The sequence below is a fragment of the Lycorma delicatula genome, chromosome 5 (assembly GCF_047948215.1).
Source record: "Lycorma delicatula isolate Av1 chromosome 5, ASM4794821v1, whole genome shotgun sequence".
Lineage (NCBI taxonomy): Eukaryota > Metazoa > Arthropoda > Insecta > Hemiptera > Fulgoridae > Lycorma > Lycorma delicatula.
Window position 1 is genome coordinate 53314660 of NC_134459.1, and position 72089 is coordinate 53386748.

The window sequence follows — 72089 nt, forward strand, 5'->3', positions numbered from 1 at the left end:
TTTTAATTTTTATAAATTCATAACATTTGTCTGTTAAGTTCTGTTCTGTTTTGTTTTTAAAAATAAATTTTTTTTCTGTTTTTCATAGACTTTATTACATCAATATTCTCAGAATTAAATTCTCTACAGGGTTTAATAATAAAAGTTTCACATTTATAAATAATTTATACTTTCAACCTAAAAAACAATGTTTCTCAACTCCTTTTTTTTTGTTTTACGTTGAATATCATAAAAACTACTGGAGGTACAGTTTTGAGACCTGTTTTATTCGATATTTCAGTTAAAAAAACATAAGAAACCATCAATATAATATAATATATATAAAATGCCTTAAAAATTTCATTTTGATCTCATTTCACCGGGGAACTGATATCCGGGCGATATTTTTCGCTTGCCGAAGCGTTTTCGAACATACTTTGTATGAACTTTTTTTATTTATTTAAAGTTGTAGAATAAGTTTCCAAATTATTTTCCTTTACTTCTGATTCACCCTTACTCCTTCACTTCGAAATATACAATTCGCTATTGAATTGTATATTTCGAAGTATCTTTACTAGTAGAAATTTTAGGAAGGTGAGTTTATGAATGGAAGGTATGTTAAAACAAGGAGAGAATTTTTATTTGTTTGTTTTAAATAATCGATCAAATTGTTGTTTGATTTGTAATAAAAGTTAGCGAATTTGTAATCTAGTATTTATTTATATATTAAAGAAAATATTTGATTAATTGTGAGCCGGATAAATCATAAATCCTCAATCGTTTTCAGAAATCGTGTCATTGTGTATACGAATGGTTAAGTTTAAAATATGTCAATATGAAAATTAGTCTCTTTTTCAGATAGGTTAAAAATCTACTGAAAATATAAAATATGAATTTAAGTTCAATTACGGATTAGTCTGTAAAAATATTCATTCATTCATTCATTTCGTATTGAAAACATTCGTGACGTATAATAAAAAAAAAAAAATAATAGTAAAATCATATGTTTGTTATTTTACTTACAAAATTGTTCTAATACGGTAGTGCGTTTGTTGTGATGTATTGATCAGGCCGATTGTTTAGTATAAAAAGAAAATTTATATTATAACTTTTTTATTTTTTTAAATTATGTGCTTGTAAAACTAATTAACTTACACTATTAAGTTTAATCAGATTGATGGAACGTAAAAATATAAGCAGGTAAAAAAAGGAGTATAAGTTAGGGACCACGCCCTGTATTTGCATGCTAGGGAATCGATCCCAGGACAACGGGTTCGGCCATTAATAATTGTTATCTCCTCCGGTTTTGAATAAATGACATGATGTTCATCCATCACAGTATGCATAGTACATTGTTACTACTACTCTCCAGTGACTTGTATACCCGACACAATTTTGTATTTGTTATATTCTTAGTCCAAAATTAAATTACAAAATTAATGATTTTTTTAAAAATAAAAATAAGTCAACTTTTTAATTAAAACGGAATGAAATTAAATAATTTTTTTTTATATCATTCTAATCTTCAAAGGGTTTAAAATATAATTAAACAGAAATTACAAGTATTTATTTGCTCATTAAAAAATAAAAAAATAAATAAATGCATTTGACTGATGTCAAAATCAGAACTAAACGTAAAATGTGTTAACATTTTTAATTAAAAGTTAACTTTTAATTAATTTAATATTTTTTTCTTTTATTTATAAAGTAATTTCTCTAGATTATATAAAAAAAATCCCTTTCGGCACACCGGAAGGCGGAGATAGATTTCGCCGGTGCTAAGTAGGGAATAAAAAAGATTTCCACTTTAAAGTTAAGAAAAACTTCAAATTTACTCGATACATGTAAAGAAGTTTTACATGTTTAGCATACGACAAGCCCCATCTTCTTACAATTCCAGCAACATTTTGGTCATCCCTTGCTGTAAGGGTTGGTCATATCAAAAATTGTTACAGACTAAAGTTTTAGGTAATGTTTAGAGGACTAACGACCACTTTAAACCGATTCGATACTGTGCCTATTAAGGGAGGTATGATTTTTTTTGCCTTCGAAACTCCACTTTTCCACCTCCTGGGCCAATGTTTGGTGATATAAAAAAACTTTACTTAGATAAGTTTTAGGCTCTTATCCAAATAATTGTAGGTACTTTAAACGAATTCGATACCTTAATAGGAAAGTTATAGCGAAATTTTGTTTTTTTCAAAAAAGCCCTCCCATTTCCATCCACATGGTTCGATTTTGCCCATTAACAAACTCGATCAAGATTTTCGGTCGTTATATTTTATGTATAAATTTGAAAGTGATCGGCGGAAAATTACGGCAGTTATTGTGTCCACAAGAAAGTGAAATATATATATATATATATATATATATGTGTGTAAATTTTATGCCCTACATATAGAAAGTCAGATTTGAAGAAAATCGGTTTGGTCACTGCTGCGATATAAGGTCAACATCAGTGCGACACCTTATACATATAGACATATGTATGATTTTTTTGGTCCAGATGAACTAGTAGGACCCTAAAACGTAAATATTTCAAAAAATCCATACCCCATTTTTGTCATGATCACCGTACTTCCTGTTTAATTTACTGTTCTAATTATATTCGTCAGAAACGTAAAAAGTTTTTTTTTCGTGAAATCTTTTTGTAAAAATAATTTATTTAATTTTGTTCATTTTCCGATTTCAATTTAACATATTTATGTAAAATATTATTTGAAATTATATTAAAAAAAACAATTAATGATTAATTATGATACTATTATCGGGGTAAAGGAAAAAAGAATTCATGATAAATTTTAAATGATTACAAACAAGAAAAAATTAGATAGAAATCTATTGTTTCTTTGTAAAATTGTATGTAGATGCTTTTGATTAGGTAAATGGTAAAACGTTAAAGAAAAAAACTGGGATAATATAAAAAGTACTAAATTATGTTAAATTAGTTTTTTGCAAGATATTTTATTATAAAGTTTTAAAACAGTGTATTTATTGTACTGCTAAACAGTGACAACTTTTACGATAAATAGGGTTCCACGAGTAAATTTTTTGATCCGATTCTATTCAAATAGTTTGTGTTAATAATTCACGTAATATTTCAAGTAAAAAACATTTCAAAATGTAGAAATTATGTTTTCATTGAGATAAAAATACTTGCTGAATGTTAATGTAAAAAATACTTAAGTTCTGTTAAGTAATTAACACTATAAGCACTGCTATGTACGTAGACTCAAGCCACAAACACAAGCAGTTGAATATGTAAATAGCATATGCAACATATTAATAGAGTGAGGAAATTTTAAAATAATTATTCAAAGTTAAACGTAGAAAAATTAAACCTAATTCCGTGCCTGACCGGGAATCGAACCCAGGACTTTCTGATGAAAGGCCGAGACTCTACCAATCGCGCCACAGAGGCCGGCTGTATGCTGTATTTCTCTGTATGATGCCAGTATACCCCCCGACCAACAATGATTATATTAAATTATTTTGTATTACGAGCTGCAGAGGCGTGCCATAGGCACGCCCTCCGCAGCTAGGCTCTCCGGGCGAGTTGCCCTGGCGGGCGACTTCTCGGAATGGGATCATTAGGTGTACAAAATTGATTACCTCTTCTGTAAAAATATTTTTTTTTTGAATCATGAAAAGTGATATAACGAAAATTAAATTAGAAATATAACTCTAGAAATTGATACTAACGAATCGGGATTTTCCGCTAGTGATCGGTACATTCCGGTGGCTACGTTTTGGTTATAGTTTATTATTTTATGAAGAAAAACGATCACATAAATAAAAAAGTCTGATGTGGACACCACATGACTTTCTTGTACGCCTATTAAATTATACATGCACATTTCTTTTAAATGAAAATTACATAAACATTTTTTCATTAATAACTTCTGATATTTTTTCTATTTTTTTTTTTTTATTGTTATTGAATTATTATTTATTGTAAAAGTGTTTTACAATCAGAGGTTAATAAATACAAAAAAAAAAAAAGGTAAAATAAAGAGATGAAGTCTGATTCGAACCTATGTAAGACCTTTGTAAGATCCAAATATTTCATTAATTAAGATTTTATTTGGCTATAACTCCGGAAGCAATGAAAATAAGTACCACTTATGATGTATCGTTGAAAATCTCTCAATGAGGGCTTATTATTGCAGTTAAGAAAAATACAAAAATTCAAATGTTTTGGATTTTGAGCTGTTTTGGACATTTTTGGTCAAGTCGATTGCAATCAAAAGGGGAGGTGCACAACTAGATGTTACAACAGTCCCAAATCCTAAATTTCAACATCCTACGGCTAATCGTTTTTGAGTTATGCGAGATACACACGTACGTACGTACAGAAGTCACGCCGAAACTAGCCAAAATGGATTCTGGGATGGTCAAAATTGAATATTTCCGTTGAAATCTGAAAACCGAAATTTTTCGCGATCACAATAATTCCTTTACTTCGTACAAGGAAGTGAAAATATATTATTAATATATATTTCGCATATAAATAGATATATATATGTGATATAACGATATATAATAATACAATATTATTAATAAATCAGTATATTTAAATTAAAAAAAAGGTAAAAAAAAGAAGATGAAGTCTGATTCGTCGAAATCATCGATTGCTGTTCAGCGACATTTTAGAAGAAAATACGAACGACCAGCATCTGATAGCAAGAGTATCAATCATTACGCGTTATTTAAAGTTTAAGGAGAGTGGAGGTGTAGTCGACCTTTCGCGAACAGGGCGGCCATCCGTTAGTGAAGAGAAGGTTGAGCTTTGTGCAGCGAGCATTTCTATATAGCACTTCCAAATCTACTTGTCGTGTATCTCGCAAACTAGGAATTCCTCGGTCAACAGTGCACAAATATACAAATATTTACACAGGAAACTAAGGTTGCACGCGTATAAAGATCAGATATTACATCTCCAGTCACAGTCCTCGTCGAGCTGCCTTTGTGACTGAGATTTTGCAACGGATTGATTACGACAATGAGTACCTGAAGCATGTGTGTTTTTCAGACTGGCAGACATAATGTGAGAATATGGGGTTCAGATAATCCGTACTTTACCAGGGAAAAAATGAGAGATTCTCCTAAAGTGAATGTGTGGTGCGGTTTGATGCTCAACACAATCATTATTATTGGTTCCTTCTTTTTCACTGAGCAATAAATAACAGCTAACATTTACCTGGATATGCTGCAACACTTTGCTATACCTCAACTAAATGACTTGCAACCTATTGTGGTTTTCCAGCGGGTTGGCGCACCATCACGTTGGGGATTACTAGTTTGAGATTTTCAGAATGAATCATTTCATGGCAGATGGATTGGGCGCGACGGTCTCACTTTCTGGCCACCACAATCACCAGACATAACTCCCTTAGACGTTTTCCTCTGAGGTTATGTTAAAGATAGGGTCTATGTAACACCCGTACCTGATCTGGATACATTGAGACGGAGAATAAATGAAGCTGTTGCTAGTGTTACCAAAGAAATGTTGATCAGCACATGGCGTGAAATGGATTATCGATTGGACATTCTACGAACGACAAAAGGCGCACATGTTGAAGTTTATTAACATGGTAAAAAAAGCTTGATAATATTTTTATTTCTTTTGCCACAAACCGCACGGCTGTAACTATAATAGGTTTTTTGTAATCATGGAAAGACTTTATGGACTCCCTATTTGTCAGAAGTTGTCGAATCTTATTATTTAGGTTGTAAAATAACAAAGGGACGAATGCAATAACACAGATATCAAAAACAGGTTACTAAAGGCGAAGAGAGTTTCTCTTCAAAGAAGTTCTACTAGTATCGATTGTACGTAGGCTTAAGAATTAGAAGGAGATTATTGAAGATAATTGTTGAGTATTCGCTTTATGCTATCGAAACTATAAGCTTTGAAATGCGGTATTACAAGATGTTGAAGATTAAATGATAAAAAAGCTAGAAATTAAGAGTTCTTAAGAAAGATAAAGAGAAGAGAGAAATTTATGGGAGAATTTCTTAAAAGCACGAACTTTGTCGGTGGTCCGTGTTAAAGGGAAAAGCTTCAGAGTAAGACCGAGACTGAAATATATAAAACATAATCGAGGATGAAGGTCGTAATAAATATTTTGAGGTTAATTGTTTAGCAGAAAACAGAAAGGAGTGGAAAACGGCAAAGAACCGATCTACTGACCGATGACTACAAAAGAAAAAGGCCACCTATTAACGCTTTCTTCTATAACAAAGGAAAAATTTGATGTAACTTTCTCAAATTTGTTTCTCTACAGTACACCAATTTTTTGTATTTATTTTTCTTTTGTACCTCTTCTGATATTAATCGACTGTGCAGCTTCACATTTTTATTTTTATTTCTCAAAACTGTGTCCAGTTTTCTTCAAATTCATGCTTTTATGGTAACTTTTACCATACATCTGAAGGTCTCCTCTTCTACTTTACTTTTTTCTCTTTTATAGTCATACGTTAATTCTTTGCTATAAATACTGTATATATAGAAACAGTATGGATATCTGGAAATAAAGATATAAATTTCAAGTAAAATATGGTCATTAATTGTTTTCTTTGGGGTCTCTTTTACAGTTCATAATTTGATTTCTATGAAGAACCGTTAGATCTATATCATACGTCTTTAATGAATCTTCTACATCGTTCGGTATGTGTTCATCTGTCTTGTTTTATTTTTTGGAAAAAATTGTTTATTATTACTATGATGTAGTAAGTATAGTTAATACTTTACACGGTATTTTTACAGCATTATTCTTTGATTATTTTTAATAAAATAGACATCTAGTATTATTAGTAATGTATTTATCTTCTCTTCACGTTTTAGTTTAATTTGAATACTTACTCGACCGATTTCCGGGGGGGGTGTGGGGGTCCCAGGGATCTTCCCTACATTTGCTGTTAGCGTTTCAAACTATCATTTCTATGAGATTTCTGTCACTTTACATATAATACACTGAAGAGACCGACACATACACTTTCTGTCACATACACTGAAGAGACTACACTCATATAATAAATAGTATTCTGATCGGCTTGATTTTAAATCTGCTTATTTTAACTTTAATTTTTTTTTATTATTGATTGCATTATAATTCCCTGACTGAATATATACATTATGGTCAGGAGAAAACAGAAATAACAGATACCTGTTATTTCTATGTTTTCTCTCTGATTCCGACATCTAAAGCTAACCGTTTTCTCTTCGTACAGTACCTTTTTTCTTGTTTAACCTCCGTTAGGTATTGCTTCAGAGGATGAGATGAACGATTTGTAGCGTGTGTGAAAATGCCATACCTGATCGGGATTCGAACCCGGGATCTCCGGATGAAAGGCCAAGACGCTACCAATCGCGCCACGGAGGCCGGCCTTTCGTACAGTACCTAAAATAGTTTAAATTTTTGACCTTTCATTTTTCTACCAGAAAAATGACACGGTCATTATTATGTATGTTCAGCATTTTCAGCTTGTTTGCAGATCTTTTAACGAAACAAAATACCTACAGGTATAATAATGCCATTTTAAAATAATTTATCTTTAGAAATCCCTGCTCTTAACATGGGCTTAGAGTACAATTGAGTGAATCAAACAACCTTAAAGCCGTTCCAGATAGAATACTATAACCTTCGGGATAACGTATCGATCAACTACTTTACTTTTTGACGTTACCTTTTGACGAGAAATATTTTAAACTGTAACACCCTTTGTGTAATATTCATTTTAAAGTACTCTTTAAGATAAAAAAAAATGGTATATATAATAAAAAGATGGTACGATTTCTGTACCCAAAATGGCGGCGGGATAAAGTTTGGATTTTGAAAAAATTACATTAATAAAATTATTAATTTCAATAAATGTTCGAAATGTCCTTCTTCCGTTGTTTGACAGTATTCCAATCGTTTGTAAAAGGATGATACTGCATTCAACGATTGTCTAGTAATATTTTGTGCTGATTTTCGAATTCTTTTTTGCAAACCATCGATATTTTGGGGGGTTATTATGATAAGTAATAATAATAATACTCTTTAAGCGGCTCGATAGAAGGTAATCCGAGGATGACAAGTCGAATGCTCTCGCTGGCCATTCTAGTTGACCCCTTTGGCCAATCCATCTTCCAGGAAAAAATTTAAAATGTTACATTCCTGAAGACCGAAATGAGATGAGGCACTATCTTGAAACCAAACGTTTTGGAAGTTGGGGCCAACAACGGTTTTGAATGTTTGGAGTGATGTGGTCAAGAACCAAAGCCTCATATTTCACTTCGTTTAAATTTCCATCAATAAAATATAGGCGCTATCAATCGTCCACCAGACATTATTAAATGGCAAAAAGTACCATTTAAAAAAAAAAATGTGGCTTTATCACTAAACACTATGTTGTTTAATAAATTAGGATCTGCACAAATATTGTTCATCATAATTTCATAGACCTCAAGTCTTCGATCGTAGTCATCTTCATTAAGTTCTTGCACCAGAAGAATTTTGAAGGGTTTGATATTTTCACTTTTTAACGTTCGAATCTCTGAACGTTGGTTAATGTTCTGTTCTTGCGCTACTGTTCGAGTCGATGAATGAAATTCTCAGTAAGTTCTTACATAATCTCTGGCGATTTCTTATTACTTGTTGTAGATTTAGGGCTCCTTGGCTCTCAACTATTATTAATGCTACCCGTTTCTTCAAAGCTTTGATAGTTTTTGAAATTGTACCTTTTGAAATACGATTATTAAATGTTGCATTGAACAATTCACAAACTTCATTATACGACCAAACTCTATCACCAAACCATCCTCTTCAGTAAAAGTGTTACTCTCTCCTGTTTATTAAATGATATGTTGATAGCAAAGTTAGCAGGTAGCACCGGAAAAAATTAATTCGGTAAAAAACAATTACGAAAAAGGTAAAAAAGATGTAAATAATAAAGGTAGCTTACAAATGTGGTAAAGGTAGACAAAATTAATTAACAAGCGATCACACTAAATTCTTCTAAGAAAAACAGTGTAGTAATGAAACACCCTAAGTGGAATATTACACACCTACGAAGTAAGCTTAATTTTTGCAACAATGTTAAGTGACCATCAATGATCAGCATGATTAGGTGACAGTATTTTTATTTATTTACTCATTAAACTGGAAAAAGAACAATTTTTTGTTAAAAAATAATTTTTTAAACTTAATTTTTTAAATACATTTTTAGTTAAATTAGATTAAAATTTAATTTAATTCAGTTTAATTTATTTTTAGCTAATTTTACTATTTGAACTTACCAAATTTAGTAATTTTCAAAATCCAACTTTATCCTGCCGCCATTTTGGTTACAGATATCGTAGAAAAATTTTATTTATACAGTTTTTCTTGTCTTAAAGAGACCTTTAAAATGATTTATCCCACAAAGGGTGTTACATCTAAAATATTTGAGTTATGACACCTGAGAGAAGAGGTTGAAATTTTATTTCTTGTCAAAAGGTAAACTAGTTGACCGATGACCTTATCCTGAAAGTTACAGTATTCTATCTGGAACGGGTTTAAAGTTGTTCAGGGGTTTCCATACTTTTGACTCAAAATATATATATATATTACGTTTTTTCTAATTAATGTAACATATTTTTTTACCCTTTTAACTATTTAATATTTATAAATATTATTATTTATATGTATTATATTATTATTTTAGTATCTATAAATATCCGTTATTGGTTATTTGTAAATACAAGATTTATTTTTTAATTCTCTTGGGTTTAGTATTTTTGTATCGATTAGAAAGTGTAAAATTGTCTTTCATACTGCAATATTATTTTTTTCATTTTTATTACTTTTTACGATTAATTCTTCTAAACTTAATTAAGTAATTTAGATACACGACTAACAAAATATTTCGCTCAGTTTTCTGCTCTAAAAATACAACACTAAGGGAAAAAATTATGGAGTTTTATATGGAGCCTTACATGAAACATTGAAAAAAAAAAATGGATATCAGAACTGTATGTCCAATCGTTTCCTAAAAAAATTATTGTAAATTCCAAAAAAAATTGGAGTCAAAAGAACGCCCTTTTTTTTAGGTTTGACAAAGGTTGTTAATAGCCTAATAAAATAAGATAAAATTTATAGATAATTTTATCTTATGGTCGCCTTCGATCTAGAAAGCCACCTATCAAAACAGCAATTGCTGCCACAGAGGACAGATTTAACCTAACTGACGCCTGGCGTCGAGAACGGGTCCACAAAGCAGAATAACCAAATCGCATGTATTACTCAAAGGCCGCCGGGTTTTGACTTGCAACGTAGGACATGGTCAACGCTAAACAGAATATGGACTCAGCATAGTAGGTACGCCTGTTTTCTGTATAAATGGGATAAAACACCGACGCCCCTTTGTGAGTGTGGTGAAAATCAAACTGTCAGACACATCACAGAAGTTTACCCTATGACAGCTTATGAAGGGAATCCTGAAGATTTCCTGACGGCGACTCCAGAATCAGTAGCATATATTAGTTTGTTAAATCTTTGTTTGTAATTTTGACCGTAATTGGTGTTATGTTTTGGTGCCGTACGCTAAATAAATAAATATAGAGAATTTAATTTTCTGAAAATTAAAGTAATTACAGTTGGTAAAAGTCTAATAAAATTTCTTAAAGATCCATTTTTAATGAAAATAAAAAAAAAAATCTGAAAAGCAAAAAACAAAGCTTTTTCACATTTGTGTTTGTGTACTTTTTCTCTATTTTTATGAGAGAAATACATATATAAAGTATGGTAGAAACTTTCTGAAACACTGTATGCATGTGCATGTATATTGTATACTTTTTTGTAGTTAGAATAATAGATAATGGTTAAAAAATAGAATCCTAGTATTGGCTTACGTTTACAGTAATAATTGGGAAGTGGTTTTTTTTTTGTTCAAAATTGCCAGAACCAATTTTGAACACACCTACCAGATGAGGTAATTCATCATTTGAAGTATCTACTTAATATTTTGTAAAATTTTAATAAAATAAACATACAATTCAGTCTCGGTAAAAAATGAATTTACTATTATTTACAATGATAATTTATATATTAAAAAAATGATTGCACTTGTAGCAGAACAGTCTAATTAACTACCATCCAGTTTTTAAATAGATTTCACTGAAACAGGATTAACTTTCTGTCTGTTCTTTTAATTGGATAGTTTTGGTATATATTTTTCTCTTTAAAAACTGTCCTAAGGACTAATATAATAAAAATATTACTTATTATTTTAAGGAACTGCTGTAACTACGAAAGAGCTCAAAAAAAAATCTACTGATTGGATGAATTTTTTTATAAAAATGTTTGTTAAACCACTGTTTGTCAATAAATAAACAATCATATATATATATATATATTTTTTTTCTTTTTAAAAGGAAGTTCGCTTATTTATTCTTGCATTTTTATTAAGAATATTGTAATAATATATTATGCTTTTAAAATTGTAAAATGTTTAATATTTTATCTTTTTTAAAAAAGGAATAACTTTATAAAATAAATTCGAGCGATTTATTATTTATTTGTATAACTTGTCATTTATAAATAATATTATTGTTTATATATATATATATATATATATATATATATATATATATATATATATATATAATATTAAATGTAATGTACACGTACACATATACTCGTGCGCGTGCGTGTCTGTATATTTCAGGGATACTTTTCAAGTGTTTAACCGGTTTCTGAAGAGATTTTTTGTGATTCTTCAAATCTAGAAGAATGTAAATTCTGGTGGATGACGAAATCACCATTTTGTAAAATGGCGTTCCAATATCATTAATTTTGATAAATAAGTTTGCTATGTCCTTTTTTGTTTTAAAATAGAAATTGTTCATAAGGTCTTCAAAGATAGATTCAATTTTTTTTCTGTTGAAATAAATAAATGTAGAATTTTATAGTCATGATCAACAAGATATGAAAGATGTAGGATTTGTGTTGTTCACAAATCTGTAGTTAATAGGTTTTAAAAGTAACCCTTTTTGGGTTCGGATGAGAATTTTATTTATATTGTGAATATTTTAAGTTTATTTTTTACTATTATTATTAATTTGTGAGTTATAATATAGTGTTTTGAATTAAATTAATTTTGGTTGTAATTTGAAACATTTTTTTTAGTACTTTCAGTATTTTTCACTAAATTTATTTCATTTAATATATATATATTTCTCGTATAGCTAAACTCAGTTTTTTATTGACTTTTTTCATTATAAGCAAATAGCTCGACCCAGAAATCTTTAATTTAGCGTGCAATTCTGAATATCTGTAATATAAGAAAAATTTTCAATTTCTCTTGTTAAAAAAATACTAATGACAAAAATATTTTTTTTATTACTATTATGTAAAATGTTTTCTTTTGAAAAATACTGATTGCGTTCTTAAATGAAGTTATTTTATGGTGAATATTATAAAATAAAAATTAGGTTATTTCCTCTTAATGTAGTTTATACTTAGAAAAGATAAACGATAAAAAATTTGATCAGTTTTTTTTTTCATTAAATTTTTTGACTTACCATTGAAATTCCTTACTGCATCTTTTATATTTTACGAATTTTTCATATTCTCTATCTGAAACTTGTATACCTGTATTAATTTTAACGAACCTATTCATTCATGTAGATAATCGAGTGTCGAGTCGGTGTATGGTATATCGAGTCGTATGTAAAAATTAATAAGAATTAAAAAAATTGTTTTTTTTCTTTTTAACTCGATCATAATTTAGCGTATACCGGAATAAAATATTTGCTTTCAAAGAAATTCTCTTGTTTTATACTTTGTTGTTATTTCTATTAAGTTATAAATCGTAATTCATTGACCGTCTATTTAATAATTAAAATTGTATTTATTTACTTTAAAATTTTAAATAACTGAATAAAGTTTTATTTTAATGACGATCTTGATGTTCTAAATTTAATTTTTTTCGATCATCGATAACTTTTAAATGGAATGAACTTCGATTAAATTTTTAGATCGTCTTATAATTTTGGAGGGAAATTAATTTAATAGAAATGTATATTTCTTTTGGGATTGGGCCACCATATTGAATAATGGTAGTTCGATATATAGCTACACCAATTTGTTTTGTTTTACAAAATATTTTCTTTTGCATTATTTTATTTTTCAATTTTTCAAAATAAAATTTATTAACGTATTCACAAAAACAACATGAGTACAATTTTTTTGTTTAATGAATTATCCCAAATATAACAATAAGTCATATAAAGTTATTAGTCAATAAATCATGCTAGTTAACATGTATCATATATCGTGCGATTTAATGAAATTAGAAGAACCTATGACAGAATATTATTATTATTATTACATTACAAAAAGTAAAGGTGAATTGTTTTTGTTATTCTCAGTTAGTAAAAATCCATATTAGAAAAAAAAACTATATTTATTTGTTTATGTGTGATTGAGAAGAATATATTACAATTGTTTCATTTCATTTCATTTCAAATTTCCTAGATTTGTAAAATTTAGGCAGAATTTTTTCAAGTGAATATTTAACGTTAAAAATTTTTTAATATCTTTCTAATACATTATTTTATTTTTATAACTATATAAAAAATGTTTCATTTTGACACGACGTATGAATAAGAAAAAGAAACGTATGTATGTTATAAAACATACGTACGGTTATCGGGAAACTAATTTAGTTTACTAATTTAGAAACGAACAAGTTTATCTTTATAAATAGACTGTTGTATAAAAGTAATATTTAGTTCTTATTTAGAAATCCCATTTTATAATTAAAAAAGAAACCGTCTTTGTCGATATTAAAACGTTCTTCTGAAGTAAAAGAAAAAACTTAAAAAGTAAATTTAATTCTACTAAAAGTAACAAAAACAGTGATTGACCCCGTTCCTGTTGTGCTGTTGATGACGCCGATCTGAGCTAGAGCGTTTACAACTCCCAGTTAGATGTACCTGCGTAGACAGCGGCTGACAGACTGAGGGGCGCCCAAATAACAGTAGACTAATGACGGGATGAAGCTCGAACCCTACTGAGCTAGTCGAGCGCCTGTCCGTTGCACGTTTGTTCACATCGGTCGGCTAGTCGTAACCGCCGGCTGATAACAGAGTACATGCGTTAGCAGCGGGCGCTCTCTATAATCAATAGCAGCAGCAACCCCTAGGGCGGGGTCGACATAGTGGGCGCGGTCCCTCCTCGGCCCTTTAGTCCTTTCTTATCGTATTGTCGCTAATAAGATTTTCGGTAAAAATCATAGATGTTGTTTAAATTGAAATTATTTTAACTGTAGAATATATTCAAAGATTTGACGGTTCGAATTTACATAAATATAGTCAGTTTCTTTACAAACATTTATAACTCACTACTGAAGTACATTCGATTGAAATTAAAAAAAAAAAAATTAAATAAAATGTGTGTGTGTATATATATATAATGTGTATGTGTGTGTGTGTGTGTCTGTATGTCTCTCTCTCTCTCTCTCTCTCTCTCTCTCTCTCTCTCTCTCTCTCTCTCTCTCTGTGTGTGTGTGTGTGTGTGTGTTTGTGTGTATGTATGTGTGTGTGTTTTAAATAGAATACTATTTTAAAATGGGTATTGAATTTATAAGTGATATATTTATTAATCAGTTTTGGGATTCATGTAATTAAAAAACACATACAAACTTGTGTAAAAAAATATATTGTTTTGTTATTGCATATAAAATTTGTGCTACTAATAAAACAAACAAAAAAAATTTTTTAACAGCCCTCATTAAAAACTGTTGTCAAAATTTGAACTGATTCATAAAAAAAATTGAGAGTGAGTGTAGTGAATTTTTGTAGCATTTGTGCAGAGCTTAATATTTAATTGCACCTGTTTGATTTTAAAGTTAAAATGATTTTTACCCTTTTAGCATTTATTTTCTTATTTATTTATTGACTTCTTATCTTAAGATAAATATGAAATCATCTTCTGAGAAAATGTATTACTGATCACAAGTTGGTTATCGATACAAAATTTGAGCACTCCATCTTCTTTGTTTTACCTTATTAACAAGAAGACTTGTTGATGTCAAGGTGTAGTGAAACGCTGGAGATTGGAAAAAATGGAACATTTTTTGTACGGGGTTGTAGTTATTCAGCATGTAATATATGAAGAGATTAACAACTATAAAAAGAGCAGTAATCAAGTACACAATGGGCTAAGGAACAATAATAACCAAAGATTAATCAGTATAAAAACAAAAAAAATTACTGATTTATTAATTGATTTACCTACCAACAATGATGTACAGTACAAAGATTCAGATGATGTTTGTCAAATGTAAGAGTTACACAACTGCAATAATCTGAGAAATCAAATTCCTAAGAAAAGTAACAGGGTAAACAGAAGAGATAGAGTTAGAATGTCATAGTGTGGAAGAACTGACCTGAATTCCATTAAAAGAAATAACAGAAAGGAAAGAGAGACGTGGCCTGATCTGATCTGGTCTATTGGATCCAAATACAATGTACTGGTCTGATTGAATTCAAAGAGAAAGATGATGGATGATACATGAGTCGATAAGAGAATGGGATGTGGATATCATATTTAAGGATTCCATCTGAAGAGCAAAAAGAGTATAAAAAAATTCCTGTAAGTCTTTACACTATAAAATGAAAGGGAATGATATTACAAAATAGATTTAAACTGTAAAAGTAGAAAAAGAAGTAAAAAGTCTACCCTAAGCTACTGTGTTATAAAAGTACCTTAGATAATACATTTTATGCTGTTTGAAAAGGAATTTAATTTTAAAAAAATAAATTTTATGCTACCACTGTGAAAACATTGATTACTGATTTTCTTTATTTATAAAATGATTTTATCTATTTTTAAAAAGTAAAACTACAAATGCAGTCCCTTTGACATATAGTAACCCCTCACCATCCCCCAGTTCTTATCTATTCAAAAAATTGATAACTACACAAGATTTTATGACATTAAATTAAGTTTTACCTTTCAAAAATAAATTCATACATATTTGAGTTGAGGATGTGCATCATTTTCTAATTAAGATTTTAGTATTTTTGGTTCCGGAGACCACAAAATTATAAGAATAAAGTAATTATTGCTTTAATTGGGGAGGGGATAATCCTTTTTTTAACTACAACAGTATTTTCTTTGTTATAGACATCAAAAGCCAAGAAGATAACATCATTTGAAAATTTTTGAGTACCATATATATATTCCATTAGTTAATTAATATATTTGTTTTAAATTCTTTAAGCTCTTATTTTAGAAAATGAGATTTTTTTCTGAATTATTATTAAAATAAAACTGAATTATTATTTGCAATTTAAAAAAAGAAATAATTTTGACTGACCCGTGACCCTCTCATTTTTAAAAAAGAGTTGCCTGTAAAAATGTTATTTTGTTTACATAACGCTACTGAAGTTATTATTAATGACCTTATATGAATCACATATCATTCCCAAAAACAGGACAGCCATTCTTAATAAAAAAAATACATCCTAGAGGTTTAGTATTACAAAATCCAGGAGTGAAACAGTTTTTGTTCCCTTCTTCATTGAGCCAAATATACTGCCATGCGTCAATGTTCAGCTGAAAGATGACGTTATACTCTAAAAGTTTTGTTTGGACTATATTGCTATATGTATATAAATATGGATAATGAAGAAAAAGGTGAAGAAAGATTATAATTAATGAAGATTTTTATTCATGTCTTTTCTGTTTTTCTTATATCCATGTTTTGGTTCAATAAAGCATTACAGTCTACATTTTCAATCTTTTTTTTGTGCTCTTGATGTCTGTTTTTTTATCATCGAGATTTTACAGTTTAAATAACAAAATTCTACAACTTCTGACATATTATTCTCAACTTTTATAATATTTAATTCAAAATTGTCATCCTTTCACATTGTCATCCTGCACATGTTTCTTCTTGTTCTTGAAGACTTTCACAAGTTATGTGGAATGTTCTTGATGGAATCTCGATTAGTAGTAGAAGTTTCTGGAGGCTGTGATGTTTCCTTTATTTTCAATGATAAATATTTCCTATTCTAAAATTAACACCATTCTGAGCACACATGGAATTACATGATTTCAGACGTTCAAGACAATGAACACACAGTGAACAACAAAGAACCAGACATACCATCTTGTTTTAAAGTTTTCCAGCCTGACTGGCTCACAGTAGCAACTCTGCATAATGCAGGATTATCATTTTTTTGCAAAATTACTTAAAGGGCACAGAGTACAATCCCTCAACATATAATTGTATGTATATAGGTGTACAGTTACGTTTTAATATGCACTGTATTACAAGAACGTTGTCATCCATGATTTCAACATTTTTTCAATTTTCTTCATGGGTAGTTCCTTCATACTAAGGTTTTTCCTTCAGTTCCTGTATCACTTCTTTTTTTTATAATAGTTTTAAAGAAACAATACAGATCACTATCTTATCTCACATCTTTTTGAATTAGAACTTGCCTCTCTTCATGTACTCTTGTAACCATACTCATACAAATTATTATCTTATCTCACATCTTTTTGAATTAGAACTTGCCTCTCTTCATCTACTCTTGTAACCATACTCATACAAATTATTATTAACTGTTTTTTTTTGTAGTTTTTTCTCATTTTTCTTAAAATTTGTAACATTTTATTCCAGTTTACACAAATTTTCCACATCTACAAATTTAAGTAGGATACTTTGTTCTACTCCAGCCTGCCTTCTAATATTAGTCTAAAGGCTAGGACAGCCCCTCTTATACTCAAATTTGTCTTCAAATAAAATACCTTCTATCATAGATACTATTTACCTGCTGTCTATCAGTGTTTTAAAACCTTAGTGCTTCTTTGGTTTCATAAATATTATATACAAATGTTAAAGCTTTTATTCTATTTCTATGCACCATTAAGATTCAGGTGGTCTTTCATCAGTAAATAAACACATCATCTATTTGAAAAACCATTTATGATCAGAATAACAACAGAATAGAGGAAGATATAACAGTAAAAACACATTTAGAGAAAAATAAATCAATCAAAAGTAACTGTACCTAAAAGTCTCTAATTGAAAGTTCCTAAAAGTTATCTAATTAAGAGTCCCTGTCTTGGACACATGGAGATGGATCTTTATTCTTCTGGTTTCAAGACAGAGTGAAAAAGAAAAATTATTCAGAAAAATGGTGAAAGACTTTTAATAATTGTAACTGAACATTTATATAATATATAATACAATAATACTGTATGATAATGTTAACAGTAGTAATTGTCTTACTATAATACAATAATATTTACAGAAAAAATATATTTTATGTACTATGTTTTAATTATTCAAATATTAATAAAATTTATACCCTTTTCTTGAATTGTTCTTTTACATTTACAATTTACAACACTTAATAAATTTATTGTTACCTATGGATTAAAAGAACAAAGTATAAAAATGTAATCCATTAAGATTTTAAAGAATATTGAATTTTGTTATTTTTCATTTTTATTATTATTTTTTTTAATATTTATTTTGGAAATAATAATAAATTTATTTTTATAGTAAGAAGTGAATAATTATACTGACTAATAAAACGGAGCTCATTTCGGACATAAAAAAAATGTATGCTGACAAGCTCAGTTTTCTTCTGATTTCTATGTGTGGTGTAAGGATTTTATGTTGTTAAATTTCAGTTTTCTGGGATTTGGGTTTTGCGCATTAATATATACATATTTATTTATTATTATTATTATTTTATTTATGTAATTCATAGTGTGTATGAATAGATTTGTATTTTTTTTTTTTTGGTCTTCAGTCATTTGACTGGTTTGATTCAGCTCTCCAAGATTCCCTATCTAGTGCTAGTCGTTTCATTTCAGTATACCCCCCTACATCCTACATCCCTAACAATTTGTTTTACATATTCCAAACGTGGCCCACCTACACAATTTTTTCCTTCTACCTGTCCTTCCAATATTAAAGCGACTATTCCAGGATGCCTTAGTATGTGGCCTAAAAGTCTGTCTCTTCTTTTAACTATATTTTTCCAAATGCTTCTTTCTTCATCTATTTGCCGCAATACCTCTTCATTTGTCACTTTATCCACCCATCTGATTTTTAACATTCTCCTATAGCACCACATTTCAAAAGCTTCTAATCTTTTCTTCTCAGATACTTCGATTGTCCAAGCTTCACTTCCATATAAAGCTACACTCCAAACATATACTTTCAAACATTTTTTCCTGACATTTAAATTAACTTTTGATGTTAACAAATTATATTTCTGACTGAAGGCTCGTTTCGCTTGTGCTATTCGGCATTTTATATCGCTCCTGCTTCGCTCATCTTTAGTAATTCTACTTCCCAAATAACAAAATTCTTCTACCTCCATAATCTTTTCTCCTCCTATTTTCACATTCATTGGTCCATCTTTGTTATTTCTAATACATTTCATTACTTTTATTTTGTATTTGTTTATTTTCATGCGATAGTTCTTGCGTAGGACTTCATCTATGCCATTCATTGTTTCTTCTAAATCCTTTTTACTCTCGGCTAGAATTACTATATCATCAGCAACTCGTAGCATCTTTATCTTTTCACCTTGTACTGTTACTCCGAATCTAAATTGTTCTTTAACATCATTAACTGCTAGTTGCATGTAAAGATTAAAAAGTAACGGGGATAGGGAACATCCTTGTCGGACTCCCTTTCTTATTACGGCTTCTTTCTTATGTTCTTCGATTATTACTGTTGCTGTTTGGTTCCTGTACATGTTAGCAATTGTTCTTCTATCTCTGTATTTGAACCCTAATTTTTTTAAAATGCTGAACATTTTATTCCAGTCTATGTTATCGAATGCCTTTTCTAGGTCTATAAACGCCAAGTATGTTGGTTTATTTTTCTTTAATCTTCCTTCTACTATTAATCTGAGGCCTAAAATTGCTTCCCTTGTCCCTATACTTTTCCTGAAACCAAATTGGTTTTCTCCTAATACTTCCTCCACTCTCCTCTCAATTCTTCTGTATAGAATTCTAGTTAAGATTTTTGATGCATGACTAGTTCAACTAATTGTTCTGTATTCTTCACATTTATCCTGCTTTCTTTGGTATCATTACTATAACACTTTTTTTGAAGTCTGATGGAAATTCCCCTTTTTCATAAATATTACACAACAGTTTGTATAATCTATCAATCGCTTCCTCACCTGCACTGCACAGTAATTCTACAGGTATTCCGTCTATTCCAGGAGCCTTTCTGCCATTTAAATCTTTTAATGCTCTCTTAAATTCAGATCTCAGTATTGTTTCAACCATTTCATCCTCCTCAACTTCCTCTTCTTCCTCTATAACACCATTTTCTAATTCATTTCCTCCGTATAACTCTTCAATATATTCCACCCATCTATCGACTTTACCTTTCGTATTATATATTTATAGATTTGTATTAAGATACTTTAAAGGAATATATCTACTCCCACAATATAAACAATCATCATAATATGAAGATTGTAATCAAAGAAGAAGCTGTTTAAGTTACAAATACTTTTTCAGCCTTGTTAATATGATATTTATGAAGTAAAATTTTTCAGTGTGTAATTGTGTACTGTTGTAGAAACATTTTAGCTTATTAATATTTTTATTTTTGTAATTTTCTCAGTAATAGTAGAAAATAAATTTTCTGAACTACTAAAAATTGTACTTTTATTTTAAAAGGTTTTTTATCGACGAGAAAAAGTGGTGATAATTTTTAATAATGCATTCAATTTTTATAAACCATTTTAGTGTTTGTGCAAAATTTCAGCCAAATCAGTTTGTAAATAAAACATCTACAGCCATTGAAACAATAAACTCTTTGTGAAACATGTTATAATTAATTATAATACTTGCTACTCACTATACTTATAATACTTACTATGCCAAAAATCCTTTAATAACAGTTGTGGAGTAATCTTTTGCTGGAACCTTTTAGAGATTGATGTTAATGAAATTCTGATGAACTTTGTCCCCAAAAGAATTAGGAACCGTCAGGGCAGAATGGAAGAAACTGTTCCCTCTCTTATACTAACATTTACCCTTCCCATATCACAGGAGAAAGTAAGAGTAGGTATCATGTCTATTTGAGTATGACCATTCATTCCCAATTCTTGGCGATGTTTCCAGTGTCAAAAGTATAGCCACATTTTGCTTGAACACTACAATACATGCTAAAGATGCCCAAAAGAAGGTCACAATGACTCTGACTGCCACGAGGAAGAAAGATTTGTTAACTGTGGGGGATCGCATTCAGCTTGTTCATGAGATTGCCCAACTTTTAAAGAAGAGAAAGGTACAATTTTCAAAATCTGTATTGAGGAGAATCTGACTTTTCTGACCGTACAAATACAGTATAAAAAGACACTAAACTCTTGCAACTTGGTAAAAACAGATATCTCTTTTGCAGCTGCTACGTCAAGGCAACCCCCTTACAAATGCAGGTAATCAGCAGTGAGGATCCTGCAGTGAATTAAAACAGCTTGTTCAGGTGTTGCTTGTTCATCTGAACAGGTCACCTCGCTCACAGCCAGTACTTCAGAGCTAAGTAAGATGAACAAGAAGTCAGTAGTTGCAGCTAGTGAAACCAATGCTAGTGGGATCCCACTGAAAGCTCCTGTCTCCAAAGTTTTGTCTTTACTGCCAGTAGTAAATACAGCTGTTTGTAAGCTGCCTATAAGCCCCCTATCAATAAGGGAGCCAACACAAACACCTTCTCTGGGTTGTCGTCTACGACTTCCCATTTTTCAAAATCTCTCCCACCATCACCTCCTGTACTGAAGGATATGGTTGAGTCGTTGTCGTACCATTACTTAACTCTTCCAGGTTTAAGTAATGGTTCATGCTCCTCAGACTACCATCCTATTTGCTTAACAAGAATTTTTTGCAAAGTGGTGGAGAGACTGGTGAACCGCAGGCTTACATAATATTTAGAGAAATATGCCCTGATATCTCTAGAACTAGGTGGTTTCCGTCAAGGACGATCCTTCATATTGACCATCTGGTTTCACTGGAAATAGCTATCCAAAATGTTTTTCTGCAGCACTAGCAACTCGTCACTTGACATCAGGAGGGCGTACGATACGGCCTGGCGATTTCAAACTACCTTAAAGAATGGGGGTTTTTGGCAATAGGCAACATGCTTGCCTTTATTAGGGATTTCTTAAATGACCAAAATTTTGGTATTCGTGTTGGAGATTGTGTGTCGAGTAGTGTCAGCTTGAAAATGGAGTGCCTCAAGGAAGTGTATTGTGCCACCTTGTTTATAATAGCCATCAACGGTATTACTAAATGTGTGCAGCTATATGTTTCATGTTCTTTATTTGTAGATAATTTTGCTGTATATATCACAACCAGTTCAACATCCACAGCTGAGAGACTACTACAGAATAATACATCTCGTGTTGAAGCTTGCTCCAAGATCACCAGCTTCACGTTCTCAACTGAGAAAACAAAATGCGTTGTCTTTTCTCGCCTCTGAGACACTTTCACATACAAGTCCTTTGCAGTGGGTAGCCAATTTCTGTCTCTCGTGACGTTAAGTTTTACAGGTTGCTTTTTGATAGTCGTGTTACTTGGGACAAACGTATAAAACAGTAAAAAGTGTGATGATTAAAAATTCTAGATATACACAGACCACCTAATGAATCAAACCCAAACCAATGCTACCAATGGAACACAAACATATTTGCTGTGATTGCCAACTAACGATACACCACATCCTTGTGGACTGTGTGTTATGCGGCATTGCATAGTAAATTTAAATTTGGACCTATCATCTAAGATATTCTAAGAAACAATATGAGGATGCTATCGAATATCTTGTATCTTAAGGCTGTACATTTGCATTCGATTATTTAATATTTTTTTATATTATTGCAGTATGTTTTTGTTTGTAATATAGATATACAAATAATATGTTTAAAATATGTAGATAACAAATAACAGATAGATATGTAGACATTTTTTTCTAGTATAGATTATGTTTGTTCTGGGCGATGATAACAGCAAGCGTTATTTGCCCTCCAAAATAAAATTCCAGAAACTGGGCTCACAACCTTAAAATATTATTTTTTACACCAATAAATAACATAAAAATTATCATTGTTCATGTGATAATGATAATTGTTTATTTTTCTCCTACATCCCTTAGATAACTGTCATGTAATTGTTGATCACATTAAAAATCCCAACTAGCATGTAGAATTTACCGCAGTATTCTGGTCGCTTTTGTGCTTAAATAGATAAATTGTTGAAGTTGTGTGATAACATGGCTGAATTAAATTTTGTCTGAGATTATTGTTTTCCTCTCATTTCACATTCCAGGTGGGAGCCCTTTACACTTCTGCTTGGACTATCATTGAAGTATTATGCCATTATGTCACAGATATATTTATATATATATATATACAGGTGAATCAAGGAAGTTCTTCCGGGACTTTCAAAACCTATTGTAGTCTTGAAAAGAAGGGAAAAAATTCGTATAAACATATGTCTTACAATACTTTGTTTGCGAGTTACGGTTAGTGAAAGATTTCGCTTGGTTTACAGCTACCCCCCTGATCACACCTTACAGATGAAATGAGGTCGTACTGAAATTTTTAGGATGTTATTAAAAAAAATTCCATGGCGAATGATAACATCCATCAATTTTGATAGTTATTGTTTAAACACTCTGGAGATAACATCATAGCGATCGGAAGTTTACTCGTTACCTTTCAAAAGAATTTCAATTTCTGGCCATTATGGGTTGCATGTAAAGGTAATAAATCTGAACGGTCTTGTTTTCGAACATAAGTCATGGCATCCTGCATATACTCGTGCATGTGTTGCGGCTGCCTGTAAATGATGATTGTAAATACACCTTTTTACCGATATCTTGAACTAGAACATCTGATTGTATCGCGTATTGAAGGTGAATGTAATCTTCACATCACAAACGTTTTTGATTCAGTTTGATGTACAATAGTCATTCACTTTCTATTTTTGCGTACATATCTACGACGAATTGATTTAAGAGTTGACTATATTTCAAAATTTAGTTATCGTGGTTAGCTGTTATTATTAAGCGAGAGCAATAAAATGATTTGAGATGATATTTTCTTTGTTGTCAGTAATCCAGTGGTGGTGTCGCTTTGAACATAATTGAAGTGTTATCCGTCAGACCCGTTCAAAAATTTAATAGATATTGAAGGCAGTCAAAAAATCTGTGAAGAAGGGATTAAATTTATCAAAAAATCAAGCTGAACTGTTAGGATCAAGATTGTAAGGTTGGATGGAATTTACTTCAAAAAAATATAAAACTTTTGAGCTTTCAAAGCCAACAAAAAGAATTTTCTCGGTACTTTATTGATGAAAATAATTTAGTTTATTGCACAAGTATTGATGAGGTTACGTTGCAATTAGGACAAGTTCATAAACCTGAGGACTAGCGCCTTTTCATAAATTCATACAAGTATAGTTTAAAAGTGGTTCTACTACACAATGGTAATAAATTTCTTTCAATATCTATCGCTTATGGTATTAATTTGAAAGAGACATATGATGTGATGAAAGAAATTCTTGAAAAAATAAATGATAAAAAACATAGCTGGAACATATGTGAAAATGATGGAATTATGGAATATTGGAAAATTATAGCTATTTTGTTAGGCATGCAGTTAGGCTGTACTAAATACATGTGTTTTCTTTGCGAATGGGACAGCCAAGCTAGGGATAAACATTATGTTACCAAAGAGTGGAAGGAACGAGACAACTTAACTCCAAATGGGAAAAATATTATTCATGAGCCCTTAATTGAACCCAAAAAATATTTTTACCCCCTCGCCATATCAAGCTAGGACAAATGAAAATTTTGTAAAAGCAATGAAGAAGGATAGTCCTGGAGTTTTGTACATCAGGCAGAAATTTCCGAATGTAAATGAAGGAAAATTAAAGAAGGAAGGCAATTCAAGAAATGGTATCACACTTACAGAAACATTAAAAAATTTTTTTTTGTCTATCAGTGTAATTTGTTTTGGTTTTGCTTTGGTGTTTTTGCTGGTTTTGACCTTTGCAAGGTCATTTTGTAACCAAATTTGTGAGTAATTTCCTCTTGAGTCTGTGTATATCTATGTTAAATTTTTTGTGATGTGTTTTATTGTTTTGTTGAGGAGATTTTCAATGAGTAAGCTCTGTTGTATTTGTTCACATGTGCTAAGTATTTTATACTCTTGATTCTTGTATGTTGCCTTCAGGTGAAGAGATATTTTGAGTACTATGAGAATAAAGCTTTTCTAAAAGGAGTTATTTAATGTGAGGTAAGATTGTGAACTAAAATCTCGGCACTTTTTAAAATTGTAAGTAATTATTCTGGATCCATCTGAAGAATTGTAAAAGGTAAAAGATAACAATATTTGATCTACATGGCTTGAAATATTTGTAGTTATAGTGATCAGGTAATATGATATAAAAATGTGTCAATCATTTACAGAAAAAGTAAAAACATTTGTAAGTTATAAAATCTAAAGATCATTATTTACCAAAGATTTTAAACCATGAAAACTCCAGATTCACGTGGTTACAGAATAAAGTATCTGTAGAATTATATTGGTTGCCATGGGTGGGGTGGGGGTTGAGTGTGAAATGTAATGCACAGTCACTTGTAACTTGCAAATCAAGAGAAAGTCAAATAAAACAAATATCGCATAAAAGTACATTTTATTTTCTACAAAAATTTATTTATTTCTCCAAGTAGTCACTATTTACAGCTACACATTTCTACTAACAGTGAACTAGTATTTTCTTTTTGTCAATGAGGAATGATGATGGTCTTTCTTGATCCATGACCTTACTGTGCCCTTCGTTCATGGTGAAATGAATACCTTTAACAGCCCTCTTTAATTGCAGAAAAATGAAAATTGGAGGGTATGGAATAGGTTCAGATTGTAACTTCATAAGAGCCTTAGCGGTTACACGCGATATATATGGCTGAACATTATCATGTGCAGAATTTTCACCTCTGTATATTGTCAAACACACACACATCTCCTAAGGAGTTTAATGTCTCTACATATCATTCACAATTTACAGTTGACTCAGCTTGAATCAATTAATCCACCTCCTTTTGAGGCTTTTCTTATGTTGCAGAAACTGGTGAACTACTGCAAAGTTCATCCTCAGTGTTCACTTTTATAAACTCTGATATTTTCCACTTTTAAAGATTTAATCACTGTACATTGTTTTAGACGCATTAACATAGATGGTGTACTTAACACCATATTGCAACTGACAGAAAATGAGAGAATGTGGGTCACCAAGTTTTGGATTGTTAGTTATAGGGGAAAGATGGCAGCACCTGTTGTTTTGTGGAACATTTTGTTTTCCTCTTATGTTTTAGTGTGCATTACATTTACACTTTCCCTCATGAATATGTGTAGTTATGTAGAATGTGCAAGTTATTATATACACTTTTAGGCAGAAAGTTGTTATAAAGAATACTTAAATAAATTCTGAAAATTAAAAAAAAAAAAATGAAATTAATTGGCTAAAAGTAATCAGCTAAAATCAGTAAATTAATCAGCTAATTTACTTCATGAAATAAAAATTTTATGAGAACTGATACAGGAATTAAATAATACTAGTAATTAAATTATTTCTATCATTATAATTTTGAATAAGGAGTCAATTCAAAATTATAAACGATCAATTTCAAATTAAATGGAAACTGTTCTTCCATAGAATCATAGAGATAATTAAATGCAGCTATTCTTCAGTGGAGTTACTGTTCAGTACAATACACATTGAATAAAAAGTTGAATTTAATTCTAGTCCTGAACCACTACTACATAACTTATGATGAGGGAGGAGTTGAAATTTCCCAGTGTACTCAAACACTGGAAAGTCATTTTTCAGAAAGAGTTTTTTCGTCTTTTTATAAAGAAATTTCCATCATCTCAGGTCATAGGTATCAATGTCATTTGGTAATTTCTGTATGAACTTTTCTTTTGCGTAAGTTGTAACCTTTCACTTGTTCTACTCATTTATTCCATTTATCATGTTGTGAGTGATAAATATTTATACGTTTTACAATATTTGTTACAAATTTCTTGATTTATTTTAATCACTACAGTAGATCATTACTATATATTAAAAATAAAAGCGAGGCCCAAAATGTGAATAATATGTTCAATCTATATTGTACTTTGAATTAATTTGTTGATCACATTTAGTATATTAATAAATTTCATACTGTTTAATTATGTTAAGATCTTAGATCTATTTTCTGTGTACAAAATTTTTATGTTATACTTAATACTTTTTATATTAATCCAATCAATCCATTTAGTTTTCAATTAATACTTTTAATGTGTGGTTTGTGTAAAATGATTGCAAAGGTTGATTCTGTTATTTCTTGTTTGTTTGTGTGGGTGAATGTGTGTTGAATCTGTCTGATGGTAGAATATTATGCAGTACTAGTGATCAACATAGCATGTACGTAGTATATTTGTGTGTTTCTGGATCACTTTGTTATTCATTTTGTATTTTGTTAGTTTGATGACTGTTTTTATATCTTGTGGATTTTTAAAAGTGACACATTCTGAAATAATTTTTCTTCCTGAAAGTATTAGCATAGCAAATTTATATAACTATCAGGTGATGCATGTTAGTATTATAATTTCTAAAACTAGGTGTGTTTTTGATTTTATGTTCTGTATTTTATACAGCATGTTATCAGTAAGAGGGGAGGTGTTAACCTGTGTCAGATGATTTAGTGAACCAAATTTTTCAGCATAGTTGTCAGTTGAAAATTTCAACATAATCGGCATACAACAAAGTTGTACCAATGGAGAATAATTTTATGCGAGTTAAAGTATTTATAATTTTAAAGTTGTATGACATTTTATCTTACCACGCAATGTAAATTTTATTGACAATTAAAATAATTTTTATAAATCATTTTATTATTATCAAATTGTATTAAAATCTTTAAAAAAATATGATAGAGAATACTATTCTAAATTATTACAAGATAATATTAGTAATTTTTTTATGAGTACTATAATTATTATATAGAAACTGTGCAAGAGGACATTTTCAGTGCAGATTGATAGTATGGACTAGAAGATATGAAGAATCAAATGTAATTATCATTATTTATTGTTTTACATTTTCTTAAATATGGAAAAAAAATGTATATGTGCATAATCTATTGTGAACTTTTGAAGATTACTTTGTTTCCAGTTTTGTTAAAAACAGTATGTTTAAAATAATATTTAATACAATAACTTAGTCTTTGAAATTATTATTTAATTTTTAATATTTTTTAAATTAAAATGAATTGCATTTAATCTGTAATTTGAATTAATTTTTTGATTCAAAATGTAATTGAATTAAATGAAAAATTGTTTTTTTGTTATTAGTGTATTATCAGAAAAGATTGCAGTGACTTTTATATAATTTGATTATCTGTTTTTGTCTTTAAGAGTCATTTAAGGATTGTTTTTTACCTTTTCTCCCTTTTTTTTAATAAAGATCCTTAAATAAGTAATTTTATATTAAGGAAGAATGTGGTCTAATATCCATGGTAAGTATTTTGATACTCTTGTATAAACAGCTGGAAGTGTGGTTTTTGCACAACGTTTTGTTCCAAATGATACAATTCCGAGCAAAAAGTAACGTGGAGATTGATTATCTACTGATGCTGCTTTCATTAGTGGCCCTCCAGAATCTCCTCCACATGAATCTATTCCTTTAATACCTCCAGCACAGATTTGTTTTTCTGTAATTGTTGTTTTTGATTTTAAAGCGTTGTGACATACTTTATTGCTGACTACTGGCATCGTGGCAAATTGAAGCATTGTTGCCGGGTAACCCAAATCTGTAATTAAATGAAACTCATTGTTAATGTTACTCTTCTACAAAATAATCTTATCCATCCTTCAGATACCTAGATTAAATTACCACACTGTTTTAAGTACAATTATGTTAATCTTATTAAATACTTTACTTATTATTACTTTTATTTAATATATTTTTATGAATCGATTTAATTCTGCTTAGATTGAGTATTTCCTTTGAATTTTCATAGAAACTTGGAAAACTAAATCTGCTTTAAATTCTTTGAACACTGTGAGTAGCCAAAGATAAAATAAATTTGTAAATTGAAAATACTAAAAGTCAGAAAATACTAAAAATTAGGAATGAGAAATGAGTATAGAAACCTATCTTGTGAAGGTTGAAAAATCTTGTGGTGGAGGCAGAATCTTTTGGGTTGTATGTTTTTACTTGTATTTAGATGTTGTTTACAATCCTTAATTAATTTTTAAACTCTTTCTTCCCCTATACAGAATCCTGTTTCATTTTTATTAACCTTGTTTTTTTTTTTTTTAATTTGATAATACGTCGACAGCATTATCTCTCTTAATAAATGTAGTTAATTAAACTCTATTAAGTAAGCAGACATAGTGGAGAACATGGTAATTAGGATGGGATGTGAAAATCCACCGAGTTGGTCTAGTGGTTAATGCGTCTTCCCAAATCGGCTGATTTGGAAGTCAAGAGCTCCAGCGTTCAAGTCCTAGTAAAGTCAGTTATTTTATACAGATTTGATTCTAGATTGTAGATACCAGTGTTCTTTGGTGGTTGGTTTTCAATTAACCACACATCTCAGAAATAGTTGGACTGAGACTATGCAAGACTACACTTCATTTACACTGATACATAGCATCCTCATTCATCCTCTGAAGTAATACCTGAACGGTGATTCCCAGAGGCTAAACAGGAGAAAGTAGTAGGATGGGATGTGAATAAATCCTGAAGAGTACTCCAAAGAGGATACCAACTGACCACAAGTAAAAAAAAATTACTCTAAATCTTTCATCCGTTGTTGTACAAAAATGTGACATTTTTGTACATTTATCTTGCTGTATAACATTTATTTAAATCAATTGATAAAGGAAGTAGAAAACAGTAATAATTATTATTAAGATTATCCAGTGCAATTTAGCTACAGGAATAATTTTTATTCAGTAACTTACCTAAATCTTGAATACCCCAACCAGCAACTTCTACTTGTTCACTTGTGTAGTCTCTGTTCATAAGTGAACCGTATTCCAAGCAAATAGGAGCCACAAAATCTGTAAAAATGTTGTTTATTATTTACATTAGTTTAAGAAATTTATTTATTATTTTAATGAAAGATATCTTTAACACTTCATAAATCTTAGTAAGAAATGAGGAATTGAATGTATCCTTTAGCACATACTCGTTCCTGACATGTTTATTCAATGAAAATTATGTAGTGATCTTAATGAAATATAACTTTTGTTTAATGTAAACGTAATAGTAAATAAAATGATATATGAAAAATGTGAACTGCTATTACTGATCACAACTTAACTATACTATTATGTAACTGTCTATTTCTCTACCTACTGATCTTCAGACAAAATTAAATATAAAACTAATTAATGGTAATATTATTAAAATACTATAGGTGTAGAACTATTTGAATTGTTTGTATTGTGTTCTCTTAATTTTCTTCGACTTCAAAAAGATTAAATTTAAGAGGAATTGAAAGAATATTCATTGTTTGTTTTTAGGGTGTGTCTTTTAAGTTATTTTTTCTTTGCAGATGATTAATTCACCATATAAGTTTAAAGCTTGTAAGTGGGTGTATGAAATGAAAAATGCCAAGCGTGATCAGGATTTAAACTGTGGCCTGTTGACCAAAGACCAAGATCCTAATACATAAACAACCTGCCGATTTCCATGGCAGAGTGTTTTATGTTTTTAAAAAAAATATTTTGTAGTTTATAAATATGTTACCTACATCAATACACTGATCGCAAGATACAAAATACAAGAAAACCATATCTTGAAAAAAATAAGTAATGCATAGAATCTGCTTCTGATCATGTGCTGAGACTCATAAATTATAATCCCATGTTTTTCAGCTGATATTTTGAATTTTAATATTTTTATTAGAATGATGTTAGGTATATTATTCTAGTATAATCATCCGATTTTAAGCAGTGATTATGTAAAAAAAATAAATAAATAAAATATGTTATATAGGTGTAATTATTCAAATAAAAACATTTTCCACTGAAGTTATGTGGAAAAATGTATAATTGACCTATAAAGGAATTTCCTTTTCAAAATAAAGAAATTTCATTTGGTGAAGACTAATACTTGAACTTATGTTAAAAAATAAAAAATAAAATAAGAGTACATACAGGTTGAATTGAAAATCTGTTCTTTTGTTTTAGTAATGTATTAAAAAGTAATTATATGTACACACAGTCATTTTTACGACAATTTACAATATATGAATTAATATTATTTCATAACATTGCTTCATCATCACTATTATATTCATGTGAGGTGTTTCATGATTAGAATCCAACAAAACATTTATTATGTTTATGAAATTTATTTCCAATAACCATCTAGCTAGACTTGACTTGGACTTACCAAATTCCTTAACAACAATATTTGAAGATGACTTGATACAAATCACAAGTTCCTTCCAAAAATGATTAAGCTGTTTACAATCATTCTTATAGGCCTGCTAAGGAAAATGGGATTATTTTAGAAAAGAAGTGTTTCTTTTTGCTTTGCCTTTTTCACCAAGCAACATATATCGTTGCATATCAGCATACCAAGCCCTCTGAAATACACCTAACCCTACAACTTATATATTCATTCTGTTCATCATAGAGATTGAATGTATTATGAACATCATTACTGTTGAAGAAAGTGATTCTGGTTGCCATCTCTTATTTCTCAAATGTTTCACATAACCACATTCTAAGAAATATTGGGCTAGATAGTATAAAGCAACAGATTATTGTATCCTTTTCTGTTGTGGAAATCTGTTACCTGTTATGAAATCCTGCTTTATCTTAGATAACTGGGTATCAGTCAAAGAACCATTTATGGCTGTAGAAGCATTTATGATTTTAAAATCTGTTTTCATAAGTGTGTGGATCAGATCACTTAGAAATATTATTAAAAGTAATTAGATTTATTCAGAACTATGCAAGGTCGCAATCAAAATTCTATTCTTCTTAAAAAAAAAAGTCACTCCCGGTGTAGCTCTTGTTTTTCTACCAGTGACTAGTCAGATGAACTGCTTTTACATTCAGAAAGCATTTTCTCCTTATTAATAAATGGTCTTCAAAGGAATACACAATAGTATATAAACATTCAATTCACACATATTAAGTTATGATGAAGCATCTGACATTAGAAACTTTTTCAAAACATGTAAAGAGTTTTATTTATAAGCTTACATAACAAAGAGATGTTGGAGTTCCATTTAAATATGATATGTATAGATGCCATGGAAGCTGATGTAAGGCAGGTTTCATTACCTTTTAGTAAATTGTAATTACTGAAAGGAATTTCAAACCACTTTTATGCTTGTTTTCTGCAGTTTATAATTACGAGGTCTGTTCAGAAAGTAACCTAACTTTATTTTTTTAATCTTTATTATTAATTTTACAGATTATTGGTTCTTGTCCCCTTCAAAGTACTCCCTTCCCCTATCCACACACTTATCCCAGCAGTGTTTCCATTTAGTGAAGCAGTTCTGGATAGCTTCATTTGTAGTATCCTTTAAGGTCCAAGACGAATTTGCTTTAATGTCATCAGTAGTCTTAAAGTGGCGTCCTTTCATCACTGATTTTAATGTTGGAAATAAGAAATAATTGTAAGGAGCCAGATCTGGCAAGTACGGAGGCTGAGGGAGGGGCAGTCATCATTTTTGGCAGAAAACTGACGAATTGACATAGCTGAATGTGTGGATGCATTGCCGTGGTGAAGGAACCATGAGTTGTCTCGCCACAACTCTGGTCTCTTTTTGCAGATTTTTTCGCTTAACCATTGTAAACTATCTCAACAGTATGGCACAGTTCACTGTTTCACCTTGAGGCAAGTATTCAAAATGCACAATTCTATTAAAATTGAAAAAACAGAGAGCATTCACTTTGACATTAGATTGAGATTGACATGCTTTCTCGGGGCATGGAAATCCTTTGCCAATCCATTGTAATGATTGAACTTTTGTCTCAATGTCGTAGCCATAAACCCAGCTTTCATCTGCCGTTATGATCCTTTGCACGAGTGCTACATCATCATTGGTTTGTTCAAGAAGTTGCCGACAAATGTCCACTTGATGTTCTTTCTGCTGTTCAGTCATCAAATGAGGAACAAATTTTGCTGCAACTCTGTGCATATTCAATTTTTCAGTCAAAATGTCGTGGCTTGATTCAATTGAGATGCTAAGTTCTTCTTCAAGTTCTTTGACAGTTAAATGGCAATTTGCATGCACTAGATCGTTGATTTTTTTAATGTGGGTGTCATCAGCTGAAGTCGAAGGTCTTTCTGGTCGAGTGTCATCTTCAATTGACTGATGACCACTTTTAAATCTTGAAAACCACTCATAACATTCCATACTACCCAGAGCATCAACTCTGTAAGCTTTTTTCAAAAGTTGAAATGTTTCTGTGAAAGTTTTTCCCAGATTCACGCAAAATTTTACATTGCATCATTGCTCCTGAAAATTGCACATTATATAAATCGCTACTAACACATAAACACATTACACTCAAATAACAGTAACACAAAAACTAGAGATATCAACAATCCAAGAACATGTGATTACAGAGAAGGTTATGCAGAACACAGTTCTGCCAACCACATGTCACTAAATATTTCCATTAGTGTATAATTAAAAATGTTTGGAAAACTTTAACAGTTAAGCATTTGGGGGAAATCAGTTTTGTAAATCATTCAAGATTAGTTCATGTCAATGTTACAAATCACATCAACTTCAACTAATACCAGAAATAGCATAATTAACTAATAAGTTACTTGGGTATGTTGACATATTAATAGTTGAGTATACATAGTTTGTTTATGGAATCTAAAAACAAAAGCGGTTTGAATCTTAGGCCAATCAATTCTTAATAAAATAACTGGCTATAATATTGTAACTTTGTTTAGCAGAACCAGATATTTCTGCAAGTTGGAATCTTTTATTTTAGATTGTAATCTGTTTAAAACTGAACCTAATACAACATGAAATTCCAACTTTTTAGCAGAAAGGAATTATCAGTACAGTTTTAAGATGTTTTTCAGGTCAAAAAATAAATTGATTGACTTCATTTTATTTTTACTGTATTAATAAATGTAACATATATTCACTGTTAATATTTTGTTTTCTAAATTATTCTTTATTTTCTAATAAACTGTTTTTTTTTTTTAAGAATTTTATACAATGGTAGCAATAATGGACCTGCAACTGCCAACCAAATTTTTTGGTTCCTTTTTAAATACAGGAATAATTTTATTTAAAAACAAGCAAAGGTAAAGTCCAGAGAAAAGTAAGGTCTTTCACATATGAGTGATGATGTGACTTAACTTAAAGAGAGAAAAACTTTTTTTAAGAATAGTTTATGGTTCCAACATCAGTGCAGAGTACATTTAATTCTTTAATTCCATAAATATTTTTATTATTGAATTAATTTTTCTAAATAATCTTAACTTACCATTAAATTCTATTTGTTCTTTAATACGAATAAGTGTTATATCATTCGCAAACGGTATGGGATCGCTGTATAAAGGATGTCTTAGTATGTCTTCAATTTGATAATCTACATATGGTGGTGCACATTCATCTTCATTGCAGTCTGGGTTTGTATATTCATCAAGTTCTCCCACCCTTACAAATGCCCTTTTAACAGTAAATGCAAAAGAAATAAATGCAGATAAAAAAATTGCATTAAAAGTTTTACATTATCTAAAGTTTATTGTTACTAGTTTCAGTTCTTAATAACTTGTTCTGATAAAGAAAAAAAAATTGCATTAAAAAAGTAGATGGATGAAAATTTGCTTACACCCTGTTTGTATATTTGTTAATCTTATTTTATGCTATAAGGCAAAAAGTGTTAAATTTTTTTTTTTAATTATTTTTTAAACAAATCACTCTGAGAAATGTTGGAATATACTTTTTTAACTTTACAAAATTGTCTTTAATTTTGGCTTCCTTTTATTTATTAGTTATGGTTGTCTTCTGTTTATTACTTTTATGGTTAATTCTTTTTATTAGTTTAATGTAACCAAAATAGATTTGTTTTTATATATTTACTCTTTTCACCCCTTTCAAAACAACTATTATTTAATTATGTAGATATAGAATTACATTCACCCTCTACATTCTGTTGCAAAAAGGTACCAAATGAGAATCTATTAAATCTCCTTTAAGTCAATTAAAATCTGACTATTGATTGGTGTCAATCTCACTGTTTACTGGTGATAAAATTTATGTGTTTGTAAACAAGTTTACTGTAAGGATAAGGATTTTACAAACATTTCTATGCGATCAACTTTAATAAATTTAAAGGTTTTTTATTTCATTTTATAAGTGAATTATTTTTCTGTTGATCAAATATGATTTACTGCAGTATTTTACTTTGTATAGCTGTATGAAAGCGAAGTAAGTATAAATTTTTATTGTTAGAAGAAAACAAAAACCAAAATTAAAAAATTGTTATCAAACTATCTTAATAAAAAAAGAATTCTGTGTCTTTATTTTCTTTAATTGTTTTTTTAATTTTTTCAGGTATTTGTGGTGTTATTTACTATTGGAGTAAAAAATTCTTAGTTTTACTTTAAACATTGTAAAGATTTTAATTTGATCTGCAATGCTATAAACTTATACCTATCACAAATTTTATAATATTTTTTTTAACATTTAAAAATATCTTATTTTTATTATTATAATTTTTAATTATCTTATATTATATTTTGTAAATGTTTTGCTATTTTATGGACGGAGTCATCGTGATAAAAAAATTAAATATGTAGAAATACTATGAAATATTTATGTTAGTTTTAATTCAAATGAAATTAATTTTTTTTTATTAAAATGAATAATTTTTAAATTATTGATAAAATCTGATTGGCTGTTTGTTTTTCGTGAAACGTTTTTAAACAGGTAGCTAGATTAGAAAATCTTGAAGTTATGAAATTTGATTTGATTACTACATCTTAAAAGAAATCTGTTAATTTTCATTCTAAAGCTTAAATCTAATGAAGATAAAGTAGGTTTAAAATTAAGAAAAATAAAGATCTGGATTTTTTTTTCAGTAGTTTTTTTCTACATAATCAAAATAACTCTATTTTTGTAACTTTAGGATCCTTGAGCCTATTAAAATATCTGCTACACCTCTTTCTGATGTTCAGGTTATACACTTTTGTAGTCTGCTTTAGTGTGTAGTTGGTTAGAATATTACATATTAATCTGGTTATAATGTAAACAGCAAAATATATATCTAATTGAAAAGTAAACAGTAATTTTCTGAGGGTCATTTATTCCAATAAAAAAAATACTACTCTTCCAGGCTTTTCTTGAGACAAGCCTAGATTTTTTATCATGTTTGTTTTAAGATAATTGCTCTTGTCTAAATGAGCAAAATAACATTTTAACAGATTAAATTGAAAAATTTTCTAAAATCGTAGAAAAACAAGAACTCACTGCCTTTTTACTTTAGTGAAGTTTTTTAAATTTATTAACAAGATATTAGTGAAATTATTGTATAAAACCTAATCTTTTTGGAATATACCATTGATACTGTTTCATATTCAGTGAATTAATATAATTTTTTTGTGATTGTATTTATTAATACCTCTCTGTTTCATTATACTTGTATGAAATACATTTACAAAAAAAAAAGCTGACAGTTGAAATTTTGCTGATCATGATGGAACAGTCAATATGCAGAAAACTTTACGATTGTTAGAATTAACTGTGTATATGCTGAGAACAAACTGTTGAAAAATTTTTTAATTTATTTTCTGTGAAAAATATTTTTAAAATTGAATGGCTTGTTCTCAAGTAACATTGATATAAATTAGCACCAATCTTTTTTTAATACCAATTAACATGAATTGCCTGCATTTTGTACACTAATTACATTTGAAACATACTGCAATTTGTTTCCAAAAATAACATTCACATATATACTATTATTTCAATTATTATAATTATTATTATTGCAAGAAACAAAGCAGCAGTAAGTGATTTTTATTATTGATAGTAATTTATTATTAAACTGCTCTGGTGTTCAATTGCAAATTTATTAACATTGTTATTCCCCTTCCTTAAAATTTTGTTTATGGGCTGGGATATTTCTCTGTCTGGTTTAAAAGTTCATATAAGTTTCTTGAGGTAGTTCTGTCTGCCCACCCTGTAAAAGATGTATTCTCAAGTCTTTGTGAACAGTTTAGTAAGAGCTTTAGACATTTTTAAACAGAACTTTTCTTGTATTGGAATTGCCTAGACTGACGTTATTTTTTAATTCTTATTCTAAAATATTTGTTTTCCATATAGTATTTTTAAAGTAATATTTATTTGTCAATTAATATTATTTAACTTGTCATTGCAGATCAGTTGTTTATCAGCTAATTTTTGAAGTCGAATGTTCTGAGGTTCAAATCCTAGTAGATATTAGTTGCTTTTATACAGATTTGAATACTAGAAAGTGGATACCAGTGTATTTTGAGGGTTGGGGTTCATTTAAGCACAAATCTCAAGAATGGTCGGCCTGAGTTGGTATAAGACTACACCTCATTTATATGTTATGCATATCATCCTCATCTCATTGGGCATGGGGAAGTTGCTTATTACTCACTAGTTGAACATATTACAATGTACACATTAGGAAAATAAAATAAATTAATATTGTTTCCTTGTTTTTATTTTATTTACTTTTTAGATAAATTTTCTCTTTTTATTTTTGCCATAGAATAGTGTTTGTGTTTACAATTGTTTAATAATTCAAATAGGTATTGAAATTTAAAAACAAATTTTAACATTTTTTAGACCATATCTTGTTTTACAAGCTGTTTCAATAACTGTTTAGTATAGTTCTTTATTTGTATATAATAAGACAGTTGAATGGTGCTATGTACAGAATAAAAATAGGTTGAACCTTATTAAAGTAGGAACATGGTTGTAAATTTTTACAAACGTTTTTTATTTAGATATGGGTTTTATCTTCAAATTTATTTCCACACCTGAAGAGTCTGCGCTTATGCTAATGGTAAAATTTAAGCAAATTCTGTTTACTGAAAAAGCTGTAATCACCTTACTAGAAAAAGTTCAGCATTTTGTTATGTAGATTGCAGTAATAAGAAAAATATGCACTCACCAAATCATAATATTTCAGTTATTTTAGTTTAATTGTTTACATTTTAATTCGCTACCTGTTTCCTCACAATCTGTATTGATTTCTGCTAGACTAATTATTAGCTTGACAGTTTCATTTGACTTGATGTATTAATCTGACAATTTTTTTTCAACAAAATTTTTTAACATGTTCAAATTATCTTTTCAAATCATCTGCTGTGACATAATCAAAGGCCATTAGTGTTATTTATTAAAGATGATTGACTGAAAGTTTGCTGTCAGTACTCCTTTTCTTGACCACTCGCTTTACTTTAACCCTGTAGAGTTATACAGGATTAGGGCCACTCATATAAGGAAGTAATTGTGTTAGAGTGTATATGTTTCTTTTAGAAGATCATCAGTAAGTGTTTTTATTTGATACATTACATTACAAAAGAAAATTGTTCATCTTTTTTTGTTTAGAATCACTGTGAATACATTTTTCCAGTAACCAGAATATCATTTCTTCTTTTGTTGGATAGTTTTTGGGAGTTTAAATTTTAATTAGTTATTATGTTGTTTATATTTCATAAACAAATAGAATTTAATGTAATGTGAAGTCATAGACTACAGCAATTAATTAAATGGACAATTATACCAAACATATATTTTTTGGTGTATGAAGTAATTCATCATAATAAGTCTGTACAGCAAGTGAAGCGTACAAGATATTTAGTACTACATGAATTATACAAAGCAAAAGGTACTATTCACTACATTGAAGTTTGATTTTATAACTACCGTGTTATAAAAGAATAAACTTAATCTAACTTTATCTAAAAAGAACCTAAGATTAAATTAGTAAATTTACTCATAGCAAATATTTATATTTTACATATTATATAAAATAAAGAAAATAATAAAAATAGATATTAGTATTATATATTTTTTTTATATTTATATTTTGTGTTTATTTATATTTTGTATTTGTTTTCACACCATCCTATAACATCTTTATTCTAACTTGGGAATGGTTTTTTTTTTTGTAATGAAGTATGTTCAGACTTTTTTCGAACATGCATCGAACTTGTATCATTTTTATGATTTTTTGTACTTGAATGATTTTTCCATGTCACAGTGAACAGATTTACAAATTTAATTCCAAATCTGTCCTCATTAGCAAAAAACTATCAGCCTTTTTTAAAAATGTATTTGGTGTCTAATATCTGATAGATGTTAAGAAACTCCTCCATGAAAAAATTATATTAATACACTAATTGTCAGTTATAACGCTAAATTATCACCCAGACTTTTATACCCAAATATCTCATTAAATAATAAATTTACACAAAATTTGCATTGTATTTATATGTAATGAAATCCTTTTTTTCTTATTAATATGATGTCAATTACAGGAAGTTGTACAAGTTTATTAATTTTGATGTGTTTATTGTCAGAAGCCAAAGTTTGTTCATTTTTGGTATGAAAGATCTTATCTTATACAATATCCTATCCACAGGTCTACTATTAAAAGGTTTAATTTTCATCATTTAAATATAGGAAGAAATATTTTGCAATATTATGACGTTACTGGTTAAATTATTTTTAGTTGTTACATGCTCTGCTTCATTAGAAATCTTTTAAGATATTTTTTTATTTACCTGAACCGATTCATCTGTCCTAAACCTAATGACTTCATAATCACCTCTATTTAAAATATTATCTCTTCATAAGATTTCAGTTAATAAATTAACAGAAGTTTTTGATATAAAGAATATATCACTTTACAGGAGTTTGTAAAATAAAAATGTATTACTAACATGTAACTAGTAAATAGGAAAACAAAATTGTGCTCAAAAATTGTTATGTAATATTTTGAACTGGTGGCTATTTTGATTGTTAAACATTATCATTGTATACAGAAGAAAATTAAATATAAGAAAATAAGTAAAATAAATAAAAAAAGAAGTAGTAAAAAAAATTTGATTTACAAATAAACAGTAATTGTGAAAGCCTTATGGAGTATTTTTTTATTCTTTGACTCATGACTTAATTTTTGTCAAAGAATAAGAGTAAAAAAAATATGATCACTAAATTTCTATGTGATTAGTATTTAACTGCAGCAAAACAGCCTTACTTCAGAACAATAGAAAAGCAAGAGACACCTTGGGTAAAAAGTTTACATTGCTCTTTGTAAAATATATTTCACAAAATTGTAATGTTATCCTCACTGGGCTCTATTAAGAAATTGGCCTCTGTTTTCAGAATCATCCAAGACACTAAAGACAAAATTAAACTACTTGAAAAAGTAGGTATTTATAAATTTCCATAAGTTATAAACAAATTTTTTAAAACAATAATTGCAGTTCAGGATATATAGAAAAAAAAGATAAGAAAGTAGAAAAAAGAGTAATTGGTTTTTTTATAAATATAGAAGACCAGAGAAATTGGCTTTAGCCCAACATTGCCTGGAAACTGGACTCAAAATTAGTTTATTAGAAACTAATTTTCTGCCAATTACTTTCTAAAACTGACAGAAAATTATAAAATAGGCAAAAAATTCCAACCAATCGTATTCTTTGTTTTTTAACCAATCAAAAGGTGAGAGTAATTCTTATCACTATCAGGCACGAAATTCCAACCAATCGTATTCTTTGTTTTTTAACCAATCATAAGGGGAGGATAAGAAATTACTCTCTCCTTATGACATATCCCCCCCCCCCTTACAGACATTTTCTAAATCAATAATAAACAGAAGTTAGGCAACTAGGAAATGACTTTAGCAATGGGAATGCAAAAACTTCTTTTTAAATAGTGAGATGAATGTTTTTAATCATAAGAACATTAAAATGTTATCATTTAAATTTTTTTCATGAGAGCAGACATGTTTTTGATTAGTTTTAGATTCATGCTAACTCTCATTTTTCTTAACGTAAATTTTTAATTATCCTATCTAGATAAGAAGTATGCATTAGATCAAGGTTGACTATCTGAGTCAGAATTTTCCATGTGGTTGAGATGTTTGTAAATGAAATTTTTCCTTCTAATGAGGTCAAAAATGACATAACAAAAAATGATTTAACAGTTTGTTTTTTAATATTTTCCTAAAAACATGTTAAAGATACTCATTTTATATTGTTTCACAAGTAAACTATATAAAAGTGAATTATTTTTTTTTGTAAATTATTTCTTCTTTTTATATTTACTTAATTTATTTTTTTTATATACACTTTTCCTCAATGCCTAATGATTATGAATGTTTAATAATCAAAACGGCCATCTTGATTTTAAGTAAAATTTTTGTAAATGATATATAAATTTAGCATTTTTTTAATAATTGTTTAGCTGTGCTTGCTTATTATCTGTTTTTATAATCTTTAACTGATAATGTTTTAATTAATCATACTTTGATTGGTGTTTTGAGGTATTCTGACATTTTGTACCTGAAATTTATAATGGGGATATATTTTTCTTGTGTTTACTTTATTTAAATATGTAAATGGAAAAAGAAAGAAAGTTAATATTCATAGTACATACTCTTAAAACTGTTTTTTAATCTCAAAAGATTGAATCATTTAGCTTTTACTATAAATTTCAATTTATCCTAGACCAATTTATTATAAAATTTTATAATTTTTTTTTTTAGAATTATAATCTTAATTACTCTCCAGTTATATATAGCTGTTTAAATCAAATGGTATTTTAAAGGTTGTAATTGTTGAAACTGTTAAACATTCACTATTTGAAACTTTATATTTGAATGAATTTAAATATAAATCAATCTTTCTTTAATAGTGATTATAAGAAATGTTATAAAAAAATATGATTTTTTGTAAATAAAGATTTTTTCTTCATTACATTTTTAAATACTTACAAACTTGTACATATTTATATATATATATATTAATCTATATTTAATAGATCAAATCTAACTACAGAAAAATTGAAAAAAAAATGACTTACCTGATTTCATTACATAATAGAAGCGCTTTCACGAATTTGATTCATATTCCTTCCTCTTATAAATTCTTTACTAAACTGCACAACTATTCAGTCCTATTTTCCCCTAAACACAAAATAATTCTGCTATACATTTTTCTGACAGTTATTCTTGTTTGACTTTTTAGGACTCCAATAAAGTAAAGCCTTAAAATAAAATTTCTAAGATCATGAATGAATTTTTCTCGCTAATGTTTCATTTGATGTTTTTGCCCTCTGCATAATCCATCCGTGCCTTCTTGCCACTTTTTCTGATTTGCTATCAAATGAGATACATGCAGATTTGTTTCTCAGTGCGCATGGTTTTTTTTTTACTAGAAGTATGTCCCACTACTTTAAATTGTTTTAACTTCCATTCATTATCTACATGATTTGCTTTCTAACAAATTCTAGGTTTGTTCTAATGATTTCTTCAGATTTAACTTTTTTATCCTTTTATTTACCTTTATCTTACTCTTTTGTTTTCTGCTTTTTTAGCTTTAACCTACATTTATTCCTCATTCACTGGTGATGAAATATACAACACTATTTTATATCTTCTGATTTCACCTCATGTACTATATATATTTAAAAAAAAAAAAAAACTTTCTATACAATTTTATACTTTCTATAAAATTGCCTTATTTTAAAAGTTTTGTTCCTCTTTTTTTCATGATTTTGCTCATTTTCTCTTATTTCCTTTTTACATTATAGTATTTCAGTTACCTATTACTATTAATTTTCATCATTTTCATTTTACCCATACATAGGTCATATATTTCTTTAAAATATTTTCTATTTTCCCATTTTTTTCTAAAGAAGTTGATAAATAAATATATATATATATATATATATATGCATATACTCATATATGAAAATTGAAAACATTTTTATGTTGATTGTAATATTTTACACATCTTAACATCTTTTTATATTTATAATCTTTATTAACATAATGTTTTTATAAATAACAGAAAAAATACTTACACCTTTTCTCCTTCTCTGAAACAATGGCCAGCAGTAAGTATATATTTATTATTTATAATGGCACCTCCACATTTCATAGTCATATCACTGTAATCATCTGAAAATCAATAATGAAATATGAATATTAGAGTAGATATTAAATATGAATATTTATTTTAAAGATGAAAACAAAATTTACTGTTTTAAGAAAATATTAATATTTCACAATCACAAGAAATTTTTAAAATAGATGATTTCTTTTTTAGATGTTCTTCAATTGTTCTTAAATTAATTATTTTTCTTTTGAATTTTACATTGGTGTTTATGTTACTGATATGAATTTTCAATGAAAACAGGATGAAAGCTTAAGGTTAGACAGTCTCAGTTTATTTTTTGGCAAGTAGTTTTTAAAAATTTCAAAATGTAATAGATTTTCTTTACATTTTTACTACAAAAATTTTTTTGAACAGAACACAATGACATTATACAGGCAGACTGATTTTACTTTAATTTTGGCAGTTTCACTTATCAGTTCTTAATACTAGGATTACCGGATTTTTTTAAGAGTTATACTGATTTTATATTAAAATGCTAATGATCTGTACATTAGGTACCAAGGGACTGAGGTAATTGTGAGCTAATGTGATTAGAGAAGTGGTGGAGATAGGAATGGGTGTGAACAAAAATGTAAGATGGATAGTTAAATGTTTATTTTAGCCTTTTTTGGATGATTCAAATCAGTAGATATTTTTTTATGTACCCAACATAATACAATTTGTTGTTTAATTTTTAAAATTTAATTCACTCAAAATATAATTAAACATGTAAAATTACTTGATGTATTAAATAGGTCAGCAAATTAAATACAACAAAATGTATAAAAAAAACTCATCCATTATACATTTTACACACTTGAAACTGAAAACAGTACTTAAACAAGTAGAGTCCAGCCATTGTATCATAATATACCTAACCTGAATAAACTACTACATTTGAATTTGTTTACTTAAGTACAAATAAGGAAACCTGATCTTTTTAATGTTTGCATCTTAAAATATTAGTTATGAAAAACATTATGAAATTAATAAATGTTTTTATTCATATTTCCTAATATCTGGTTGTTCACTGGCATTAATATTTTTTCTTTCAGTTTTTGTTATTCCTTAGTAATTGTAATTAAAAATTCTTTTCACCCATATACTTTCCTTTTCTAATAATAATAATAATGCCTTTCTTTTTTATAATAATTGTTAGCTGTTATTTGAAATTGTCATTCATTTAAATCCTAAATCATTTTTAATTTTATTTCACCTTCTTACAGTCAAATTGTTCTCAGTTTACTATTGTAAATTATGTTTCACAGTAGAAAATTATGATTTTTACTTGGGTAAAAATTATGTACAATCCTTTCAACTGATTTGTTAAAATTATCTTTTGTGAAATTAAAATTTTCTTTTATTTAAGACGACATAATATGACCATTTAGTTTTTTGTTTGCAATTTTACTACAAGTCTGCTTCATTAAAACAAGAAATTAACCTCTTTAATATATATGACAGTTAACATTTTACTCAAAATATGTAAATCAGTGATAAAGTTATGAATTATAATGGTGGCACTAATAAATAAATTACAGACGAACAACTCATATGCAAAACTGCACCAAATTAAATTAATCTTCTAATTAATAGAATTCTTTACGACTTTTAATTCTTTAATTTCTTTATGACTACTCATTATTGTTTTATTATTTCAGTTTATGCTGTTTGATAAGATCAAATATGATTTCAATATCTATAAAACATACACTTACTGCTTTACTTCTTTCCATATACCCCAGATAGTTCTTCTGTTATTGTTCTCTTTTACTTGATCTTCTCTTCAGACTTTGAAGAGGAATCTTTGTTGGATATCAAATTAATTAGAAATAATAGAAAATAAATTTATAATAACAGATATTTGATTAAGAAAAATCATTCACTTTGATAATATATTTATTTTTAATACTAATTATTATTGTATTATAATAGAAAGGTAAACATTATGTATATATGTTAAGATAAAGAAGGAAAATAAGTACACATAATGTAATATATTTCTGAGGAAATCTGTTTTTTATAATGTTAGAATACTTAAAATATTTTCAAAAAGTTGTATGATATTTCTAACCTCTTCTCCTGCCTAGCCTATTGTTTGGTGCTACTATTTACTCTAGCATCGAACAGGCTAATCATTTAGATAAAGCATCTGGACTTTACTTAACATGATTTGCAGAATGAATATTTCAGATGTATTATCATTCTAGCCTTGTCTTATTATTCAGTGAATTAATGTTAAGATATAAGATTAATTGAAGCGATAAAAAATGATTGACACCGATGCAAAATAATCATCTGACTGTGTTAAAACAACATAAATCACAGATTCTGTAGTGTTCCACCTGAAGTTACTGGTTATATTTTTTTTTTTTATAAAAGAATTAATTTAGGACAGAATCAAAAAATAGATTAAATTTGAACTACATTTGTTTCTTTGTACATTTAGTATACTGTATTTTTTTATGTGAATGTGTTTCAGATGTTCAATTCTAGTAATAAGCTGTTCCTTTTTTTGTGTATATGTAAAATTTCAGTTGCTTATGTTTGTGTGCTTGTGATTTGTTTCTATGAGATAGTTGGGAGATGTTGGATCCAGGAAATTAAAGATGTTTCAGATTGGTATGTAACATAAAGGAAAAAAAGTCCATTCTTATCTGACCAGTTTTTTCTGTCTGTACATTTCATATACTTTAAAAAATGTTTGACCAAAAATTACTATTATTATATATGTTTATAAATATTTTGTGATTTTTATCTTTGAGTGCAGTTTACAAATATAGATAAATATTTTGGTATTTTACACGAAAGTTTATAATAAATTAATGAAGTTAAGATTTATATACTTACCACTTTTTACAAATGCAAGTCTAACAATCCAGGGATATTGACCTAGTGTTGCATCAAAACCTCCTATAATTCGATCCTTTTGATTCAGTCCACACTTCACATCATTAACCAACTTCCAGTTAGGATGTCGTGAAATATCTTCTGTTACTGAGTCTTTTTCTGCTTCTTCAGCAAAGGCTACATTATTTAATTTTGTGTTAGTTAAAAATTATTTTAAAACAAAAATACCAGTTCCAGGTAGAAAAAAGTTCCTGTTTAGTTATCTCTTCAAAAAAGAATTGTGAAATCATTCCTGAACATTTACTAAGACATATTCATGTCTTAACAACTGAGTGGATATCAATAAGATATGAATAAGATTTGCTTTCTTTACATTATTATTCTTTTACTGACTGATTTAAAACTTGCATTCTACTTCTGTATAAACACCATAGTAAAAATCCATAGTAGTTATTTTGTTTTCTGTGTGCATTAGTGGAAAAAAATAATCATATTAAATTTATGCAGTAAATATCCATTTTTAAATGTGTGTAGGATGCACTTAGAAATAATTAATAGTATTATAGTCAGTAGCCAAAACAGTAATGTAAAGAAATGTCATATATTTTTCTTTCAGCTACTATAAAAATGTAAGGATTATGATAATTTTTGGTAATGTTAAGGGTTTGATTAGTTTTTGAAATTATGATTTTTCAGGGACGTTTTTTACATAGAAGTGGTATTTTTTAAGGATTTCAATTTTATTTATTGCAAATAGACATGAATGCTTTAAACAGTAATTAATATTCAAAATTTTGTGAAATTATTTCGTAAATTAATCTATTTTAGTTATAAAATTATAACACATTCCAACTTAATTATCTATTAAATACATACACATAATTTCCTCTCTGTAAATGTCTTAGATTATTAAATTCATTAGTATTTAAAGCAGTATTTAATCACCAGATGATCAAAATAAATATGTTTTGAATAAATAATGAAATTTATTTTAATTTGTTCGTAGTATACATAATTATTAATGTAAAGCTATAAATCTGATTTTCTCAGAATTTGCTTAAGCCGCTCGAGTACCCTAAATTAAAAGAGAAACATCACCCTCAAAAATAACAGATAAAAGTCAACAGAAAATGTAATTGCATTACAGTAAAAAGCAGCCACCATTACAATATCCATTTTATTTTTAATGAAACTGTTTACATATAATTTCATTCATTCATATATTAACTCTACTAGCAGACAGATGATTTTTTTTTGAAAGGATGAAATTATGAAAATATTGCTATTAATTAAATCTGGATCAGTTTAATGAGAAGTTTGTGTGCTGACTACTACACCAGCTGGCTCAGCTAGCAGTGTTACAACAATGAAAAGATTATGTTCCAAAATTTATTTTTTATGTTCTATTATTCTTATTTTTTATTATTATTCTTCTATTATTCTTATTTGTACCTTGTACAAATAAGAACCATGTAACAAATATATTTAGAAATGACAGAATAGATCACATAAAAAGACAACAGGACATTTCTAAAATTTCACAATTCAGAAGCCACTGTTGCAGATTATTTTGAGCACTTATTTATGTGCTAGTTCAGTAAGTGGGCTGCAGATAAAAATTATTTTTTTATTATTATTATTTAAAACTTCATTGATTGAGTACTATTGTTTCCATAAAATGACATTTTTTAATTATACTTTAAATAAATTGATGGAAAGATTTTTCAAATGGTTAGACAAATTATTAAAAATGATATTGAAAGATAATAAGTCCTTTTCTCATAAGCCAAAGTATTGTGTTGAACTGCACAAAAACAGTTCAATATAGAGTAATATAGATTTATATATTTTTATTTTTTAAGAATAAGTGATTCCTCTTTTTAACAAAGACTGCACATTCATAAATAACAGCACAGTGTTATTTTATTTAATATCATTATAATTAACATTTTTAATTTTCTAAATATCACTTCATGTAATTCATACTAACGGATAGGAAATGATATGACACCCGCCGTTCTGGTTGTGTCTTGACATCTCGTTCTGACTTTTTGAAGGAGCCACAAGAGATAAGATTATACTTTATGAGGGTATATGTGTAGACATGATAAATATGTAATAATGATGACAATGTTTAATAAAGCGCTTAAGAGGAATACAGTACAGCGTGATTTTTGTTATAAACGTAATAAATTTATCATCCCACAAAATCTTGTCTAATAAAACACCCAGAAATTTCACTTTGTGGATAGCAGAAATTACTATTGTTATTATTAATTGGAATTCTGTTCAAGTGATCAACAATGTTATGTCTACCTGAGAAGTTCAATAATGATAAAATCAGTTTATCATTATTTAAAGTTAGATGCTTGCAATCCATCCAGTGAATAATTTTCAGTTGCTATCATACAATTTTTAATTCCTGTTGAATAATTATCATTAGATATAGATAGATATAGTAGTGTCATTTACTAAAGGGTTACAAAAATAGCTCAAGATTTTGAAGTAAGTCATTAATAAACAATAAAAAAAGCATAGACGAAGAACACTTCTCTGAGGTTCTTCGTATTCTACATCTTGTAGTGAGGACCTAAATTTTACATGTGTATTCTTATGAAAAGATGAAATTTCAAGAACTTGTTTATGGTTGGTCTCACCAACCAGTTGACTTTAACCAATTTTAAGCAAGACATGTGTGGTTTTGCTCTGCTGTTATGAATGTTTTTGGACTGGTTTTTCAGTGTTTTTTCTGGAACTGTGGATTGGAATTTTTTGGGAATAATAAGTAAATACGAACACAAAATTTGGTGAGTTTTGGACGACGGACTAATTAGTTATGTAGATTTTTGTTTTTTCCTATACTTTTGTATAGGAATTGGACATATTTAATCTAAAAATTAGTTAAATTTTTTCTAAGTCGAAAGACAAGATGATACAGGAGGGAGATGTCATTTATTAGTTGTAAACAAGGACTTGGAATATTGTTCACTGTTTAGTGAAAATATTAAGTCCCAGCGAGATAATTATAAGGGGGAATTTTTTTCTCATATTTCTGGCTTTCCGTTCCCCCCAGGCCCAAACCCCTCCGAATCACCAGCGATCGGGGTTTCCTCTATCCACTGACCCCAACCCCAAAACCCCCCTCCAAAAAAAATTGCTCCCAGGCTTTGCCGTCAGTTTCACGCCATTCCCGACCCCTGACCCTAAATACCCCCAAAAAAAATCCGACCACATTTTTGGATCGATACAAATCATTTCCCCTAATCCCCAAATTTTGAACCCCCCTTGCTACCCACGAAAAACCCGTGTGGGGTGTTGATTTCGAAGGTTTTTTGATCCTGAATAAGAATATGAAGTTATTTTTCGATTACAATAACCCAGTAACGGGATAATGACAGATAAACCTTTCAAAGCTTCGAGGAGTCTGGCCCGCTCCCCAATGTGCGATGAGACTCAAAGAAGAGCGAGACGAACCAACGTTCCGACCCCGGGACCATCCTCAAGGAAAGGAGACAAAGAGAACGACGATAAAACTCAGGTGGCAAAAGAAATCGAGAAGATAGTTACGGTGATCAAGGTGATTATGAAGGAAGTATGGAGACGACAGAGGCAAGGCTCCCAAAGAGAAAAGTAGAAGTTATTAAAGATAGTAGTGATGGTGACCTTATCGATGGTACAGATATGGACCGTTTAATGCATGAAATAGAAGAGCCGATTTCGTATGTTAGACAAAACACGAATACGAAACGTGAAATCAAAGATTGTGCATACCAAATTCAAGATATTGCTAGAGACGTAGAAGCTACGATGCACACACTATGAATTATCATATAAGATGTTTAACCCGAGTACTGACTCGCATACACGGACGAATAATGGCCTAAGCCTCGAAGACAGAATAGATCAGAGTTTCGCGATAAGGAAGAGAACATTTTAGAATCAGGGGACATTGGAGATTTAAAGGAAATTTTAAAACCCCGTTGGCCGAAGTACAATATTTAAAAGAGTTTATGTTACGTACGGGTTTCCCCACTGAGGATATTAAAGGAGTCCGTGTGTATTTACTGACGCATAAGCATTAGGTTAACGGTTTATTCGCGAAAGCAATTTGAGAATCAGCTCCCGGGATATCGAAACGGCTAGATTCGGGTAAAGTGAATCCTAGCGGCACTGTGCATAGAGACACAAGGAGCACAGATATATTCTACCCCGAGCATGAAGACACGGACAACCTTATAACTTTCGTAATAATGATCGACGAAAAAAGTGACAAAATGATTAGACATCTAATTAAAGCAATACTTCGAATCCACAACACCGAGCGTGGCAAACTTATATTTTATGTACCGAATGATGGCATGGGTGACAAAACTTTCAGGACTCTGGAATATCTAATCCGGAGAATAGATAAAACTGAAGATAAATGGCCGCTTTTCTGGGTCGAAAAAGAGGCGAAGAAAAGAAAGACGATACAAGGACCAACTTCTTTGATCGTCACTGTCAAGAATGCGGGCACAACGTATGCCGACTTGCTAAAGCAAATTAAGGGAAGTATCGGGACCGACATGGCTGCAGATATACTCTCGGTCAGAAAAGGGAGATCAGAGTCGTTAGAAATCCGGGTTGTCGACTCCCCTGAGAAGCGTAATGACGTCAAAATCAGACTGGGTGCCAAAGTTTCGGACGCAGTGGTAGAGGAAAGACCTCTTGTCGTATTGAGATCAACAAAGAAGAAGTAAAGTGCTATAAATTCTGGAGTCCCGGGCATATGTCAAAGAATTGCAAAGGCCCCAACCGTGCCTCACTATGTTCCAATTGAGGAGGCACCGGACACAGGGCGAAAGAATTTCTGGAACTGCAAAAATGTCTGGATTGTTTAAAAATAGGACACTGGATCGGAGGCCGGTTATGTAATGTAACTGAAAAGTCTACAAATAAACATGAACAGAATGAGAACGCCACATGATCTTGTATGGAAAATGGCCTTAAATCAAGATTTAGATTTCATTTTATGTATTGAATCAAATCTTAGAATAACAACTTCTGACGATTGGTTTATTGATGATTTACAAGATGTAGCTTTAAAAAATGTATCAAACCGTTATGCGATAACCGACATCAAATCCGGTAGTGGCATTCTAGCAATGTGATTGACATCTAGTGTCGTCATCTGTGGATATATTTCTCCCAGTGCGACGAAGATAGATATGATGAATTTTTAACCGACTTGGAAGAGATGATCAGGGCAAAGGAAGACCAAAAACCCTACTGGGGAATCTTAATTCAGAATCGTTGGAAGTAGGCGGCAGCAAATCTAACCATCGCGGATATGGGTTAGCAACATTAATCCCAGTTCCTTTCTGGCCATGGTGAATTCGGAAATTACATATGCAGGTTAAATTAAAGAGAGTACGATAACTGCTTTACTGCGTTATCCGGATTCATCATAGCATACTTTATTTGAATGCGACAAAAGAACGGAGGTTAAAAATAGAGAAAATATTAATGGAATAACTCCAGATACAATAATATCATATATGCTGAAAGGAACACTAGAATGGATGAAGATTGTGAACGTGGTCACCGAAATATTAAGAACAAAAGAAGTGGATAGTAAGATGTGGCTCAGTGAGCTAACATAAGGGATGATGGGACCAAAAAAAAAAAAAATTGAAAAGTCCGAGTCCCGGTCGCTAGAGAGGAGACCTGGGAACGACAACTTCAGTCCCTGTCTACCCCCTCTCTGGTTTGTTAGAGGGAAGGCAAGTCTCAAAAGATACGAACCGGCGAGCCGATCTGGCGTACCGGACATACAGCCGGCGGGCGGGGAGGTTCGTTCAAGTCTAGTGACACTCTGCTTGGGACGTGCTAAGCTTTAATGCAGATCCGTCCCGGGTAGAGTGGAGATAAAATAAATAAAAAAAAAAAAAAAAAAAAGATTGATAATGCTTTATTAAATAGCTAGCTAAGCTCCTGTTATTATTAAATATTTATTATATATGTTCAAGTTAGTCTCACCTAAAACATAATTACCTACTTCAAAAACTCAGTACGAGTTTTTAGAATACAAAAATGGATCAATGTCAAATCTTTCTTTGGTGATAGTAAATATGATTATTGAAAACCAAATTTTAGTAAATTAAATTTATAAAATTCTTTTGAATTTGTATTTTTAATGTAACATTTGGTTAATATTCCTCTATTCTTAAAAAGTAACAATATTCACATGCATGTTCTGCAAGAAGGAATCATATCCTACTTCAGTTTCTATTTTTGTTGAGTAAACTAATAATATAGATCTTTTTGCCAATTTATTTAAAATTAAATTACCATGTTTTCTTTTTGTAGAAACATATTAGTCCATTAATAAATTTTTAAGTAAAAGTTAAACCTGAAGTTTCTACACTTTTTAACATACATGTAAAAAAGTATTTATATATTTAGCAATTAATGCCTTCAAATTTGTATTTTATTTATTTTGTGCTGCAATACCTACACAAAGATTTTTTTTAGGTATAACACATGTCATAACAATGTCAAATACATAGCAGAGATATAAATGTAGGTCATTGTCAAATAAGCCAGAAAAAATATAATTAAAAAACAGGTACAAAATATATGTATATAGAGTGTTTCATTTAAATCGCCCCCAGGCGATTTTCTCGTAAAGTATGCACAATATAAAAAAAATTATCTTAACAAAAGTTACTCAGATTGGAGGGACACCTCATGGTAATCTTGTATTTGACCTTGACCTTATTTCAAGTTAACATGATTTTTTTCAAATGGAATGACCTATTTTTGACCCCATCATGAAAAGAGCAAAAGATTTTAGATTGTAATATGTAGTAGTATATTGCATTTTACATTAATAAGTAGGTCACACAAATGAATTTAGACCATTTCTAAAGGTTATATGGATAACCAACAGAGATAGTGTTGTATGGGTGATAGTGTTATACAGAGATAGTTTATACTAGTTACATGTTATTGAAGGTCATACATTCCTGGGTAATTTATATTCCAGGCCATTTATTTTGTAAACCATGGGAAAGAGCATAAAAATGACTTTATATTATCATATAGTATTAATAGTATAATGTAGTGCAATAATATTCAGGAATTTCACATTTTAAAGATTAAAGTTCACATACATCAGTGTTTCTCAATCTGTGGTGCGCATCCCCCTAGGGAGATGTGATAACACTAAATGGAACTGCTGAAGAAGAAATCTTTGGCAGTTGAGAGCCCTCAGGAGTATTTTGAAATTGATCCCTAACCGACTCGTAACTTGCTATCAAGTTGTTGTCATCAAGAAAATACTTTTTAAAATTCTTTGTCAGCATGGCTAAATGATTTTCAGTTGTTACAAAAATAACTTTCACGTGTTGTTCTTCAGCTTTGTAAGTTTCAACACGTTCATCACTTTTGCAAACACTTGTAGGTTTTTTTTTTGCTTTAAATATCTGCTCTACAATTCCAATTTTCTACAAAAAGCATTAACTTTATCACTTGTATCCAACAGATGTGTATTTGCTCCTTGGAGTTAAAGATTCAAGGTATTTAATTTCTTGAATATGTTGACCAAGTAGCTCAATTCCATCACAAATAAACCATCTTGAAACTTCTCAGATTCCGGTCAGTTTTCTCTTCTAAAAATATCTCTTAATTCATAAAAACGTTGCAAAAATTTCCTACATAATAATCATCTTGCCTCGCAATAAAATAGTAATGTGAATGTACTGCATCCATCTCTTTACAAAGCGCCGATAAGATTCTTGATTTTAGGGGTTTCATTTTTATATAATTTACTACCATTACAACCGTCATTAGACCAATATTCAGATCAGGACTCATTTCTTGGAAGCCAGAGTTTTCTGTGGATCGTGCAGTGTGTCCAGACACACTGTGGAGATTTCTGTTTCACAATTGCTTGTATACTTTGGAATCTTTCTGACATTGAACGAGCACCATCGGTGCACATATTCCAACGTAATTTTTCCACTCTATGTTTGCCTCGTTTATAAAATTATTTAAGATAGGAAATAATGTGAGTGCTGTTGCTATGAGTTCTATTGGTTTGCAGAAAAGTAGTTCTTCTACTGCTGACATACCATTGCAAAATTGAACACAGGTAATGAAATGAACATCTTTATATCTATCTGTTGCCTCATCAAGCTGAGTTGATAACAATTTGTCATGCAACTTCCTGAAAAACTGATGCTGTACATCTTCAGCTGTATCACCAATTTGAAGGGCAACAGTATCAATTGGTAGAGGTATGAACTGCAATTGTTTGGCAAAATTATGTCCAAACACAGTTTCTACAACCTCAATTGCAGCTGGAAAAATAAGCTTTTCACCAGTGGTGTGAGGCTTTTTACATTTAGTTATTTTATATGAAATTTTGTAAGTGGAAAGCAAAGCTTTTTCATTCACAGACAAAGATTTTTTTAAAAATTTATGTTTGCTTTTCATATGATTTTAATTTTAATTTGAATAATTCTCAGGGTTAATGTACTGACTATGAAACGTTTCCAAATGTCATTTAAATTTATTAGGTTTCATGCTGTCTATTGACAAAATTTTTGAGTAAATGACACACAGGGGCCTTTCTTCTTCATTTACTTATTATTGATAAACCCAACATTTAAGTATTCCTGAGAATATTTTCTTGGCATTATTTTCAGAATCACACTCGTCTGTGCACTTGTTGATGCGTCACTATCGTCTAATGCTCACTTATGCCTACTTAAAAATTTATTCATGATTCTGTATAAATCTACTGCCGTGAATATTTAATACCATGAATTGCTATTAACACACAAATTACAACGTACACATTCACAATAGATTTGATGGCAATAGAAGGATCGACTTGATTGAGATTGGCTGAATTGAACGAGCTGTAACATTTATACACGTTTCTGCTTACAGTCGCGCAGATGTTCCAGAATGTTTGAGACAAATTGGAAGTTCTCGAGAAGCCATGAGAATGTCCATTATGGTGGATGTAAGACAAAGAACAATAGAGAGGCATCGATTCTGGTTTTGTCAATGCAGTGTCAATGAATAATTATTCCAGTAAATCAGATTAACATTTTTTACTCTATCACAAAGACTGACAATACTTCAGATGTTATAACGAATATCATGAAGGTTAATGAGTAAAGGTTAATGCTAAGTATTTATGGAACACATAAGATTGATAAAAAAAATATTAATACTGTCCAGCAGTTTAATATATGAAATAAAATTACTGTTTGAGGGCTGCAAAAACTCGTTCATCTTTTAATATTGATGTTTTGGAAGACTAGAAGACAGATTACATTAGATGGATGTGAAAAGAGTAGAAAAAAATATTTCTTAATGGCAAGACACAAGGCCAGGATACTAGACTCTTTTTAATAAGATTGTGATAGGTTGTAAATACCATGGTATAAACAAGTAGAAGAAATTTTTTATGGAGAGAAAAGTACATTGACTTTAAGTAAAGGTTCAAAATAATGGTTCTACTATCAATAACATCTCTACTGCCACCAATGACTCAGAAATTTGGAGGTAGGAGTCACGAGAAATAAATGTAATGCTTTGCAGCATAGCAGATTCAAATTATGTTCATCTGTAGAGAATTGAGCAGATTTAACAGAAGGAAATGACTTGAACCTATTAGCAAGTGGAAGCACATCACAAACAAAGGGTATAATAGAAAATCCAGCTGAAATGTAACGATAGCAATCTCAAGGAGCATTAACAGAACCAACAAGTAATGTAAAAATAAAAAGGCAAGCACAGCTAGAAGATAACAGTACAAAAATACATAACAACAAAACTAATATAATCCAGCTGACAACAGAAAATATTTTGATTTCTGAATATATAATTTTTTGGTTGTTATATAAATATATTGTAGATTACAAGCAATATAATTAATGTATTTAATGGCTTTAGTACTATTGCCATATATATATATATATATATATTTGGTACTGAGTACAGAGTCAAAATGTAAACTTAGATCTAATCCTAAAACTGTAACTACTAACTCATGAGAGAAAGGAATTCTTTGATGGCATGAAACCATTTTTCAATTATGAACATATTTAATCTTTTAATAAAAGTTTTTCTGTCATCATAGGTACCAGTATGTAAACTACCATATGTAGTTTACAGTACATACAACAGTAAAGTAGCAGTGCATCAGAATAAGAATAACTAAAATGTTACCTGCAATAAATGTGAATCCAAGGAATAATGTTGCTAGTATTATTTTAACCATTGTTTCTTATCTAAAAAGTAAATCAATAATTAGAAAAAACAGTTAATGGAAAAACATTAGGTATATATATAGTAAGAAGTAAATTTATACATACATACACACACACAGTTTTTTTTTAAGCAGCAACTAACAAATCAACAAGCTGATTATCATTTACTTTCTTATAAATGCAATTAATTTTAAATAGTTACAAGTGGTGAAAGCATGACAGAGCCATTGTAATTATTGAATAAATTTTTATGTGAACTTATCCGCTTTGGTTACCTTCACAGTTTAGATATTTTTAAACATGTAGATGTTTACATGAATGGTTTTTGTGACTGTAGCTTTTGTAACAGAATTAAATAATTGTATTGAACAGAATTAAATGTGTAATGAAAAGAATCATGTAAATAGATCAACTGCAACTCACAAATGATCTTAAATGTAAAATAAAAATTGGCTTTTTGTTTTAAATATATTGAACACTTGTTTATTATTATTTTTTTTATCAAAGTGAAATTTCATTTTAATAATTTTTAATCTTACAGAGTAATTAATGATAACTCAATATTTTACAAAGCTGTACGTTAGATTGACAATATATAAGACATCTGCAATTGCTAAGGTAATTGGAGATTTCATTTTAGCCTTCATTTTCATGTCATAAAATCTCTAATGAAATAAATATAGTTGAAGTTTCAAAAAAAGATTGTAAAAATTTTTTACTTTCTCAGTACAGTTGAACATCTGTTCCTTGTTCAGAATTGTATCAAAATTGATGCAGAACAAAAAAAATATGTTAATTTCTGCCCCATAGAATAAAATTATGTCAATGAAGATAACTAAAATAAGCGTATACTACAGTTATATGTAGACAATATATCCTTCCTAAAGAGGACACTAAGAGCTATTTCGTTATTTTTATTGTTCTGCAACATTCAAATCTATCATTAACTGGCATTTGGGATTATTTTTTACAGCTTTATTAATTTTGAAGGGTTTAATATTAGTTCATCTATTAATATTCATTGGAAAAATATTAGACATTAAAAAAGGGGAAAAAAATGTTATGGTAGCATAAAACTTATAAGCATTTAAAAATGGGATAATGAAAAGCATGGAAAAAAGTTCAATGATTAGGAATGGAATATTGAAAAGAAAAAAAAATAAAGAAAAATATTACAGGAGGTTTGGTTTTTTTTTGTGGGAAAGGAGTAGAAAATCAAGAAAGCCTTATCTGTATGCTTTGTACAGGGAAGTTAAAAATCTACCCCAATTTTTGGTCCATTACTTCAGGAAAAAGCTCAGTTCTATGAAGAATTAAAAGATAATGGTGAGAGTTATATATTTAGTATGAGTTAATTAATTAATTTAAAAAAAGTATGTGTTGCAGTATCTGTTTTTTTGTAATAAGTTATTGCTCTCAACAACCCCGCACACAGTGATCATAAGTCATAAGTATACTTATATATCCCAGTCTTATGGCTATGAGGTACGCATAAAACCTGAGGTACAAGATGAGTCAGAAGAGTGGTTTCTCTGAGAGTAATGATATCCACTTACAGTGAGTTTCTGTAATAGGCAGAGACAAAGAACCGCTTCACATCTTGGTGTCACTAACAATCCTGGCATTGGCATTGGGTTCCTGTGATTATTGGACTATACAATTTACATTGAAACTGTACTTGTTTCTATTTCAGCTGCTACTTGAGTTTACTTGAAAGAACAATATGATCACATCAAAATATAATAGAGATCATTTTGTTATACTTAACCGGCCATTATAAAGTGACTTCATAGTTATTTGTTTAATACATTAGTGACAAGAAAGGTACACAAGGGTTTCTGAATCAAGATGAGGAAACTGTTTCAAATATATAACTACTAAATTCACACCCACAACTCATCAAAATACTGGAAGCTGGTATTTTTGTCTGGCTGCAAATTTTAAAGTTAATGTTAGTTTGAAGAAGCATTGGTGAAAATGCAGAAAAGCATAGAAAAGTTTTATAAATTTGTTATACAATAATAAAAAGGATCTTATTACAAAAACATTTTTAATGAATTTCACAATAATGTCAAGAGATTTGGCTGCAAATAAGGATGAAATTAAATATTTTAATTTTGGCGACTACTGCGACAGCCTAGGCAGCTTCATTGAAGAATATGGTGAGTTTATTATAACATAAATAACAGTTATGAAGTTAGGCAAACTTGTTGGCTTATTACTACTGGGTGTTGAAGAGAGAGGTAGCGTATGGTGAAATGGGAAATACAACATTAAAATTTAAAAAGTATTAGAGGTTTATTTAAAACTAATAAATAGCCTATATATGTTTTTGATACAACTTCTAAATTTTTTTTATATTCATGCATCCAAAATGTAAGTATTAGAAATTTCAAAATAATTCACAATGTTACTGTTTATTTTTATTTATTCTTTATTCTACATTTAATAAAATTAATTAAATATATATGTTAAAATAATATTTTTGATTTGTAAGATTCTGACAAAAAATTAATTTTGTTTTTTTAATTCAGCACAGAAAAGTATTTCTTAGTTCACTCATTAATTATAAAACCTTGCTTGAAAATTTGTATTTTATAGATCAGAATAATAAGTACAAAGTATCTAAATACTTTCACAACTAATATACTATGCAAACAGTCCCAGTGTCATTGTAACTACTCTGTGCACAACATAAACGTGCAACCTCTTTTTTTTATTTATTATTTAATTAATTTTTTTACAACCTCAATCATGTATTTACAAGCCTGTTTTAATGAGAATGATGAAATTAATGAAAGTTCTGAAGATGATAATGCATATAAATAAAATTTATTTTTTGCTTTTCCATGACTGATATAAATTAACATTAAATACACAAAATTAAACATGTTAACATATGTAATTAACTGTTTAGATCATTAAATTAAAATTACGTATGAGAATAGCAAGAGAGAGTAAGAGAGAAAATATGTGTTTATAAAGTCCATATTTAGAACTGATATAAACAATGCACAACTCATTTATAGGTTGGCCTGTGTTCTTGAGCTAATTAGAAATTATTAAAGTAGGATTTCTTCAAAGTATCAAATATTACATATAATAATAGTAACATAACATACAATAAATCGATTATAGAATTAACAAGATATTATTAACATAATTAAATATAATTATTTTTAGTAGTATAACAATAATTAATTATTATCATAATTAATAATAAATTATTGAAATAATTAGCTTATAGATAATTTCATTTTTTTACATATAAAAAAAATAACATTTTTTGCGTATGTAAAATTAAGATCTTTTTATGTACGTAAAAGTGGTTTGAAGTTAACCTTATATAAGTTGGTTTTCTTTATTTTCCTTATAACTTTCGATCTCTGATAATATCAGAAGAAGACAGAATATTCATGCTGAATTCTGTCGGCTGTGTTAGAATAATTTAACTAACCTAATCTTGCTCCAGAATGTCTCATTTACATCAGTTCCAAATATTAGGAAAATGGATTGTATATAAATCAACATTAAATTCAAATTACTTGTATAATTTACATAAAACTTTCAAATTTGTAAAGAACAGATCAAACCAAATATAAAACAAATGGAATGCAGGTATAAATAAAGATACAATGTACATGTAAATTATTCCACAGCAAAGTAGAGTGAATATTTGCCAATTATCTCGTAGATGCAAATTAAAATTTGGTAACATTCACAATAATCAAAGTATTCTATATATAAAGAAAGAATTCAGTGCCACTGTAAAATATAAAAATATAAATCCAATGAAATTCTAAATACATATATGCCTAACTCAAAAAAAAGAAAATTACTGTTGGCCTCGGCATAGCTAAGATGATGAAAAGTAAACCGGTAACTGAAAATGGTTGCAAAAGCAACTGAAAGTGTTATAATATTGTTTTTAGAAACTATGCTCTTAAAAGATTGGTTCAATTTATCTTTTTAAAAATCTAGTTTTTCATAATTTTTAATTTACATTAAATACATTAAAATTTGAACATTCAAAAATTTTTTTTTATTAAATAAATTATCTTAAATAATAATAAGTAAATTGATTAATATGCAATAAATAAATTGACATCTATATGAGATACCATATACATAATTTACATGATTTTAACAACAGTTTCACATTAAATTTATAATCACATACATATGTTCATTAAAAAGTGTGTTCGAATGAGACAAATGAGAGAAAATTATGTTAAGAGTCACATCCTTTAATTATTTTCTGATATAATATGAGTCTTTTACTGTAACAGTATAGATGGTAAAATTAAAAAAGAAATTAATCCTCATCCTTCCACGTCTGTGTGACAAGTCAGTTTCTAACTATGAGATTGTTTTAAGTCTCACTCACAGCATAAAAAACGTAATGCATGAGTTTCCTGGCTACATCAGTCAAGTCATGATTTCCAAAATAAAATTTAAGCATCAGAATTCCCAAATTTTGAATAAAAAATTCTTGATTTTAGGAGCTTTCTTAGTGGGGAAAATTTAGGAAAAAATTATATATAAAAAGAAGTGATTCCTAACAAAAAAATATAATATAACGTTTATGAAAGTAATGAAAAAAATTACTTTTCATTTTGGGTCCAGAATATTATATTGGTGTCAAAGCTACTTTAATTTTTGATAGCCCTTTAATTGCTGAAAAAAACAAAAAAATTTGTAATAAAAATTAAAGAATTAGAGCAAAAAATCAACCTATATATTTGTTTAGAAGTCGGGAAACCTTAAAAAATGTCTTAATTAAAAAGATTTTACTAAATTTAACACCCCACTTCAATAGAGGCTAATATAAGAAAAATAAAGTTTTGAAAAAAGCTTTTCTATATTTTAGGTCCAGATTCTATATACAACAAGGGCTGTCCAGAAAGTAACTTACGTTTTGAAATAAAAAACCAACCTAATAAAAAAAATTAATTATTATACGCATTTGAAAGGTACAATCTTAAACTATTACTATTAGTACATAGTCACTATTTAAATTGAGCACTTTTCATAACGATGTACAAGCTTTTCAATTCCTTCCCTGTAGAAATCTGCCGCTTTAGATTTTTGGCCCCATCTTGTACAAAAGTTGTGATAACCAAGCTTCCCCGATACAGATTCATGCAGTAAACTTGGTGAAGTTTGGGAGAAATGAAGCGAGAGTTCCGTAATCGTTATGCGGCGATTTTCACGAATTTTATCGTTGATTTTCATCGTCAGTTCATCAGTCGCAAGGCTAGGCCGACCACTCCGGTCCTCATCATAAACATTGGTGCGGCCATTTTTAAACTGAATGCACCACTACCTCATTCCACCTCCGTATACCTCACAAAGTTGCCGATGAATTTCAATTGGTTTGAGGTTTTTTTGTCAGTAAAAACCTAAGCACTGAACGCTCCTCACAACTCGTGGGATTTTTTACTGAAGCGCACATTTCAATAATTCAGAACGAACAAATTAGAAAAATCACAGTCTACACGCTACGACAGCTTAATGCGTACTGAGTGTAGAAACGTTTTGACGCGAAGGTGGCGGCTGTATCCCCACCCACCTCCATGCTAGGCATAAACGAAAGTTACTTTCTGGACCGCCCTCGTAATTTAAAAATATAGTTAACATTTTTGATAGCTCAATATATGAAGTATAAACCTTCAAAAAAATTTAAAAGCATATTTAAACTGATGGGGAATAGAGCAAAAAAAAACATATTTCAATTTTATGAGATGGCGGTTGATTTTTTGAAAAATATTTTTTTTTACTATTTATGCATTCATTGTAGGTAATAAATTTGTTTTAATAAGATTTTCCCAAAAGTGCCTCTGAAGAAAATTAAAGTGGGTTTTTGGGATATCCCCCCTTCCCCTTAATGAATTTTGAAAAAAAAATGATATGATCAATGCCCCACATATAGAAATATTTGAGCTAAATTTGAAGAAAATCATTTCAGTCAATCCTGAGATATAAAGCCAAAAGCAGTACAATACAATATATATATATACATGATTTTTTTTTGGTCTAGATGAACTAGTAGAGTCCTAAAATATAAATATTCGCAATAAAGCACAATCCCCATTTTTGACATGTTCATCACAATTTCCCCTTTAATATAGCTATTCTAGTTATATTCACTGGGAAAGTAAAATACATATGAAAGAAACACTACATCTCTGTAACATAACATAAGGACCTGTTTAAAAAAAAATATTGGCTATAGCAAAATATCACTTAAGTAGTCAAAACTCTTGCTGAAATTTTTCAGGCAGTTGTTAAATAGATTAGTATTCCTTACATGTACACTTTACTATGGTACACACCAGCATTCTCATACTGTACTTAAAAGTTTGCGTAACTTTTTATGGTGTAACCGCAGTATTACTTATGTAATATATTTTTAAGTGAAAGTCAGAATTTACAGTTACAATTACTGTCATCTGATATATCATGTGTTTTCTTTATTTCTAACAACTTTGGATTCATTGTGTATGTTGGTGATACCAACATTAAAAAATGGTATTGATGTAATTCAAAATTATGCTTTAGAGATTAGAATATCAGTCTACAGATATAAAAAAATCATCTTCCATTTGGTAAAAGGTTGTCCATTAACAGTCTGATATAATTTTTTATAGAAAATTTTTATTTAATAATGTGAAATTGATGAGAACTATTTTATCAGCTGAAAATATATAGTTTCATATAATTAAAAAAGTCATTGTTATTTTATTAAAATGAACATAATGATTATCATTTTGAAATTTGTATTTGCTCTGAAAAATTAATTGCTTTTTAAATCTGTTAAAACAAAAATATGTGTATAAAAGATTTAATCTGTATTTTTTATTGTAATAAAAATGATTTATATGTAATCTTGTATGATTATGTTTTTTACTTATTTATTTTTATTTAACTCATTTTAATGAATGAAGTATGTATGTATGAGTGACATATTTGACAATTCTTTGTCAGTAATGAAAATTCAAATATCAGTTATTAAAGTGACAAGTCAAACCAAATTTTTTAAGAGCAGCTTCTTTTTTTTAAATTCACATTGTGATGTGTGTGTGTACATACACACACACACACACACACACATTTTATAATACATTTTATCAGAAAAATAATATTAAAGTTAATATTTCAGAAGTGATTTACTTTACTGCTTTTTAGTTTTCCTGTATACTCATGAACACTTGCCTATTACTTATTAAACAGTTATATATTTCTTTTTAAAAAGTCCTCTTTTTCAATAAAGTTTTATTAACTAACAAATGATTGGAAGAAAACAAAGTATCTTTTTCTTATATTTCTTACTTAATAATTTTTTATCCTTTTTAATAAGCTGAAGAAGTTGTGATTTGTATGAAAGTTTTAATAAGTATACATACAAATTAAAAGGCTGTAAGGAAAGTCGGTAATAAAGAATAATATATATATTTTTCTCAATTTTTAATTATTTAAACAAGCAGTATTAATTTTTATCTTTTTATGTATTGTAATTTGAATGTTTTTTTTGTAGCTGTTTGAACCAGTAGACCCAAAATCTCCTTACACACTTTTTCTTTGATAGCAAGATGAAATTTGGAAAATCCGTGTTTGATATAGAATGGAACCAGCTGTTAAAAATAAATAGAAAACAAAACAAAATGATTGACTAAGATTGTAGGAAATCAAAAAAATAGTTGAACTATGGAACATATTTTTTAGTTTAGGTAATATTTTATAATAAAGACTATATAATCAAATAATGTATAAAATTGTAAATTCTGTTAATTTTTTGGGGCCTGGAAGTGAGATAGTCTTTGTCACCTAAAATACAGGGCAACTCTGTAGTGACCCTGTTGAAGTTGATTTTTTTTTTGTGTGTGTGTGTGTGTGTGTACATGCTCTCTATGCACGCATGTTGAGAGCATGAGGTAAAATCATATTTGTATCCTAGATGGGGAGCCTAAATTGGTCTCCTGCAATTAACATTGAATGAATTGTTGCACTAATTTTTTTATGATTTAAGAATATCTTACAGGCAATGTAGTGCAGTTGTATTGACCCAAAACAGATAAATAATTATTTATATTTACTTTTTAAAAATACTACACAAGTGAATTTTTCATCATTGTGTTGATGAGAAAACTCAGTACCACGTGGTACGTGACAGTGCATAATGCAAGAGTACAATCTGACTTTCACTGTTGAATTACTGTTAATTTTAATGTATTTTCATGTAGTGTAACATTGATAGTACAGTAATATTTTTAATAATTTAAAAATTAATCATTTAAAATGCATTGAAATAATGATGCAGTTGAAATTATAAATTCTGCAACACAATAGAGTGTATTTCGTTATGCATTACTTAAAATTTTTTAAATGAGATAAGTTTAATGAGTCTGTGATTTTAGTAATATCTGATAGTGTTGATTTTTTTTTTATTGTAGTCTAAAAGTTAAACTGGAGTTCTGTGTATTACTTGTGAATATTTCATTTGTGTATTTTTTTGTTAGTGTCTCTCTCTCTCTCTCTCTCTCTCTCTCTCTCTCTCTCTCTCTCTCTCTCTCGCTCTCGGTGTGTGTGTGTGTGTATGTATGTAGTTTACTTTTTTAATTTTATTGTTCGGAATTGTTTAATGATGCTATATAACAGTTCATTATGTTTTAAGTACTTCGTCAATAATTTATGCTCAGTAAATACATTAAACAGACCGAGTAATAAAAATTTGTTAGGCAAAAATCTTGTTTTTAAACATGCTAGCTGACACAATTATTATTACCTTCAAACAAAAGCTTACTTGTTTGTTACACTTTTATTTTAAATATAAATGTATGAAAAGAACTTGTTTTCTCATTCACAGTTGTACTGAAAATTGTTTCTACAAGTTTTTTTTTCAGTTATATTATATTGAACATTTAAAGGAAGCTGTTTCTGAAATACATATGCTCCAGTTACAAACTGCTCATTGATGGAAAACCATCTGATTAATCTTTTTAAATATTGGTAACTAGAATGTACTAACTTGTTCTTGTTATTAAACGTTGAGACACCGACGTAAACTCTTGCTAGAAGAACATTATTTTGTGTGTTGCGAGTTAGGCTTTAATTTAAATTTTAAAAAACCTTTTTCATTTATTTTAGTGAATGTATTAATGTGTTTTATATTTACTATAAAAATGTGCTTTTCATCTCATTCATCTTTAAAGAACAGTTTAAATAATTCTAATAATTTATGTTATATATGTGGTAGAGTATTCTTAAAATCTAAGAAATAACATTTTTTCATTTACTAAAAATTGAACTTTATTTTAATATAAACTGAGTGAGTATTATAAATTTTCAGGATTCTCCTCATGTTGTCTGACTTAGTAGTTATGTGAATATTTCTCATGTGCTATTTGTTATTAAAGAAAGTATCAAATGTCTGTTTATCAAATCTTATTTCTGAGTAAAGGATTTAAAATGAATTGTGTCTAAATTCAGATATGCTAAAAAATATTCAACTTTATCACTGGAGTAAGGTTTACCCATTATAGTAAATAAATAAATAAATAATCTTTATTTTGAACATGAAAATACATTATGTATATCACATCAATATAAGATAAATTATAGATATAAAAACAAATTAAGAAATAAATTTGTTTAAAGTTCATAATTATTATTTAATTATACAATTACATTAAATAATTTAAGTTAACTATATTAAATCTAAGAAATTACAGTAAAATAATTCACAGTTTAAAAGCCACTACTAAAAATTATTTTGAGCACATATTTATGTACACATTCAAAGGAATGCAGATAATCATGTCTTTTTTTTGTTTTTAAACAGTATTATTTTTTAATTTATCATCAGATTAATATTGTTTCCATAAAGAAAATTGTTAAATTGTGTTTTAGGTAAATTGGTGGGAAGATTTTTCAAATGGTTGGGAATTTATTAAAATTGGTAATAGAAGCATAAGGTATCTCGTAAAGTATTAGACAAAGTATTGTGTTTGAGTAATATGAAAACAGTTCTGTTGTCTGTTTTGGTAAAGGTGGATATTGTTATTTTTTAAGAATAAGTCACCAATTTTTTTTATTATTCTTTGCAAATTCGTAAGTATTAAATATAAGAGTAAGTTAAAATATCTCATTTTCAAAATATTGGTCTATACAATTCATACCTATGGGTGCGAGATAATGATCTAACAGTCTATATTTTTATCTTAAAAATTTGTTGTGACTTTTTGAGGAAGCCCCAAGAGATTACAATGTTCTTCATAAGGAAATATATATAGGCATAAAAAATATTTAATAATGATGACAGCCTTAGCGTTTAATAAAACGCTTAAGAACAATATAATACGGTTTGATTTTGGTTCATACGAAATCAATTTGATCATCCCAGAGGAACTTGCCATCTAATAAGACAGTCTGAAATTTTGTTTTGTGGGCAATAGAAATACTATTATTATTATTAATGTGAAATGTGTTCATGCAATCAGCAATGTTCTTCCTGTGGGACAATTCCCTATAAAACACAAGTCATTGGTTTTATTCACATTGAAATTTAATTGGCTACAATCCATCCAGTTAATATTTCTCAATTGCTGTCATACAATTTTCAGTTTCTTTTAAAATAATTATCTTCAGATATAGATACAGCTTAGTGCATTCCCTACAAATATTTCCATTGAACAATATGATTCGAATACTTAAGAAGTTTTTCATTATATGGAAACAAAGAAATAACAGTTTTATTTGTTAATTTAAAGCTGGTTTTCTGTTTAAAATCCCTTTATGTGATAAAAAAGACCTTGGACCTCCTTTAACATATATCGACCGCTGCATACATTTTCTGTCTTATAGAACAAAAGATCTTCATAATATTGACTATCAAAATGTCAGAAATAAGATCAAAAACATGCTGGTTCTGAGCACTCTATTCTCAAAAAATAGCCTGCAATGCATTAATATGTGGATTATTTAATACACTTTGACAAATTTTTGGAAATTAAGATTTCCAAGATGAACATAATGTAATGAGACCCACTGCTTTAAATAATGATATTGAAATAAACATTAATTCATAACAAAAGAGGATTTTTTTTTTTTTATTCTGTCTTTAGTTATTTGACTAGTTTGATGCAGCTCTCAAAGATTACCTATCTAGTGCCAGTTGTTTCATTTCAATATATCCCTTACATCCTTCATCCCTAACAATTTGTTTTAAAAGAGGATTAAAGATAACAAAATTAAAAGAAACAGCTTTATCTCAGTTAAATAATTAATTTACTTTCTAATATTATTAAAAATTAATTCACATACCTCAATATCATCTCAAAACTTCCAATAATTCAACATCATTTCAAAACCAATGATATCATATCACTTAAAATCAATAATACTTTACAGAAAATATTAAAAACAAAAGACCTATGTAAAATCATGAATTTACATGACTAAATACAATGATTGTAGCTTCTGTATTAGTCAAACTAGAAAGAAATTAATTCATGCACTTAATTTCATAATAATAACTATAATTATAATTGATGGATGATGCATTTGCTTAATGAAAATCCATCTGAAAAACCGAAAAATAAGAGCAATATTTGTTTTTTGATTTTCATTAAATTTATTGAATCATGACAACTTTCAATACACAGTACCTTCTTCAGATGTTAAGTACAGAATACTAAAAGTTAGATACAAATGAAGTAAATGCATTAAATCAGTAAAGAAAAAGTAAATAAAAGTAAAATTCCATTATACATTTATCAGTTACATATATTTACCAATTAATACTATTGGTCTATTTCAGAAAATGGGTGGTACTTACATTTAGATTTGAAACTTATCCCAACATTTATAAGTCTAATAACAGAACTAATCAAGTATAACTAATTATTTAAAAGTAAATTAAATTTTTTTAATTTATTACTTTCCAATGACTCTAAAAGGTTTAGTCTTAAATTTTGGTTCTCAACATGTAGCACTTTGAAATTATGACTAAAAATATGATTTTCATCAATTAAATGACAGGCATAATTAGAATTCTTTTTGTTATTGGAAAAGCAAAATTTGTTGTCTACTATATGTTTTTAAAAACATCTACCTGTCTATCTAGTATAAACTTTATCACAAGAATAACGTTTGTAAACTCCCGTTTTTTAAGTTAATCATATTTACTTTTTGTTATTCGTAATTAATTTACCTGATGAATTATTAGATTTGAAAGCATTTTCAAAATTTCTGTTTCTGGTTACTAATTTTTCCTGTGGTTTCACCTATATAATTAAGTGTGTAAAATTTCTCTTGTTGGAATGAATTACTTGAAGAAAAAACTTTGCTGATTGCTATTTTGTATAATTTATTCTGATGCAGTTAGTCGATTAGACTCATTTGGTAACCATTATTTACAGTTATTTATCTTATAATATTAAGTTGTTTATCAAAATTATTGTCTGACATTGGAATGTTTAATAATCTATGAAGAATATAACTGTTGAAAGCTGCCAGTTTATGCATAAATGGATGTAATAATGTACTGTGATTGACAGTGTTAGTGTGTGAAGGTTTGTGATGTGTACAAAAATCTTGTTTTTTATTGATTTCTGTTATAATTAAATCTAAAAAGATGGTTATTTTGTTCCACTTCAAAGTAAAAGCAATATTTGTATGTAATATGTTAATAAAATTGAAGAAAATTCCTAGTTATCTCTAGCTATCCATAAAATAACCAAAAATATCATCCATGTATCTACACCAAAATTTGAAATATTTGAAGAAAGGATCAGCACAAATTTCATTTTCTAAATCATTTATAAAAATTTCAGCAACTAATGGGCTAAGTGGATTACCCATAATTAGACCCTCTTTTGGAGTGTAAATGTTATTTTTAAATTCAAAGTAATTTTGATTGAAACAAACATTTAATGCTTCAATTATCTCAATTCTTGTAACTTCCTTAATTTTTTTTTCCATAATCAATAACTTGTTAACAATATTAATAAGATCTTTTGTTGGAATACTAGGAAACAAGTTTTTTCATCAAAAGAAAGTGTAGTGTAGAGTTATCTAGAATATACAGATTCTCAATATTTTCAACAAGTACAGTTGAGTTTTTATTACTAAATTTTGATTGAAATTTACAAGATTGGATAATATTAATCATCTTCTTAGACAGTTTAACAGCAGGAGCATTAACATATGAAATGACTGGTCTAACTGGGTGTAATTTAATTAGAGAGTATAATTTGGGTAGTTGCAGATTCATTACTGTTAAAGTCAAAATCATCACTCTCCCTGAAAATAGAATAATTCTTTTAACTTCTGTTTGAAATTTAGTTTTAGGATTTGACTTAATAAATATAAAATTTGTCAGGATCTAAAAATCCAAAGGTTTTTAAGGTATAATTACATTTTTCTAAAGTAATAATAATTTTTTCTTTATCTGAACATTTAAAAACTATATCATTCTCTATGCCTTATTTTTTATGGGCTTGAAGTTTCTAAAATGACATACCATTCCTACAATTTTTAATTTTTGTTAAAAGTCATTTTTGTTAATTTTAAATCAACAAATCCTTCTTGGATTTGTTTGACTTTAGGTTGTAACTAAAGCTTTACTATAAAAGTTGAATTTCATGTTCACTAAACTTGACATATGTTAAATTCATAAATCTATCAAAAAACACATGATTTGAGAGTTTACTTTTTCCAAGCCTACATCTGCATCAACATTTTGCAAAGTACTAAGTTCTTGTTTTTGCTTCAAATATTTTCTGTTTGTACTTCCTTTAATTTTTTGATCTAACTTGCAAATCTAATAATTGGAACTCAATTTGTGTAATTTAAAAATTAATTCTGAATGTATGTTTAACTTAAGGGAAATTATTTAACTCTCAATATCGGATTTTTCCTTCTTCAACTATCTGTTTACTAACGCCTGCAACTTATGCTTTCCTGGCTGATGCGCAGTCCTATTGTTAGTTCTTAGCTTCATATATCTTGGATTAAGGTTATTCTTCAAATATTTTTTGTAAAACCAAATGTTCTGCATTATAATTTTTGAACTAAGCAATAATTTAAAATACCGTAAGGCTAACATCTCATCAGAGATTTTATTTGATAAAATAATCGGTGTATGATGCCTTTACGTGATGAAAATCCTTAATAAAAAATTGAAAAATGAAAATTACTTATGTTTTTTGATTTTCACAAAATTTATTTTACTTAACAGCTTTTTGATACTCAGCAGTGGGGGCTCGCGTATAGGCCTTGTGGAACTGCAGCACCTCCTATTTCCACTTGATTTTATCAATAACATTTAATATAATGAATATTTTTTTTAAATTCTTTCTTTATACTAGTACAACGTATATAATCTTTAAGCTTAATGTCAGCCATCCCCCAGTTTATAAAAAAATATACAAAAATCTTTATATGGAACTGTGTACTTCACAGTTCCAGTGGTATGGTGTTTGGCTGTTGTGCACATGCACACATAAAAAGTTGGACGCAAGGCTACAAGGAAGGGAGAGCACTGTCGCTTCTGCAGTGCTGACCCTGGCATGCTGGTGGAAGATTTTTTTTTACTACACATCTATATGAAATGTTCCCTTTTGTTCATTCCCTTTTCTAGTATAGTCAGTGGAAGGAATGAGAAAGTAGTTTAGTTGTTTTTTAAATAGTGATCAGAAGATAGCGGAAAGAAAGTACTCTTTGATTGAAAAATCTGTCCAAAAACACTCTGGAAGGTCGAAAGAGAAGGTAATTAGTAAAAACTAATTATGTATTTCTTTCTGTGTACAGAGAAATTTAAATTAAGCACCACTGGTCTATACTGTTTTTAAGTGGACATTTTATTAAATTATTATCTAATAATACTAAAAAATATTATCTGTAATGACATTTTATTACTTATTCGGCAAAACTGTATACCATATTAAATTAAACGTGTATAACGCATTAAAAACGCGTACCATGTTCTTGAATATGATAAAAGTATAGAATTAGATTATTATCCTGCTTCCAGCTATTCTATCTGATTCATTTTTTTTTTTTGGTTCTGTTATTTTACAGAAAACTTTAACCATGGCCTTGAAAAGGCTCAGAAAAAAATTTTCTGGAGCAGCACTCCTACTAATTTTAGCTACAAGCCGCCACAGATACTCAGTACCTTGCTCAGATATTAAATAGAGACTAAACATTATGATAAAATATTTATCAGTTATACATAAATCTACACTTTAAGTACTTCATCTTTACTTATTTAAGGCATTTACCTTGTGTGCATCTAATTTTTGAGCTTTAGTTTTCAGTATTTAATATCAAAAAAGATACTTTGTATCGAAACAACTATCAAGTTTAAATAGATTTTATGAAAATCAGAAAACATATACTGTTTTCAATTTTTAACTTAATTATACCAGTTTCTAATAGCTATAAAATTCTTATACCCATATCCTTTTGTAGTAAAGGTCAAACCACGATTATTATCAAGAAATCTAATTACATAAAATGTCCAAAATTCAGAAAAAATTGATCATTTATAACAACAATCAACTAATTTTCAGTCTCTACCATTATTTGCAATAAAGTTTGTACAAAAACAAACATAGATCAATTGAAACGTTATCAGTTTACAACAATTGAGCAGTGCAATTACAGCTCTGCTGTTATCTATCTTTAAAGCAATATGTTTTAAGAGTATTTTATATAAATTTGGTAAATATACTTTTTACTAATTTATCTATATCACCACTATAATACTGTACTAGTA

The 72089-nt window shown here is 28.9% G+C and overlaps 1 protein-coding gene across 1 annotated transcript; it reads right to left on the reverse strand.

Moving 5' to 3' along the window:
- Positions 1-28531: 28531 nt before the first annotated feature.
- On the reverse strand, positions 28532-57939 carry LOC142325677 (spaetzle-processing enzyme-like). The gene is made up of 7 exons (XM_075367708.1): positions 57865-57939; positions 54155-54326; positions 46041-46217; positions 43117-43213; positions 34532-34716; positions 30014-30112; positions 28532-28854 (listed from the first exon to the last, which is right to left on the reverse strand). Exons 1-7 carry the CDS (start codon positions 57937-57939, stop codon positions 28532-28534), a joined length of 1128 nt encoding a protein of 375 aa, XP_075223823.1.
- Positions 57940-72089: the final 14150 nt, after the last annotated feature.

Excerpts from the sequence above, each read along its gene's own strand:
- LOC142325677 (XM_075367708.1), bottom strand. The coding sequence starts at position 57,939 with ATGCCAATGCCAGGATTGTTAGTGACACCAAGATGTGAAGCGGTTCTT. Across the intron at positions 46,218-54,154 it reads CTGTGTTCAATTTTGCAATG|CCTTTGCTGAAGAAGCAGAA; the intron begins GTATGTCAGCAG and ends TAAATAATGTAG. Across the intron at positions 28,855-30,013 it reads TTGGGGTATTCAAGATTTAG|ATTTGGGTTACCCGGCAACA; the intron begins GTAAGTTACTGA and ends ATTTAATTACAG.